Consider the following 72089-nt stretch of genomic DNA (forward strand, 5'->3'; position numbering starts at 1 on the left):
TTCGTCCCTTTAAGCATTTCAAACATTAGACTTTGGACTATTCAAGGTTATATTGATAAATGCCGGCTACTGTTTTTAGTTACGCTCCATATATCAGATCAAACTTCCCAGCACAACCAGGTTAATAGATTTATATCTGATGTTCAAGTTAATGAAAGTTTTTTTGCTTTTAAGACTCTGTTACAAACTGCTAAGAAATATGAGTCTTTGATTTGTTTGTTAACAACTGTAGTATTGTTTTTAGCAAAAAGGAATATACAAAATTCTTTACTAAAACAATATGAACAGAAGAAGAAAAACAATGGCGAGCTTCTCTTTCTGTAAATACTGATATCGATTTTTACAGTAAGATTCATACAAAGTTAAGTCCTAATATGTTATGGATTTTTGCTAGAGAGGATCCTTCTAAAAGATTATTTATAATTTTTAGTACAAGTTTCATGTATAAAACTAGTTCAAAAAACACGTCTGTTTTGTAACTAAACTGTAAAAGACTATAATATATCCCTGTAAATTGTTCAACATTTCTTGAAGCTACAGACACTATGCTTGAACATTTGAGAAACATTAGATGTATATGAATATGTTTTATTTGGTCATCATGGTCCTGATGAGCTGCAGTTTTTATCACTAATGGGGTGTGTGCAGACGTTATGTACTCTGTAAGAACTACACACGTTCGATATGCATGCAGAGTCATACAGCACAGCACTGTTTGTGTATGATATTGTATATCATACATTGGATATTCAATGTAAGAATAAATTATCTTTCATTTTTTATTGATTTTGGTGTATCTATATTACTACATTGTGTAGTTCAATCATTTAAATTTAAAACGTCAGTGCAACATGAATGCCTCCATTGAATAGCAACCGACCGTAGCTTTCTCGGTCGGTATATATATATATACCCCAGTGACAGTTCAGGAGCGATCCATTATTGAAACTGATATAATTCTTCTCTGAATTCATATCAGCTTTAAATATCTGAAATATAAGTTGTATCTGTGCAATGCAACAAGGTAAGTTTCATTGAGTCATTAAGCACCACAAAAACTTACCACATGCCACTCCTGTTTAAAAAAATGGTTTTTTTTTAATGAAATGGCTTGTGGTAAACAAGATAAAAAGAAGATAAAAGGGGAAAATATCATCATTTATATAAAAACAACACATGCAAACAAAAAGACTGGAGTAGTTTCTGAACTTATAATTTATTAAAGCATGAGGCCACCTTTCTTTACACATGCATGTTCACGTATGCCGTAATTATTAAAATAGAAAAACTTCTCTTTATACCATTGTAAAGTGACTTCAAAATTGAAATGAATGAATGTAAACAAAAACATGACATAATTAAGCTTTGTTTACATATATAATAAGTATAATTCAACTCAAGTTTTGGTTGATTTTTAAGAAAAAAAAATTCTAGAGCATTATAAACATTAAAATCAGGAAAATAAGTTTTGACCAAAATCGTGACCATGCCTTTTTACAAACAAGGAAAAATACCATTTGAACAGTTTGAGCTCAAACTGTGTTTTGCCCGCTTTAATCAGTAAGGATTACCAACTAATAAATGTTTTTTATATAACCATTTTGAATGGATTTGGTGAACCTATTTGGAACAGGTAGTTTACCTGTTCCACACAGATTCACCAGATTATTTTCTCGATATTTCCGATCGAGGCAATCAGGTTTCACGGACTGTTAAATGCATGAACTACCCATTATTGTAAAATATTTGTAATAAAGGAAACAACAATCAATAAAACACAAAATATTTATTCTTCGAAAGAATTTCCAAGGTATCCGAATTATTTTGCACAGATAGTACTGCCTTACTTCCACATCAAACACGTGTGTCGTTCATACTGAAAGCATAAAGTCTGCATCTTTTTGAAAACCGGCGGCACTACATCCAATACAGTAGAAAAATGATAGTAAATCCAAGAAAGTAACAAACGTAACATCATTTTCATCGGTTTCTGAAAAACATGTTTCGTTTCTAAAATCCATGCGAATTTGCGATGTTATAACATACACAGGGAAATGGTCTTCAGTTAACGAGGATTTTTTAAATACGTGTGCCTGGTCTGTCTTGTTTCGTTGTTCATTTGATATCCCTTGCCAGTAGAGTGGTTGTTATTTAATTTTTGTACAAAACGCGTTTCTACAACTGATTTCCATATCTTATAATTATGCAAACCGCGCTTTCTTCATTTGAATTTATTAGACTGTTAATATGAAATTGATTTGTACAGTTACCCTAGACAATGACACTGAAGAATGTAAATATCTATATTTACATTGTTAGTGTCTTTGTCTGTGATATCACTACGTATAGATTTTGTACTATATAAACATTACTTCAAATGTCGTATAATTGGGGCGCCAACGGTGTTTGCTTATTTATATTTAAATGTTTAACCGTACAGTGGCATAAAATTATATAAATATGAGTAATCAGTAATCATTCTTTGAATATTTTGAGATGATAATTTCGGCCGGGGCGTGATCAAATCTATCAAAAAGCCCGAATTTCTTAATAACAGACTGCTGTGTCTAGGCTTATTCAAGACGGGGGCGAAACTGTTTGCTAGTGTAGGAGGGCGAAAATAATCCTACATATAAAGTATGTTGCACAGACATACAACTGTGATTGGTCATTTTACGATGACATTTGTTTATGATGCGGTCAGTGAAGTACTTGCTTTTATACAGCGTTTTAAACTAGGATCATAATTGGCAGAAAACACTTCAAGGATGAAACTTACAACATTAGATATTAAAATAAACAAAGATTTTTTAAAGGATATGACTGCAAAAATGAAGAGGGAAGATATTTGATCAAAGAGACTCGACGAGTGGATTTAAAGCAGGATAGTTGTTTTCTTGTTTTATTTGTTTAAAAACATGAAGTTTTTTTTTCTTTACAAACAAAACAGAAGTAAAATGTTTGAAATAAAATCAAATAATTCAAAGGGAAACTATTCATAGCAGAAAACCCATAACTTTGTTGACGTAGGTGTATCTGTTTAAGTGAATGCATATTTCCTTCGCAGAAATTGGAATTAATCTGAAACTCTTCTTAATACATTAGGAAGAATGTCTGCTCTTCAGACAGTTATACACAATTTTGTATAACTGTCTGAAGAGCCGACTTGGCTGAAAGTGCTAACAGTAAACAATTAATTGATTTGGATTTTATTTATCTAAAAATGTTTTGCTGTATCAAGACTTATAGATATAACAATGAAATTCGACTGCTACGAGCAGACAGCTATCGTCTTCAAACAGAAATTTCAACATGCATGGAGGAGAAAAACATCCGTTGTGAGGTGTTTCGTTTGTTTCGAGATGGAGGAGTGATTTTTTAAAGTGGCCTTGTCAGCAAGGCGTAATGGATGGTCGTCAGCGTCAGGATGAGAAGGGCGGTCAGTCGTTTGTGGTGTCGCTCTTTCATCAGAGATAGTTATTCGGCCAACACCTACTTCTATTGGAAAGAAGGTTAGAACATCTGCTTGTGGTGAACTGTTGGGATTCCTCTGGTCTCTTGTAACTTGTTTTATGTTTTTCGGCTTGTGTTGAAATGGTATTTTTTTAGCATTTTGTTGTGTTTTTGGATCTTCTTTAGTTCACCAAAAATTTAACTATTTGAGGTACTTGTGTCCTCGCATAATCCTACAGAAAGAAAACCAAAATAACAAGAATACTTTTGCAAGCATCCTAACATCCTCCACTAAAAGCCCTACTGACAAAGAAAGTGAAAGAAATACAAACCATGCACAATATGTGGATCTCAAAGGAACATTATAGCAAAAAAAAAAGATTTCGCAGGTTAAATATTTGTACGCACTAGACACCGAACAAAACGAATTGTTCTAGCCAACATCAAGGCAGAAGGAACAACATTTGAGGAGGTCAAAACAGATATCATGAAGTGTTAAGAAGATAGAATTGTCAGTATATCAGACATTCTTAAGTTTTCTTGCAACTTATTCATATCTAAACATTGTTTTCCAAATGACTGCTTACCTCTTCCAAGTACACTTTCAGATAATTCAAGTGTTTCTTACATAGTTAGACCTGGAACAACCAAAAATAATATAACCGTACGAATATTTCTGTAAAAGAAATTAAACTTGAAAGTGAGCGAATCTTGAGAGTTGAAATTAATCATAGCACAAACAAAATGTTCATTATAGGATGCCTCCTGCCCTTAAAAAAATATTCCTTTTGTTGAGATAAACATACTGTGCTGGATGTGTGTGATGCATTCGACGAACTTAGTGAAGTGGGTCCAGTGATTGTTTGTGGACAACAATTACACATTTCAATCAAAAGATAAACAATCTAGAATGATAAAAGATTATATCTTCGTACCTGAATTGATAGCACCAGGTGTAAAATATAAGGAAATATTCCAAGAGTTTTCATGTGATTTTTCTGACCACTTCCCACTACTATGTAGAATTTACTTTGCAAGTGTTTTTCCTCAGTTACCACCAGATTGTTCTAGAAACATAACCAGATGGAAATTAGATGATGTTACCAAATTAGCAGAATTAAAAGTACATGAAATGAATTTCAAATGCATATGAAAAAGATATACCGTATCATCTACAGATGACATAGATGAGATTATTTCCTTGTACACATAACCGCCTCTCTTTTATCAGCATCTGATATCCATGTACCATATGGAAATTTAACCCTAAGCTGAAACCATATTGGAAATCATCAAATCTACAAATCGCTCACTATGAAATGCGACAATCCAGAAGGACATGGGAATAAGTAGGATTACCAAGGAATAAAGATAATGAAAATAAATAAACTACAAAAACGAAAATCGTAAATTTAGAAAACTTCACCCACTCACCCACTAGCACAAAAAATTGGAAACAGAAAGTATTTGACGAAATTGACAAAACCGCTGAAATCGGTGTTGGGACATTCTATAAAACGGCTTGATAAAAAAAAGATGAAACACAGCTTTACCTTTATAATTGAAGTACAAGGAATTAACCTCTGAAAATGTGTCCGATATGTGTAATTTATGGCAAAATTGAAATTCGGATATTGCATGTGAAGAGTACAAACATAATAATTTTGACTACAAATTCAACAGATTATTGACAAAACAGTAGAAAACATAGACAAAAACTTAAAGTTAATGATATTCCATTTACAGAACAAAACGCTATAACGTGTGAAGAGATTAAACAGCACATTAAAAAAAATACTTAAAGGCAAGGTTCCTGGATTAGATTTCCTTACAATTGAACACCTTATACACAGTGATTATACCCTTATTGAATAGTTATGTTTTCTATATAATGCAATCATACGAAACAAATATGTACCTGGAATGTTTAAAATAGGGAAAAATCATTTTTATATACAAAGGTAAAAATAAAGAGAATGTGAATCTACAAATTACAGGGGTATTACCCTGACATCAGTAATGAGTAAGCTATTTAAAAAACAATTCTGTCAAGAATCGAAAATGATCTTGTAGATAATAATGTATCGTTTTCTCACAACCTGCAGTTTTAGTTAAGAAGTAACTTTTATGCCTTACCAGCTTGCTTTGTTTTAAAAGAAGCAATAAGTTTTTGTGTAGATAAGGCTTGTATACTGTACAATTTTGGATAGTAAAACACCGTTTGACAGAATTTGGCACAATGGTCTTTTTAATAAATTGTATAATCTTAATGTATATACGACTTCGGCACATTATAAAAAAAAAAACCGGTATGATGACAGCAAATGCTTTGTATCATTTTGTGGTGAAATATCCAATTTGATTAAAATTTTTCAAGGTGTTGCCCAATGAAGAGTTCTTAGTGCTTTTATGTTTCTTGTTTATATATAAACGATTTGCATATACATGTATCTAGCGTAATACTAGCAGATGATACTGTTCTAATGAGCAACTCACAAAAGTCTTTGAAATTTTAACTCAATAATGTAGAAAAACAAGCATGAACTTGGAGACTTTATTACAATCCGAGTAAAAGTGTTTTCATTGTATTTAACAAAACCAAGAAATGTTCTGTTTTTCATTGTAAAAATTATTTGGAAGTGATACTACTCAATCTTAAAGCACCACATATGCTGGCTGCCTTCTACAATCAAATTATATCTGATGTTCAAGTTACTGAAAAGTTTTTTGCTACTAAGACTCTGTTACAAACTGCTAAGAAATATGAGTCTTTGATTTGTTTGTTAACAACTGTAGTGTTGTTTTTAGCAAAAAGGAATATTCAAAATTAGTTACTAAAACAATATGGGCAGAAGAAGAAAAACAATGGCGAGCTTCTCTTACTGTAAATTCTGATATCGATTTTTACAGTAAGATTCATACATACAAAGTTACATTGGATATTCAATGTAAGAATAAATAATCTTTCATTTTTTATTGATTTTGGTGTATTTATATTACCACATTGTGTAGTTCAATTATTTAAATTTAAAACGTCGGTGCAACATGAATGCCTCCATTGAATAGCAACCGACCGTAGCTTTCTCGGTCAGTATATATATATACCCCAGTGACAGTTCAGGAGCGATCCATTATTGAAACTGATATAATACTTTTATGAATTCATGTCAGCTTTAAATATCTGAAATATAACTTGTATCTGTGCAATTCAACAAGGTAAGTGTCATTGAATCATTAAGCACCACAAAAACTTACCACATGCCACTCGTACGTTCTCTATCTTGGATCGTATTACTTTTTTTTAATTGCCCATAATGGGTTCGTTATTTTAAAAATATTTTTTGCATTTATATTTATAGTAATTCCCAAAGCTAAAATAAGACCATTATTTTTAACGCAATAATGGCAGAATTTTATTCAACATTTATTTTTCCATTTTGTAATGTGTACAATTCTTTAGAAAAGGCATGTTTAAATAAACAAAAACAAAATAGTTTTAAGCGAGGTACAGATCTTACAATATAAGATCAGACGCGACCTATCTTCCATTTTTCCTATCTCCATAATGTGAAGATTTCCACTTATAATCTGTCCCAAGTTATTGCTTCCATCACGTTTTGGTGATTTTTAATTAAAAAAAAAATACACATACCTGTGAAAGAAATACAATTGAAATCGATAAAAGGGAATATGTCCAAGTTATCATCATTGAACAATTATTATTTTTCACTCATCACAGTTCTCACAGGAACGAAAACAAATATCGTACGATTTATAATGGAAAATGTTTATAAACATTATAAACATTACATCTTTTATCCATTCGGAAGTACTCGGGATATCTCGCGCAATTTTTCAACGTTATCATCCGGGCTTATTAATCTGGACAGATAATCTGGACATTTTTCATTTTAGAGGATGAACATAGTTTAAGCACAAAGGTATTTTTATGATTATGGAAACATCAAGCAAAAAGTGGTGAAAGCAAAACCTCGGGACAGAATAAAGTAATTTTATAATTATATTTTATGTATTATGATTCTTCTCTTTACTAGATAGAAAGTGCTCAATTAAAAATATATTATATGACTATATTTATAAGCATTCAAAAGCATTTTGCATGCTATTTTAATAAAAATTCGAAATATTTTAGCTCCGAAAAAGAGCCTGGTTATGTACTCTGAATTTTTGGAAAAAAACAGGTTTAAATGTTAATAAATAGAGAAAAAATATCAAGGAAAATTATATAAAATTGAGGAACGTTTCGTGTGTCCTTAAAACTTTCAAATAAAAGTTCAGGTCATGTTTACATTTAAATGTTGAAAATAAAAATTCAAAGTTAAGATATGAAAATAAACATAACAAACGATAGGATTCATTGCGATTATTAAATCAGAAAAAATAAAAGCTTGAAATAAAGCTTAAACTGATAAATTGAACTCATTAATGTCAACGTATACATGGCACGGGTATTATTTATATAACAAAGAATTATGATCTTACTAATAACTAAACTAAAAACTCACTAAAGCGTTGTAAACAATAATGATAAACAGAAAATTTAAACTTGACCCAAACTATGATCATGCCTTAAAGAATTAAAATCAAAACAACCTCTATGCCATTCAAAAAGGTAAACTGTTGGTAAAAATGCGACTAAGTGTGCCACAAAATCATGAAGTAAAATGGTCTAGATGTTAAATCGACATTTTATTGTAAATGTTGATACAAGGTAATTTGAATATTTACGTCACAGTATAAACCAGCTGGTTATCGGTAGTGCTGACCTTGACATTCGTCAATGCTAACACGAAATTAAAACGAAAGTTGAAAAAAAATTATTTGTATAGAAACGTGGCACAAAGTACAGGCAAGTCGACGTAGTCAACAAAAACTTTTCACACGATGTTTCATAAAAGGTAAAAAGATGTATAATGTGATTAAGTATAATCAGAACAATATATCATTACTTGTGTAAAGATATAATTGTTCTTTAATACATCTGAACTAGATTACGTAACAACTCTATATTTACATTTTGCCTGTGTCTTTTTATGTGTTGAAACAACAATTTTTTTATCATCGGACCATGAACTGAATTGGGCTTTGAACAGCATCAGTACGGGTTGTGTTTTGTCGTTTGGCAATAGTAACAGTCTGCATCATATCTACAATATGTTTCAGTGTGTCTCATTCCTCTTCAAAAAGAAAGGTTGTGGATCCGTACATTAATATAAGCTGGCAACGCATTTAGAAATAAACTTGACAAAATCGAGTTCATTTTGTAGCACTTGCTATCTTTTGACTGAAAACTGATAAGATTTGATCTAGGCAAAATAATACTTCAAATGCCTCCTCTTCTTCCTAATTTTCCAGCTTGCAGTGGGACCGAGAGAAGAGATCATATATCCCATTTTGTTCGGAGGATTTATACTGAATATACCTATTAAGCTGCAAGGATCAAGGTTTATCCTTAACGTACATTCTTGCAGCTGCTAAGAGAAGGATCACTGTCTAATAGGTTCAAGAATAAACAACAAAGGATTGTGATGAGTCACCAATGTACATGCATCCAAAGAAGTACTTTTTTGTGTGTGTCCTGAAAACTTCCGATATGACCCCCTTTTTTATCATCAGATTCTCTCTGATTAATAGTTCATGATATAAAAGCTACTGATCTTTCTGAGACACTCTTCTTCACTTGTGATATTACTTTATATAAGAAAGAGACATGATAATCAAACAGGTTTTGCTTACCATAAAGCACTTCAAGTTTTGAATGAAAATGTGGTTGTTCCATTTGCTGTAACTAAATAGCAAACAGATCTAACTGATTATAATGTTGATTATCTTAATTTATATTACATTTTAAAACTACCAAAGATATTTCCGTACAATGGCTTCAATATAGAATTTTACATAAAATTCTTCAAGTTTGATACTACCTTAAAAAATCAGTGTCAAAACTTCTGACAGATGTGGGTCTGTAAAAATAATGTGAATACAATAATACATGTTTTGATTTCTTGTGAGTAAATACATACCCTTTGGGGTGAACTTAGTTTATATCTTTACAGAGAGACCTCTGAAAGACTTGGATTGAATTTGTCTAATATTATACTTGGCCAACTTCCATTGTCGTTTCATCACAAAGTCATTAATTTCATAATTCTTTATCTGAAACAATATGTATTTTGTTGTCTTATGTCAAACAAAATTCCATGCTTGATAGGTTTCCTTTGTCATTTAAAACTAAAATACAATAAGAAAGATATGCTGCAATACAAACTACAAAAGGTATCTTTGATGCTGACATCTGATTTATTTTCAATATGATTATTTTTTCTATTCTCTTTTGTTACTTAAACTTTCTTTTTTTCATGTAGGCAAGTAACCACTAAATAATACATTTAGGTGGGGGGTCATAAGTATGGGTGTGTATGTGTGTATGTGACTGAATGTCTGTTCTTTGAAAAAAGAAATAAATTATAAAAAAAAAACAACTTAAAGTTTACTTTCAGTGTTCATTTTTTCTTGTATTAAAACTTTTTTTACATTCAGCAATCCAATATTCTATGGTCCTTTACGTTTTAACAACTATAACTAAGCGGTTGTAACTCCGTATTCAGGTTTGGAAGAAAAGTATCATAGTTGTTCAACAATCTAAGAAAAGCTTTCATTTTTTTCACTCTCGTTTGTCTTGGTGCGTTGTTTGTTAATTAAACATTCTCTTTAGGTGGGTGTACTCTATCATCATCTTACAGGAACCCCTTATAGGCTGCAATGTAGGCGAACACTTTTTTCATTTCAATTTCATGTTATATCTTTGCAGACGATGACTCCTTTCAATGGTCTCAACTGTTGAAATAGCCCACGGAGGGTATTAATTGTTAAGCACTCTGCAGAATTCTCTTTCAATTTAAGCTGAGAATAATCCTGACTTAAGTCTTAGATGGAATTTTTCCCCTTACTATAAGCTAGCAAACATGTCCTCGGTGTTTGGCAGAGGGTATTTTTCTTTACTAACCACACTACTTAGTTAGGTAAAATCACTTTAGGTGTTTGTTCCAAGTGCTTCCCTTTTTATCCCCTCGCGCAACTTGTTGCGAAGGGGATATAGCATCGCTACCGTGCGTGTGTGTGTTCGTATCAGGCTTGGGGTAATGCTAAATGTAATGGTAATGCATTGCAATGCATTACATGTTTTCAAAGTAATGTGTAATGCCACAAAATTAGCATTACAAGTAAGGGTAATGTAATTCATTACTTTCCAAAATTTAGTGTAATGCTGGCATTACATGGCATTACTTTGCATTACTATGCTTATTTATGCATGTTCACTTTAAAAAGTGTGTGGAATAAACGAATAGCTGATTAACTTTATTATAAAGAAGAAAGAAATAATTCTTGAAATAAAAATGTTTTAGTTGTATTAAAAAAGATTTATTGTTCATATTACTAGATACAATGTATCACAAAACAGTTTCATAACATTTCTTTAAGTGTTGTTTTTAAGAGTTTTAAATCATTCATACAATTTACTCCAATTAGTTTGCACTTCAATAAAGATGTGTCAACAACACATTATGCCCCCAGGATAACCTAAGTATCAAAACAATCTATTGTTATAAGAAGGGCTAAACGCCCCAATCCCCTTCCCTATGTCATGTCCCATTAGAATAGGGGACAGACATGCGCATGCACCTTTAAGGGCAAAATGAATGCACTGTCCATCCATGATGAAAATCGAAATCACTTCCAATATTATAACCCATTTGAAAATAATTTTACTCTCTCTCTCTCTCTCTCTCTCTCTCTCTCTCTCTCTCTCTCTCTCTCTCTCTCTCTCTCTCTCTCTGGGAGATTTTCAAACTAATAGGATGCAGTTAAAAGATGAAACCTTTGAAACTTTGATCATAAAGTGCTACAGCAATATTTTGTCTTAAAGTGTCTTCGGCATAAAGAAATCCGATTAAAATATATTAAGAAATATAACTGGGAAAAACCCTCTGTCTATAAATTAATACAATTAAGTGTCCAAAATTATAAAGATTTGTGTTATCTTGGGAAATATCTCTATTTAGCTTTTTATTAATCGCAACATTATTCCATAAATTGTTTTCTATTATGCACGAATTATGTGTCTCTATATCATATCTGACATTGTATCATGCCAAATGTCTATAAATATCTTTTTACTTATGTAACATGTTGTTCATAATGCCACAAGATTATTATATATTGAGCAAATAAAGAATGATTCTTGTATATATAGTCATTGAATTTGAACCTGATACTGAACATGAACCTGAAGATATAAAGAGTGTTTTATATTTGAAACATTTGCAAAAACTCTTTATTAGCTTTACTTTTTTGAAAAAAAGTAATGGTAATGGTAATGCATTACTTTACTCATGTAATGGTAATGTAATGCAATACTTCAAGAAAATTAAGTAATGGTAATGGTAATTTAATGCCCAAATTCATGAAGTAATGGTAATGTAATGCATTACTTTACAATGTAATTCGCCCCAAGCCTGGTTCGTATGTATGTATGTGTGTATGTATGTGTGTGTGTGTGCACTCCATTTCAATTTTCTAGTAAATTAATAAAAAAAAACCTTCCAATAGAATTTCCTCAACCTTTGCACAAATACGCCTCATTGTAAAAGATTAAAACAAATGCAATGTCATATTAATTGGTCAAATTTTTATGCAAAAACTTAGATAAAATTACACCTTGTAAAGAAGGGGGGGGGCATACATTATGACAAAATTCGTTTAAAACTAAAAGATACTTATCATAGATTGCACACTTCTGTAAAATAACAAATAAAAAATGCATGTGCCTTTCCAAACCATTAATACTATTACAAATTATTATTTCATTAAATCATTGTCATAACCTGTAAATGATTTGGACGCCGTCAGGTCGAAATTCAGTGATCTTTTCCAATCAAACAGTGAACCGAAACAATAAAACATTTAAGGTGGAATAACACATTATCACAAAATGGCTGACCGCTGATCGAAACGAAAGATCACTGAATTTCGACCTGACGGCGTCCAAATCATTTACAGGAACCCCTAAAAATTTTAACATTCAACTTAATTTTCGACAGTCAATCGCTTTCTAGTAGGCTCGGACGCTATAATGCAGCAATTTACAGGGATAGCTTGTTGTCCGCGGTATATGAGCGATGTAAAGTGTTTGATTATGTAAACGGAAACTGTTCATACTGTTTCTTGAAGACAGATTAATCGACAATGGAAGAAACACTTCATATCAACTAAAAATTTAGCAGTCTTGTTTAATTGATACATGTTGGTAGTTTACCATATATGGTGGCGGTTTTATAAAACGCTGTTTGAGAAAAATTTAAAATTGATGTATACTTTATATACACCTTTATTTGATAATATTTTTGTGTAAATATATGACAGTGTTGTTGCAGATTGTTAAAAATTCAGAGAATAAAACCTGTGTGAGTGGCATTTAACACGTTCTTGGTTTGGTCGGAGTAAGTAGTGGAGATAGCAACCATGAGTTTTGACAGACATCCATTTTGGAATGGACCACCAGATCGTAAGTTAATTCGAAAAACTTTCAAATCTAAATTATAGAAATAGTGTAGCACGCCTGAAGTCCCTTTCTTAAAAATATATGGTTGAACGCCCATGCTTATCGCTAGTGTGGATCAAAATATTTTCGCGTTACGACGTGTAGCGTAATAAACTATAACCCAATTTTTATTTTTAACGCTTCTTTCGTATAAATGGTTAAACGCCCCATACTTCCTGCTAGTGTGGATCGAAATATTTTCGCGTTACGAAGTATAGCTTAAAATGCTGTAAATCAACTTTTATTCGCCTGCGAGGATTTTTCGCAAGATCCCTGTCGTCTTGAACATTTATTACCGCGATTCAGTATCTAAACGGGTCTGGTATAATTTTTTCAACATAGTCTACTTCTTGTTTGCGAAAAATAGTAGCAGCAAACAGGTTTGTCGTTGGTATATCGCGAAATGAAGTCATTGCGAATAAAGATTGGTGTACAGTAATTGTTTTGATGATATGTAAACAATCATAGTTTTGATTATGATTGATTATAAGAAACAGTTATCACTGAAATAGCAAATAAAATACATCTTTAATTAAAAAAATCTATTTCAAGAAAAACCAAACAAGATAAAACCTACTAAAAAAAATTTTGAATTTATTTTCATCAAACTGCTTTATCGGAGTAAAGGCTTTTGTTGCTCATGTGAGCGATGTGGCCCCTGTGTCTCATTATAGCCAATACTTGATTAAATATTAAAGTCAAATGGTGACAATTGCATGATGAAATAACCCTACATTTCACATCTCTATACAAGGTTAAGCAACACCTTAAAAAATCAAATATGTTAGTTGATTTTAACCTCTGCACAGGTTCTATCTCTATCCAACAGTCATGTTCGTGCACATGCAGGACCAGTTCTTCCATCACAAGAAACAGACGGCCCTGCAGGCCTTGAACGGTAACCAGTTACAGCAGGCTCTGGAGCTCTACACTGAGGCTCTGCAAATAGCGCAAACACTGCCGCATTTATTTTCCGAAATTCCGAAAATCCTCAGCAATAGATCTCTGGTTTACTACAGACAAGGGAAGTTTCAACTTGCCCTTCATGAGGCCAATCAAAGCATAAATGTAAACCGACTTTGGATTAAGGTAACGCATATTATATTGAAGGCTAAAAGCTTAACCTGAGCGAGCTGAAAGTGAACTTTCTTAATCCCCTTGTTTTCTGTTCTTCGTCTATCCATCTGTCTGTCTGTAAATTTTTTTTACATTTTCCACTTCTGTGAATGGAAGTAATGTTTGCTAAATTGGAGAGTCATGTCCAATTAAGATTAGAGAGAATGAAAATTAACAACTATTCGCATCATGTTATCCGTAATTAAAGTGGGGTAACACTACCGGGGGTCACATTTTTGAAAAAATGAATATAAAACACTCTCTAGAAATCAAACTGTATGGAATGTGCTAATCAAAAAATGTGGTTGATTTGGATCAATGGCTATATATTAATTTGAGTAGTGGTTGGGCCTACACTGTGCCGGATAATTATGCCAGTGCCAAGTTGGCATTTTTGCACCTGTTTAAGCTGCAAATATCGAAAAATTCAAATATGATATATGATAGATCATTGCTTAAAGAGTTAACAACCACCATAATTTTTCCCCTAGGAAAAACAATATTCCTATAGGTAATTTGAAATATCCTATCGGATTTAATTTTTTGTAGGATTGCTTTGTTCTGGTTTTCAGATTTTACGGTATAAAATTCTGTTTGAAAGCATATCCATTTTTTTTATGATAATATACTGTGTCCAAAATTACCACGACTCCGCCTTTATCCGCCTCTTTAATTACAATATTTTCATCACTCGCTAATGATTTTAAGGCACTGGTTTCCTCGTTAGACAAGTTTTGTAAAGTAGATATACATTCTGTACTATCTAGTGGTAAGTTCTGGGGCGTTTCACAAACAGTGTCTAAAATGTTGTTTTGTCTTTTCTTAGGGTTGAAATTTGATTTATTTTTCACAAAATCTAGTTGAGTATTTTCATTTTCTTCGTCGCTGTCTGTATTATTGAAATATTCGGCCAGACGTAATTTGCGAGTGTATTCTTTTATGGCTTTTCTTAATTCCTGTTTGTTACTGCTTGGGGTTGGTGTGTATTGTAATCCTTTGGATAGAAGATGATTTATTTCGAATTCGTTTAATTGTTTGGTGTACAAATTGATTATCTTTGGATCCACGCATTTCTTTGTTGCAGTTGCTTTCGTTGTCGCTGAAATCTTTGTCCGTGTCTTAGTTTGCTTCCATCTAAAAATACTTATTTATTCCTCTGCCGATGTAGGTTGTACCGTTTCTTCGATATGTGTTCCCTAGAAAATAGTTTTGCCTGTTATTGTTGTTGCTGTAGTTATTCTTGTTGCTGTTGTTATTGTTATTGTATGAGTAACTGGAAGTTTTTCTTTGTTTCTTTTGTTGTGTTTCATTGTTTACACTTTTTTCATAGCCCGTATATTGTGGCACGGTGTGCTGTTTTCTTCCATACCTGTTACGTGTATTCCCTTTTGGTCGCCACTTTGACCGTTGTTGCTCATTGCTCGTTGATTTGTTTTTGTTTTCTTGGGTGGAATTTTGATTGACAACTTCAGCAAAACTCGGTTTATTTCGTGCTGGTTTATTTGGTAGGTTTTCTTTTAGTTTCTCCTGATTTTGTTCTTTTACTATGCTGTTCCCGTATTATATATAATGATTATTTTCAATGTTAAGTTACCTTCCCTTCCCCACTTTTAAAAAAAAATAACATAACGAAATACAATACAACCACATTAATTAAAGTTGATTTTGCAAAGTTCATATTGCTTTTTTGTCTTAATCTGCAGACAGTAGAATTCGAGAAATTCGATAAAAGTATTGTCGATTATCCAAATCAAGCACATTTTCGATAAGCACTTTCCATAATGTGGTCATTAGGCAAAAACGTTGACGCCTGTATAGAAGCATCATCGGGCAATGTTGATTCAATTTAAATAAATCGTGAACCCCGTGTATAGGGCAAAACTCAGTTTAAATTTATGTATGAGCATTTTCAGGTGATGTTGATTCAATTTTGTTCATATCAGAATATCCTATGCTTGTGTGGGGCCCCTCAAAGCTTTACCTCTTACATATGAATGAATATAGATAATTATTACATAGGCATACATAGTGAACATTTTTGTCAACAGTTTTTTTAATAACTTTTATATACACGTTAAAACGAGCAGCCACATAACTACACCTACAAACAAGAGGCCCAATGGGCCACATCGCTTACCTGAGCAACACTGACTTTATATGGGCGTTCAAAGGATATTGTGCCATGTGTCCCCTCGGTAGATTAACCAAAAATGAATATCCGAAATTTCACTTATTTTTGCATATACTTATACTTTGACATATTTACCTTCATGGAATACCATTTTTACCGAAAATAAGATCATATGCAATATTAATTAACTAAATTTTCAGTTGGTGTTCACGGTTAACTTCCAGTTCCCTTTATTTTAGCCCCCCCCCCCTCCCATCACTTTATAAAACGATTAAAATACATGAGAGCATAAAGGTACATTTTCTCCCTCCACTACTTGCTACTTATTGTATTCTTAAAAATTCTATATGTGAAAGAAGAAAAGTGTACCTCAATGCACCAGAATGAATGCGCTCAATTCCTCAAATAAAAAATATTGAAAAATTTAATTGGCCTTCTCCATTATAGACGATTGTCATTTACCAGGCATGAATTCATTTCGTATGACCTTTCATATCCTTACTCACTTGATTGATGAAAATAAACTTAACTGAAAATGTTGTCACATATGTTAAAGAGCTATAATTCAAATTAATGTATTGGCAGGCATGTCGCTCCATTGTACCAAGGCCCATCCATTATTTTCATCTTTATTAAAAAAACAACAAATGTGTACAAACAAAGATGATTTTCGATTGCAATAATTTTTTAGGAACACCGATAATGCTTTTATCCTCATAATAATAATGTGTCAGGCCTATGGAAACTGTTTAAAAGGCATTGTTTTCATTTACTTGTGTTCGAAAAACTATCAAAAGTTTGTGTAGATTTTATGCAATTCATCGTTGAAGAAGAGGCACCAGAAAGTAATTACAGCATATCATCCTTTTAGCAAGACATTTCTATTGATCAACCAAAATTTCAGTGTCAATCGTAAAATCATAAGCAAGATACATAGCTTGGTTTGAGTCATGTTTTTGTTCACATGAGTTTATTACATTCAACTTAAGAATTTTAAACTTGGTATTTCCTAATCAGCATAGCTCGGTTAAAATATAAACAAACTAAAAGATGACCTCAGCTTTGTGTACAAACATATTGTAGCATTGTGCGAAAAGCTCTTTATCTTGCTTATAACTAGAAGCTTGACTCTCAGGTTAGTAAAATTATAGGAATTTGTAAACAATTAAAACAAGAGAAAACTGCACTAAAACAAAGAGAAAACTCAATTTAATTTTCATCATATATATATATATATATATATATATATATATATATATATATATATATATTTATATATATATATATATATATATATATATATATATATATATATACTTTAGTTATATATTTCTAGCAGAGAGAATAATCTCCGTTTAGATTGAAATTGCTGAACATCTTGATAGGACATATTGCATTAATCAACTATTACGTATAGAGATAATACCGAATTACACGCACCACCATAATTTACCCCCCCCCTGGTGGCCCCACCCTATCCCCTGAAATCATGGTTTGAAAAAACTAGAATGAATCAACACTACCTTAAGATGATTCCACACAGCTTTTCTGGCCAATTGGTTTTTGAGAAGAAAATTCTTAAAGGATTTTTCGCTATGTATTTCTATGTAAAATTCGACCCACCCATTGTGGCCGCACCCTACCACGGGGTCATGGTTTGAACAAATTTGAATCTACACTACCTGAGGATGCTTCCAAACAAGTTACAGCTTTTCTGGCCTACTAGTTTTTGTTGAGAAGATTTTTCTCCATGTATTCCTATGTAAAAATTTCGACCCCCGATTGTGGCCTGACCTTACCCCCGGGGATCGTGATTTGAAAAAAATTGAATTTACACTACCTGAAGATGCTTCCACAGTTCCAGCTTTTCTGGCTAACTGGTTTTCGAAAAGAAGATTTTAATGATTTATCGCTATACATTTGTATCTAAAAATTTGATCTCCCATTGGGGCCCCACTGTACCCCCGGGGATCATTGTTTGAATCTACACTATTTGAGGATGCTTCCACACAAGTCACAGCTTTTTTGGCCCATTGATTTTTGAGAAGAATATTTTTAATGATATTTCTCTGTATATTTCACCTCAGTTAAGCTTACTATTATTTATGTCTCTGCTACATGTACACGCACTCATTATTTCCATCAGCAAAATTAATTTCCGTTTAGACTGAATAGACGAGAAAAAACTTGCAACTAGCCTAAAACACATTGCAGTAATCAACAATTACGCAAAAACCATACCGTATATCCATTAGAATTTGTATTTTAGTTGTTAAAGTACCGAACCTATTAATGTATCTTATTTTCCGCAAGTAACAGTCAGCTGTCTTACTTTCCGATGTCTATATTTGATTGGTACGTAAAAATTACAAAATACAGGCGATAGTTCCCCTAAGTTCCCCTAAGTTACAAACAATAATTCATGAAAACGAAACGAAAATCACAAACAAGCTAAAACCACCGTCAAAGGTGAAAATGTCAACGCATTGTGGAATATTTAATCTCAATTTACTTCACAAAATCGGCATTAATGTATCTTGCACGTTTCAAATATTCCTTTCGCACGCAAACTGTTTCACAGCAACCAAACTCATCTTTGTCAGATTGACCCATTTCTTATCCGTTCAAAATGCCGCTCCTTTGTTTCTAAGAGGGTTTTGAGATATGGAATACCGAACCCGAAGTTAAACTGATTGACCCTCATTCTCTCTGTCTTATTATCATTTTCGTAAATTTCTCAAATTTGAGACAGAGTTAGCCCTTAATTTTTGCAATTTATATTTTCCTTCCCATAAGGATAATTTATGCTAAACTACGTTGAATTTGACTCAGTAGTTGTTAAGAAGAAGATTTTTAAAAATGCACCCCCTTTTTCTACAGTTTCGATGTTTTCTCAGCTTTGAATAAAGATATGTCTTTCATTTCTGCAATTTATATTTGCCTTACCATAAGAATGCTTTGTGCCAAATTTAGTTGAAATTGGATAAGCGGTTTTAGAGAAGAAGTTTAAAATGTGAAAAGTTTACAGCTCAGGTGAGCTAAAAAGTAACAAAAAGGGAGAAAAGGCGAAGTTAATTAAAATTTACTAAATTTTTATGACCAGATCATTTTTTGTTTTCAAAATCGTGCAATTGCAGCATATTTTTCAATATTTAAATAAACCTTTTAGTGACCAAGAAATTAATATCAATTCAATTGTTATGACCATTCATGAACGTTCATAAAATATTTGATATTGAAAACATTAAATTCTACCTTTTACGTAATCTTTAAGTATTTATCAAGGCTCAATACATACCTGAAAGTTTGATTTTTATTCCAAAAAATAAACATATGACTTACGTTTCTACAATTATTTTGCCAAAACCCACAGCTGGCAAGATAGTTTATATTCATCTTGTAAGATAACACAACATTAGTAATTGAACAGAATAAAATCAGTAAATGTTTCAACTTAAAGTTAGTTTTGTCTATTTTGTTTATAGCAGACTAAGATGGAACGAAGTCTTATTAAAGAAATTGTAATTTTCAGTTCGTTTTTTCTAAAAGAACCATCATCATTGCATGCACTGCGTTTACCAGGTATAGTCACTGTATTGTTATATTTGCATACAATTGGAATAACCCAGGGGTACTGGCGAGCAGCAAAGGCCCACAAGGAACTGGGACAGGTGGACTTTGCATTGGATGCCGCCATTGGAGGATACAATGTATCCGTGAATCAGAACCAGGAGGAGGAGATCATTAGTTTTCTTGTTGAAATCGTCTCTATTATCATCACACTCAGGCGTTAGTGTTAGTTTTTTTACTTTACGCGAAACATCTTTGTTTAAGTTGATTAAACTTTCAGTGATGTCTTTTAAGTTTCATTTTCTTCGAACGAAAGAATATGAACATAGACTTGGTATTGAAAAAAGCTTTATTCATCTTATACACAGAAGATAGAATAGTTAGCTTTCTTTCAGATGACCCAAAAAACCTGCTGGAGAATTCCGAGATTCTCACAGGAAGTATTCAGACACAGAGAAAGCTGCTGCAGCGATTAGCCAGCAACAACTGTTGGGAGGGGGTCAGTCTGCTGGTGATGGGGGTCCACGCCGGTCCTCCGAGTACCTTGGATGCGTCCGCAGCTAGCTGTCCGGTAGATGACCTCTCGGTCGGAAATCTTCTGAATAATATCACCATAACAGAGCTGAAGAGGTTTGGTGTTGATTTGGCAATTTGTCTTTTAAGGAGTGGGGCATCGTATGAGGACATTGAACAGAAAATGGAGAAACCTGTAATTCATGTGGGTCTTAAGGTTTCACTTGACACAGGTGTGTCTAAATTCACCCGTTATTTTACAAATGTATTAAGATATACGTTTACTCAGAATGAAAAAAAATTCCAATGATGATAATAAAAACCCATCAATTGTGTGTTAAAGGCCTATCATGGTAGTGCTATTTTTCACTTTCAAAAAATAGTTCAATGACCTACTTTTTGAGATAATGGCCATTGAATATTTTTTGAAAATTTAAGAAAAGTCCCAAAAAAATTCAGTATAATTGAAGTTTTGTTAATTGTGAAAATAATACGAAATGATAAACTCTTTTAAAAATGAAATACAGTTCATGAATGACAGTGACACTAAACAGACACAAAGCATTAAGTTTTCATTCACAATATTTATGAATATTCCAGTCCGAATTTCCTCTATCAGTTTTCAAATTCCTACCCCTTTTTTGATTCAATTTTACGAAAAACTGAATGATGCTAATACTAAAACATTTATAGCATTAAACTAGTTATATTGACCTTACTTTGCAGGCATAAAATTTATATGAGGTCAATGATCAAAATTTTGAGATATGGTGTCTTTTATCGTTTTTAAGCATTTTTCAATATTTTTGTAGTGTGTGCCATTCAAATATATAAACGAAAAAGTGAGATAAAACCAACAGAAAATATGCAAAATTATTTTGACTAACAGATAAAACTTTAACTTGGAATATTACAGTACTACCAAAAATATTTATGTGCAAAACAAACCGCTTTTTTGCTTAAAGTCCAACTTAGTTTGAGCCTAATTCCATAATATAGTAAAAAAAATATCGAATGGTTTGTCAATAATAATTCATTTCATGAATGATTTTAGTGTTTAGAATAAATTTTACTCATGACATTGAACTTTATAACAATCCGAATTTGAGAACTCAAATCCTGCGTAAACAAGGTCCTTAAGCTACACCTTTTGAATGTAAACTCAAAGAAATAAAGTAGCAACAATACAACAAGTATTCAATGGATAGAGATAAGTGAAGAAACACCTAGAAAGAAACAAAACATGATGATGTTCTTTTATTTGCAATTCATTGAATTTTAAATTTAAATGTTGATTTTACACAGGAAATATCAGTTTGATAAAACTGATGTTCAGTCAGTATTTGAAAACACCAGAGACAAAGGATGCATTAGATCGAGAGGGGAGAACTGGGTTACACGTAATTGTGCATTCTGGAAAAAACAAAGACTCGATTGGCGAGACACTGCTTCGTCTTCTGATTAACAATGGCTGTCAATCATCCATCCCAGACAGGAACGGCAAACTTGCCATTGATTATCTCACACCAAATGATCTTGGCTTCAATATCTTGTCCACCACCACAAAAGTTGCAGGTACTTTTAAAGTTCTATCAGACGTAGAAGAAGACGGGTTTGCTTGAATGAATTTGATATGAATGTTGTTTACAAAGTGTTGTTTCAAATTTTCTGAAATGAAAAAAATGGTTCATACCATTTTACAATGAACAAGTTAGACTTTAAAAGCATGGCAATTTCTATTTCAGATAGCCATGTGAAGGTCAAAATCAATGAGATAAAGGAGAAAGGAAACATGGCATTTAAAAACAAAAAATTCAATGAAGCCTTAATTTTCTATAACAAAGCTATAACTATGGTAAAAGGTTATAAGAATTTGACACACGAGGCAGCAGTAGTGTTGACGAATCGATCCATTGTTCACACTTCACTACACAGTGTAACAGAGGCTTTGAGAGATGCTGAAGAAGCAGTCAGATTTGACCAAACATGGCTGAAGGTTTTCAACTAAATTGCATTTCTTTAAATACATTCTACAAAGCATATTTAGTTAAAATATATAGTTTGGGGTTTTGATGTACGTTTGATGTACGAACTGTTACAGGGACACTGGAAAAGGGGCCAACTTTTAAGACAAAAGAAGCTGTTCCAAGAATCTTTCAGTGCCTTTTTGGAGGGTTATTGGAAAGGAGATGGCACTGTTTCAGAGAAATACAACATTCTTGTGGAAGTTGTTGCGTCCTTCTCTAATATCACAGGTTTCATTTTTTTCTGTTTAGGTTTTGAAGATAGAATAAATTGTTTCATATTCCATATATGAATATCCATATGTGTACACCAGGCATTTGGAAAGTTATTATTGCTATATAAAATTCATAGTTCTTTTTTTAAATTTATGGTTATCAAGTGCAGACATATTTTTTTAATCATAAAAACAATTTGTTATCAACTGTTATGAAAACTGATACAACTGATACTAAGTAGTGTAGTACGGGTTAAACAGATTTTTGTAAAGAGTCTCTTTATAATGAGGAAAAGATGTAATCATATACCTGCATTACAATACAGAGAAGCAGGAGCTGGAGGCAAATTACAAAAGTCTGAGCAAAGTTAGCAATGAGGCCTGGCCGGAGGTAATGACTAAACTGAGTGTCCGGGGGGAATGGGCGGCCATCAGATATGTGGTGCTAGGCGTAGACTTCAAGTATATCAATGGTACTGTTATTCATTGTCTATCCAACATCTAACATATTTTAATATTTCTCGTATCTTGCATTTTATTAGCTTAACATGTAAAGATATCTTATCATTTTTGTTGTTTTTAATGTTAAGACTGAATACTACCAATTCAGTGTCAAATTTAAAACTGTGTATGTTTAGACAGATTAATCTTGCAATTACTGTTCTAAGGACAAGTGACCCCCAGTGGTGTGGCGAGAGATGCGGACTTGCAGGGGATAACCTACAGCACACTGTTCCAATACCTAGAGAGCCATGAGGACCCTGCTTCCCTCAATGACTGGATCACTCCTCTGATGTCGTTCCTCATCACACAGAGGGGAGACCCAGGGACCTTACTGAGGTTCCGGGCATCGGAGGAGGACATGCCTCTTTCCGCTGTTGTTAGATTTTGTGTACTCACAGGTAAGGTTATGTTATATTACTCTTAGTCTATAGAGTATTGGTTCCGACTTTTTTTTTATTTGATGTTACATCGGAAATCGGAGGTTTTCCACAATTATGGGACTTTAATGTTTTTGTTTGTTGTGGTATCTTTGTAATTCGTGGTGGCAAGTTTTAAAAGATTGTCATATTTTAAATTTATGTATGGTTGTTACATTTTAATATTGATTTTCTTCGAAATTCAATTACTAAGTGAAGATTACTTTTGATATCAACGAAGATTTCGCCACCATGGCACCAAGTCAGTAGCAAAAAAAGAACTAGGACATATGTTTCACAAACAATGCTAGAAATATATCAAAGTTAAATAGCCGTTTAAGTTGTTCTGTTTGGTTTCCTTTTGTTAATTCAAGTCTCGGTTTTCATTAATTTAAATCTTTATGACAATTTGCGTTAAAATTGAAAATATTGGCGGTATCATAAAGACAAATAAGATATTACAAAGGCGGTATGTTAGCATTCTGTGTGTCCATGATATAAGAAAACTTTTCAAAATGAACTGGATTATAGAGAAACCAAGCAACTCTGGCAAGAGAGTAGCTACAATATCTACACTAATGTCATATCATACTCATAGTCATTGACTACCTATATAAAGTCAACTCAACAAGCAACAGATAAAGGTTTTGAAAATCAATAACATTTCATTTAAGCCGTGAATACTTCAGACATTGTTTTGTTGTTTGTTTGTTGTTTTTATTGATAATTGTTTGCCTCTGTCAGGTTTTTTGTCTGACTAGGCCAAAATATAGGACATTCCTTTCACTAAAAATATCTCTTATAAAACAATTTTCTTTTATCTTTACCATTTCTTTCATACGAGTATGGTTTGTTGAATGAATATGAATCAAGCAAAAAATAGAATAAAATATTTGAATGTTCAAAATAAATGCAAATTGAATACTTTTTCTTGCAATGTTAATTTATCGTTTTATTTAGGAGACATTGCATTATTACAAAACATGCCCTACAGGCCTGAGATGGTGGAATTTGTGGATGGTAGAGGGGATTCCCCTTTCCATGCCCTATTTAAGATGTCCCATTTTCCTCAGGGAAAGCTCCTGGCCTCCATAGTGAGGCTACTGCTCCAGAAGGGTGTGTCTCCAACAGTGCGTGACCGGAGTCAGCTCCTACCTATTGACTACGTGAATCCCAGCAATAACAAAGAGGTGCATGACATACTGAAGAAATACACACAACGTAAGTTTATATAGTATATGTGTTTTGTACAAATGATTTTCATTTGTTATTTTTGTTATCCCTCATGTTTATCTGAGAAAGTTTGCGTTACACACCCTGTCAAACTAAAGACAACAAAATAAAATGTGAATATCTGAAAAACATTTACAAACAAGTGAAAGAGCGATAGAATTGAACAAAAAAAACTAACATAAAACGTTAATTTGAGACAAATAAAGACAAAATACAAAAAATGTGCATATTTACATGGTATTTTGTGCAATTATTTTCCTATATTAGGATTTATTCACTTTTTTAATTAAATATTTCCATGTCTTTTTTAAGACTTAGACTTGTTTGGTGATTTCACACAGTTCTTTAAGGCCTAGATTTGTATTTCACATCTATGATTTGATATACAGTTATCCCTTCATTAATAAGATTTTATAGATCAGTACCTAACATGTTACCTATATTCTGTCATTCCTTATTTTGTAATGCTCTATATCTGTATAACCCAAAAGTCCTCAAATTGATCTTAAATATCATCAGAAGAGCAGAGACTGAAACAAGGACAGGAGCAGGAGAAGCAGAGACAAGAGAAACTGAGGCAGCAGGAGGAACGGCAGAGACAGAAGGAGGAGAAACGGGAGGAGGGGGAGAGGAAGGGGAAAAAGAGCGAGGAGGCGGTGAGGGGGCAACATAGAAGAAACAAGAGGCAGACCGACAAAACCAGGTAGAAACCCAGGCTAGAGAATGTGGAACTGAAGCTTTTCTGAATTTAGATTCAAGCTATATACTGCTCACCAGCTAAACCTTAAGATTGTTACTGGATTCTTATAATTTTTTACAATGTCTTTTTTACGCATGTAGTCAGATTTACCTTATACATAATACAGATTGATTTTTTTAGGTAGTAATGAACAATTTTATATTCTCGCTACCGTCATTTTTTATATAATTTTACCTTTAAATAAAAACGAAACATTGAAACATTATATATCTAATCCGATTAAATGTATATAGTTTTATTATATATTGGGAAAAGAATCCAGTTGTCTTTTGTACACTTATATTATTATTGAATTAATGAACATTCTGATATTTAACAAAAAAATTGATGGGTCCAAAATACCTGCAAATTTTAAAGAGTTACTTAAGCGTGAATAGATATGCTATATCCTAGAATCGGTATTGTCTTTGGGACAAAAACAGAGAAAAACTGAACTATAATAGGTTGTTTAAAATCAAAATTTTTGTACAAGCTAATTTTGTTTTTTCATTCCATAGAAAGAAAGAACAAACTTACACATTGGCCTATTGTAACTCAAAAATAAAGGATGCAACACAGTTTTTGCTCGACAAAAACATGACACAAGCTTATTTGAGCTTAGCGGAAGTATTAAAAAAAGTCCACATGTCAGAGGAGCACAAGGAATTGCAACAACAGGCATTAGATATTGTGATAACCTCCCTTGGAAAATCACCTTACCAAAGTAAACTTATGTTCCATTCAAAAGGCAGATTCGGGAAATTGTATCAATATCTTCTCAACCTACTTAAATTCAAATTGTTATTGTTTTTATTGGGGTTTTTTTTTCAGAGATAGAGATTCCAAATGAACTTGTCAAAATACCTCACGAACTTTATAAACAGCTCATCCATGGTTTGGCAGCCAAGGAGAGATGGATACATATGTATTTTGCAATCAAAGAACACAGGCTTCACCACGGAGACTTGTCTCTTCCCAACTTTGCAAAATCAATGCCTCTAACCAAGGTCATCAAACACTCGTCATTCAAGGACTCAGAACAACTGTTGATTGACGTAGTAAAATGCATGCTGAATGGTGGAGCTGTGTTAGATGAAGGTATGCTTTGTTGTTGTCTTCTGAATTAGGGTCTTGAATGATAATGATTAATGCGGAATTCCGTATTTGCAAAAATTGAAATAAGTCAGTTTTCCAAAAATGAATAATTCTTGAATTTGACAGGCTTCTAGTTGCATCTGATTCATTTTAATAAGAAAGACAGTCTTCTGTCATTGTTAAACACTGGTTACAAGATATGACTTATGAAAAAGTAAACTTTTTAAGATGAATTTGAAAAATAGTTCGATGTATCTTAATTGTGAATTTCCAAATCCAATGAATTCTTTTATTTTACGATTTTAATTTTTAAAAGAGTAAAGAATAATATTGAAACTGATATTGTATTTGAATAAAGGAGTACACACCCTGATCTTTTTAAAAACTTTTAACATATTCTACCAATCAATCAGCATAAATATTTCATGAAAAACTCTGACAACCTTAGGGTTATCTAATGATAAGACCTATATATCCTAAACTTATAAAGCAGGTATGGCAGACTCTAAATGTAGGAAAGCCTCTTGAAACTGAGTTAACACTATGACGTACGTATGGTCCTAAGATGTAGAAAGGATGCATCAAAGTTCCTGAATAGTTTCGTGAACTTGCCTGCAAATTGAAATGCTCCAATTGGTGTAATTACCACAAAAATTGATGCTGAAATAATATTATTATCCAAAACAATTTTAGCTGAAAGCTCAAGTGGGATTTTTGTTGGGTTTTTTTTCGCCTTTCTGTCTGTAAGGGAAGGAAAGCAATATTTATTAAAGCGAATATTCTTCAACCATCCTTTTCCAAAGGTATGTGATTCAAACACATTCAAAATTATTCAAATATTTTTTTTAAATCTTTTGTTTGGCCAACAACTTTAAAACATTTGAGTGAAATCATATGTATTTAGTGTAGATTTAAGTTTATTTAAATCTGGGTCAGATCCCCGGGGATTGGGTGGAATGAAATGAACATTAGGTTTCTTAAAATACAAATAGACGTATAGAAATGAATGCAATAACTGTATAGATAATACTTACTATAAAAAGTAGATAAAAAGTACATGTACAGAGTAAAATAACATTCTCATAATATCAATTCTTCGAAATCAGTACATGAAACGTAGACATGGTATACCACTCTTTCGTCTTTAAGTCTACAACGACCCCTTGCTAATACACAACTTATGAAATTCATAAAAACTGATATGTTTTCAGCTAGCTTCAAAATCAACAATACTTATTTTTATCATGAAAAATATAGACCACTACAAGCGTAAGATATTTTACCTATTTAATTTGTCCGCTGATATATATTTATTATATGAAAAGTTCAAGAATGTCTGTTGGAAAAATTCCTAAATTTAACTGTGAATTATTATTCAATTTTTAATAACAACTTTGATATACGTAAACAAAAATTCAAAAGTACAAACCATGACCATCACACTAATACTAGGATCTTGTAAAACATGTTGCATCCTATTTTTTTAAAATTCAATAATACATTTTTAAATAAGTACATGTATATATTGTTATTGTATATTCGATTTAGTTTTTATTCTGAATTGTTGAAACAATAATCTCTGAAACATCACAAAATAAGACAATTGGTTATATGTCGTGAAAACTTGAAAGCGAATTAAAAGTGGGGGAGAGCTAGACTTATCAGAAATATTGACAAGCCTAAAAAAAGGATAATGGTTATGGTTATATCTAACTTTGTAAGATAGAACGCTGTTAGAATCAAATATAAGATACTTAACTAAATAGTCTAGAAATATTTTTATGTTTGAATTCATAAAGCTGTTTTGATTAGAATGTTTGGCATTATTGCTAAGTTGGGCGATATAGTTTTTAACCTCTTGTTTCATTTGAAAATTCAATTGCCACATGCTTAAATCAAATGATATTTATATATAAACCCCCATATAATATGTAAAAAAAAATATTTGCCAGACACATATGATTCTCTCTTCCAAAACCCATGCATGTTGAAATATAGTATATCTCTCTAAGTACATGTTGATGACGACGGGTGCTAAAATATATATGCATGAAGTATCACTGAGAATATATTGAGTCCGGAAGGTGTTTTCTATTTATTTTTCACAATTTCATAAAGTTTCTCACTTATGTGTAATTTTAAAATGTTGATCGATATTTGGGTCAAAATATGCTGCCTTATTTTTATACGACAGAAAGTGTCAAGTTAAATATTTTTAATTAGTATATGACTGTGATTTAGGAATCTGCATTTTAGAATTGTTAAAATAATGGGTTGTCTCTTTAATTGTACTGCAGATGGAAAGCAGGCCATTTTTGCTGCTGTAAAAGAGAGTAAATTCAAAGTATTGGAGGTTTTGTTTAACCAAGGAGCAAACCCAGACCATCTCACCATTAATCAAGGGGACACACCTATTCATGCTGCTCTGACTATAGGCCTCGAAAGAAACAAAGGTCAGAATAAAATTCAGTTATGCATTTAAATGTGCTCTTATTTTTTACTTTCAGTCCATAATAAATCCTATAAGAGAGGGTTTTCGATATTACAATGTATGCAAAAAGGGACATGTAACCCTTCTCTTTAATTTCCATCGGTCATCAATGAAACTTTTAAAAATTTTCTTTTAATGAAATATACGTGTAACTATGATAAAGCATTACTAACGATAAAGTACTACAGCAGGCCGTTCAAACATTATGTTTTTTGACATGATGACGATATAATAATCTCCTCATTTGATATCGACTCGGACGGCATGGGTTTTTTTCAAAAGTATATCCGATAGGAAGGAAGGCATACTGTTGAATTGTTTGTGAAAGACCACTGTTCGCGGCTTTCCTGGGTAATAGCTTCCCACAAATTGACATCATCACGAAGGTATATAAAAAATTGTTTTATATTTCCTATAATTGACCCGAATACAGTACTAACGAAATTACATCCCCAAAAACAGAGATAATTTTGCCAAAACGAACATTGACCAAATAAAAATGATTCAACGGTATGTTGTAACAGGTTACTATCGCAGATTACCTGTTAAATCTTTTCAATTCGTGGGGCCAATTTTACTGACTTTTTCAAAATAAGATTTCGGCTAGGATGTAAATTCGTAGGGGAGAGCTAACTACCATGCAAATTGATTTACCACGAATTATAATGATTATACAGTAATGTTATTCTTGCTATATCTTTCACATCGCTAAAAATGCACGAAAAAATTATTTCATGTATTTTCATTTCAGGAAATTTTTCGATCTTGAAGTATTTTTTCGATTTGTTTGAAAACGATCCTGATAAGTACCCCATGTTAGACCCGGCACAGACTAACTCAGATGGAGACACCCTATTCCACTTGGTAGCTAAAGCCAAGTACAGTAGCACTACTAAGAAGTTAGCAAAATTTCTGTGTGACAAGAAGCTGAATGCCTTGGTGTTTAACAAAGAGCGTAAACTTCCTAGACATTATCTCAACTCCAAGGATGACAAACGTTTACAGGTATGTATACTGAAGTAAAACATCACTTGAATATACTGTAGGTATCGCATTTTTGCTGAATATTTGTTTGAGAATATTAAAGAGACAAGCATATTTTTTTAAAACTAAAATCACTAAATGACACATAGAATGTGAATTTAAATAAATAAAAGCTGCAATGATTTGGTATATTAAAATATACTTTAACTTTTTAAATAGCCATTCAGCCAAATAGTGCATGTTGTTTACTGTGAATTTGAATTGTATCGTTACCTAATTTCTATTCGTCAATGGTTAAAACTTGAAACTGCTTTTTATTAATTTCCATTGTCTTTATTCCAGTTTTTAGTGCGCAAAGACGTTGTGAAAAAACACATTAAAGATATGATTATCAGTTTGCCGAATATTTCTCATTCCTTCTTTAATACAAAAGTGGCTGAGATGGATGAGATTTCAAACTTCCAACAAAAGAAAAAGGCAACAGAAGAAAAGGATATATCAAAGGTTAGTACGGAATTTTAGGTGACTCAATTGTGAAAGGTTACAGTGATGTGACAAATGATGTAAATGATAATAATCTTTGCAGAATAATTTCCTTACAGCTGCGAGCTTACCTCTCGTCATCTGGTGTCAATCTCTAGTGTGTTCCTTTAATGTTTTTGCCTTATCAGTGCTTAATTATACGACTAAAATAAAACATGCTTTCCAAAAAGCATCTCTACGAAGAGTTGAAAAATCAAAGGGGAAGGAAACTAAAAAGATATGTACAAAAATATGTACAAACATATGTCCAACTAGAGCAACGTTCTTTGCAAAGCAACGAATGGGTCTTCCGTTAATGTCGGAAGTAAAGCTAGAAGTCCCTGTAAGAAGCAGAGTTCTTAAACCAATAACTACAGTAACTAAATCAAAAAGATTTTTTAAAATCGAATACTTCTCTGTACGACTTTAAAAAATCCAAATGATTCTGAGTACGAACTAGCAAAAACCTTAACGATTTCAAGAACGTCTTAATTAAAAAAAATCCGAATGTGTTTAAATACGACTTAGCAACTATGGAATCATTTTCGATACAGTTAACTTATCTTTGAACTGAACACTGTTTCTTTAACCAAGAACGCGGATTCAAAATGCCCGGAAAAATCAATTAATAAATCCAAATATATATTTAAGGCATCGTCCGATATTGAAACAGATTTCAGTGTTAGGTTTTAGCTAAAAGTAAGCTCTTGTTTTTGCTTCTATGATTATTAACAAATTATTGTTCTGTAAAGAGTAATTATAAAAAGACTTTGAAGCCTTCCTGGTCCCTAATTTGAGGGCTCAGCCCCTTTTTTTCTTCATATCAAATAGAAGAACTCATAAATATAAAATTATTTTGTTTAAAAAGTGTCCAAGAATTTGTTGACCTTTTCGGAGATATCTGGACAACTGTGTTTGACGGGCCGACCCTTAACTCCTTACCAGGGCCACCCACTAAAAATCTTAGATGACATATCGTTAAGAGCATTATTCTGAGCAACTTCTACACTGGATTTCAAAATATTTCTCCTTTTCTAAATAGTACTGATTTTCGGATTTTTGTTCCCTTAAAACCCCTTATAACGTAACATATGATTTAAATATGGTACTGTATAGAAAAACAGCTGTGCAGTAAACATTTCTGCTTCTATAATTAATAACAAATCATTGTCCAGTAAAGAGTTATTAAAGGTAACATATTTTTAATATTATAATTCTAAGCAACTTTTCTTCTACACTGCTTTTCAAAATATTTCTCCTTTTTCAGATATAAATGATCAAAGGTTTGAACTTCTGGTCCCTTAAAACCCCTAATTACGTAACATATGATTTCAGTTTGATACTGTGTAGATAAACAGCTGCACAATGAACATTTTTGCTTCTATAATTAAAAACAAATTATTGCTCAGTAAAGAGTTATTATAGAAAGACTTAAGAGCCCTCTTGGTGCCTAATTTGAGGTGCCAGTCCTTTTTTCTTAATAGCAAATAAAAGGTCTTGTAAATATAAACGCATTTTGTTCAATAAGTGTTCACGCATTGTTGAGCGTTCTAAAAATATCTGAACAACTGTGTTTTAGGGGCTTACCCTTGAAACCCTTACTGGGGCCACCAACAAAATTTTTATAGTGAGCATATTGTTCAGAACATTATTTTGAGCAACTATTCTTCTACAATGCTTTTCAAAATATTTCTCCTTTGAGATATTATTGATCAAAGTTTTAGAATTTTGTTCAGGTGTTGATATATGAACAACTGTGTTTAAGGGGCCGGCCCTTAAACTCATTACCGGGGCCACCAACGAAAAATATTTAGGTAGCATATTGTGAAGAACATTATTCTAAGCATTTTTTGTTCTACAATACTTTTCGAAATATTTCTTCTTTTCTAGATTAATGATCAAAGTTTTGAACTTCTGGCCCCTTGAAACTTTTCATTACGTAACATATGACTTAGATATAGTATTGTTTAAATAAACAGCTGTACATTAAACATTGAATCAACAGTCATTCATCTTCAACGCCTGAAAGTTTCGCTTTTTCTATTACGATAAGTTTCAGAGGAGTTGCGTGGACAATATCACCAGTAAAAAATCACAAAATCCCCAAAATTTCAAACCGGAAGTGACGTCAGCTCAAAAGTTATTAATTTCGAGCAATGACTTTGGCTACTCAGTCCTGAAAATTTGGTGCAAATCGGTTGGAAAGTTTTTTAGATATAACGCTTTAAACAAGTCAGAAAAAGAATAATAATAGAGAAGAGGAATCCTAAGAGTAGGGTCTTCTGTTGGAAACGGAAGACCTTAAAAATAATAATAAAGAAAAGAAACAGTAGAAGAACAAGAGGGTCTTTCGTCGGAAACGAAAGACCCTAATAAAATCAATTAATTATCATCCAATATAAATATATTTTCATTAAAAACCCCGGAACAATGATTACATCAAGAAAATTGATCGCTCAATTTAAATTTCCCGCTGCTACAGGGGCTCCCATTGAACTTTAATTTATGACGTCACACGATCTTTTTCGATTTGTTTTATCAACATAGCAGCAGTATTAGCATTTTATGTTATTTAATATAAATCAAAAGTTCAGAATAATTTAAAAATAATCGATTTGAGACCATTCTTTTACCTTTGACTTTCCACTAAAGTACAAACCAACGTCAAACGGAGCATGTCCGTTGAAATATAAAAACGGGGGTTTGTGTCGAAGGAATCTATGTGTAGGTATGGAAATTTTCAACGGATGTCAAATATTGTAGAAAATGTCTGCCTTCGTTATTTCGACAGGATAATTCCAAATTTAGAAAATGTATTTTAACCATCCTGATTACAATTATAACAAACTTAATTAGTTAGCAAAGAACATGACATGAAATATTAATAAAAAAATAACTCGAGGTCATTTTCTAATTTGAATGATAGCAGAGAAACATCTGTCATTTATATAATAAAAATGCATATATTTATGCAAACATGTACATGTATTCATTCTTTAGCTTTACGTGTGAACCGAAACATTATCAATTTTGTTAAGTCAATTACTTGAGTAACAGAAAGGCATAAACAAGTGTGTCATTCAGAACACTGTGTAAATGGTACATGTTAATGGAAACAAAACCGGAAAAGATGGTGTGACGTCAAAGAAATAGTATTTTTTAGTCTTAATACAAAATCAGCCTCCAGTTAATACGGTTTCTCTACGACAAACGTGCAACAAGAAAGCACATATTGACGCAAGCGTCAAATGGGCCGCAGAAAATAATTATTGTATGAATCATCATTAATTGTTTACATAAAAACACACCAAAGAGACGAAAATAATGAGTTAGTTTACTCATTTTTATGGTAAATTTTAATATATTTTCAGCAACACGTTTAGAAGTTTAACATTTTACCATTATTATTAAGAATCGAGTTTGTAAGCATTTCTAACGGTAATTGTATGACCTTTGCCATAGTATGAAGTATAGGAGAACACATTGATAGGTATGTATTCTAATAAAAAGTTCAACTCATCATTATTCTCTTGGAGATTATGTATTTCAATTCATTTCTACTTTTTGTTGCATTGTATCGAATTATAACTATATGCATTAGTTTATATGATTTCATAATAAAAAAGAAATGGATTATTTTAAAAGTACATTTAAGATTATATGCTCATCCGGTAGAAACTGCACAATTTTAAGGCTAAAAATTAAGCCGGATAATTTTTTTTCCTAAATGGAATTATAAATCGTATCTACACTTCAGTTTATGAAGATAATCATGCGTAATTAATTGCATGAGGTTCTCAAAAGTTTTAAAAATTAAGGTCAGCTAAAATTTTCAGGTCTTTCATATTTTTGCGTAAATAATTGATATTTCATGAATCAAATATATCATTAATATAAAATTTCATGTCATTCAAGTCTGTAGTATTTCAGGTCTTTAGTATGTCCCGTTTACCGATCCCGATACATTGTTTTGGAAAGAATGAAAAACTTCGAAATTTTCCGAACAGAGTCCAGTCTCGATAAAAACGCACCGAACACTACAGTCTATGACCTATTATACATTTACAAGTTAATAAAAAAAATGTGTAACATTTTTTAAAGGAATAAAACATATTTCTACATGCTTTACTTTAAATTCATTTTAAAAAATAAGCCTTATATTAATTCTATAAAAAAAAAAACAACTATCCTGCAGAAACGCAGTTACAATCAAATAACGGACCGCCTTCTGGCGGCGCGTAATAAAGCTTTAAAATGTACGGGGTTTTTTTCAAAACAGCATGACCACATGTTATAATTTAAACCACTTTATTAATATAAATAAAATATGTTCTTGACTTTCCTTTTTTTTAATACTTAAATATTCAATTATATTTATATGTAAATTACAGAAATTCATTTCTAGTGATCAACCAAAATTTTAGTGTCGGTCGTAGAGTTGTAAGCAAGATATTAAGCTTACAATTCTTTATCATGTAAACAGGGCTCTTGACATGTTTTTGTTTACATTAGTTAAATAAACTTGTAAAAAGTTCTTTTTCAACCTGATTGTTTCTATGTTCTATTTTTTTGTATTTTGATATACAGATAATTTTTTTTTAAAGCAAAGATTTGCAGGTACACTTACAGAGATATGCAAATCAATTAAAAATAACGAGGTTTGCGTCTAATTAAGAAATATAACGAGTAGGATTTATACCAGCGAACAAATCAAGGATTTACTGAACAGATAAAATAATAAAATAAAACCATAAAATACAACAAGGTTTAGGTTCATCAAATCATAAAAAAAATTGAAGATTAAGCAAAGCGATCCTATTTTGAAATGGGACAGCAGGTGAACTCAATAGTTTCTGTTGGAAACAATCACTGTTAGCAACGAAACAATTTTGTAAGCAAATAATTGAAACAAATTTCCCTCCCCTAGAAGGACCCCTGAACAATATGAAAAACACCCTAGCTTTTAATATATGTAAAATGGGGAAGAAAGTTTTCACCTAGAGAAATTATGCAGGGCATATCAAGAAATCAAAATAACCTAGTAAATTTTATGCCCCGCTTTGATGCCCAAGGGCGGCATATGGAGGAATAACAAATGAACCACGGGAAATGAGGTTTAAAATTGTTAAGAACAGATTCAAGAACAAGGTAATGATTCCTGTTAATTAGAAATTATTTAAAAGACTCCTAACACAAATTCTTTAAAAATAGGATGCATTAAAAACTACATCTTAAGACAAGTGTTTATATTGAACATACAAAAGAAACACATTGATAAAGTAACTGTAGAATAAAAATTGTTTAAATTCTATTTCCCTCGTTAATTAAAGCTCAATAACGAAGTGGTCGACGAACTGCAATTTACAAGTGAATACAGACTGGGAGAGATTAATATATACAGAAAGAAAAAAAACCTACAAATACTTAATCAGAAAGAAAAAAAACATCCAAAACAATGTTTAAAAACGTGTGACTTGGATTTTAAATTTCATAACATCCACCCTTCCCATAGTTAAAAATGTTATTTAACACAATAGCAGACTACAAAAGTTTTATATCATTTTTTACAATATAATGATATACAGTATATATCTCTACGTATTAAAATGGACCACTAGTTTTTGATAATTTTAAATGGGAAGTAGAGTGCACAGATATACAATATATGAATAAACAGTAAATATCTATACGTATTTAGATGGACCAACAAGTCTTTGACAATTTAAAATGGGAAGTAGAGTGCACAGCTGATGTTTGGAAAACACTACGGGACAAAAAAGTTCCCCCTGAGCTGAAACAGAAAATTATTAAAAAAATACAGCTTCTGGCCAAAGGGGAGTGGACCCCTCATCTGTGTAAAGAGCTGAGGAACACCCCATCTACCATTAAACTGTACGAAGTCAAGCTCAGTAAAGCCAGTAGAATTATCTGGGAATTGGCGATAGCATTTTCACCAAGACTGAGTGAGGATGCAGAACAGAGGCTGCAGTATGCAGAAGACGAAGCAGACCAGCCGATCCGTGGGGGTAGGATTTACTCGGAGGTTATTAGAGTCTGGGACATTGTGTTCGACCATGACAAGATATATAAGTCTGTACAGCGCATCATCAAATCCCACTCCAGAGGAGAAAAATGTATAATTCAGAGAAAGTTAAAGGGAGTCAAACAGAAGCAGTTCAAGGGAGGGAGAAGTGAGAGAATACCGATGTTGTTTGCTGAGAGTGATTTGGACGCAGATGTCAATTCTCTGGAATTCTTGCAGAGCTACTACCCACCAGCAAGCTCCAATGAGACAGAATATCACATTTTAAAATTCTACAATTTCGACTCTAATTTGGTCAACGATATTTTGCAAAATCTTGAGGTTAGAGTAGATTTTCCATTCAGAGTGACTCATTTGGAACATTCAATTATTAACCTTACGACTAATGCTCCAATATTGTTGCTGGGTCGCAGTGGCACAGGGAAGACCACCTGTTGTATGTATAGACTTTGGAGCAAATTTGTGTCTTACTGGACTGGGGCAGTAGCTGCAGATTCCAAACTTATTCCTAGATGTCAGATTTTTCATCAGAAAAGTGATGTTGTTGGTATGTGTTGAGTAAAAGTGGTAGATAATCTATTGAATTGAGAATATGTTTCGTCTGAGTTTATCACTGTATGGTTCTTCTTCTTTTTTAATTTTTTCCAATGAATTTTAGATAATATTGAAGAATCTGAAAAAGGCACACCAGAAGAACAAGAAGCAGAATACAAAGAAGAAGGAGAAGAGGATCAGACGTATGATCATCTTCACCATATCTTCATCACTAAGAACGTCGTTCTATGTAGCGAGGTGCAGAAGAATTTCAAGGAGATGAGCAATGCATGTGACGTGGTAAGGCACTTTGTGTCCCAGAAGGAACAGCCTCTCCCTCACAGGATCCAAGACATTGGGGATAACCAGTTTCCTGTTTTTATCACCTCCAAGAAACTGCTTCTAATGCTAGATGCGTCACTGAAAGGGCCGTGTTTCTTTGAGAGGAATGACGATGGAAGCTTAAAGGCAAGTATTGTTTCTCCTACGTATTCATTGTGTGTGTGTATATATATATATATATATATATATATATATATATATATATATATATATATATATATATATATATATATGATAAATCTTCTGTAAATGACACCATTAATGCTACATAAACTACATGTATATTACACTTAAAAACCTCAGGGATTAATAATCAAATAGATTATGTTGGTATTGTTAGATGAAGATTGTTTTATTCTTATTTAGAATGTGATCAGTACTGCTCCTTTCTTTAGATAATTTCAATATTTTACCCTTTTTTAAAAGCTAAAATTAAGATTATTAATATTAAATCTATTATTGAATGGGTTTAAATCACCTAAATAAAATGAGAAAGCCAAGAGTAGTTATGTTTTTTGTAGATGCACAGTTTTTTCTCTTACGTACGCTTATAAATCAGGTAGAGATCCAGGGATGGGCCGAGCCAGACGGAGCATTCAACTTTCTTTCAATGTTAGATGCAGAATCAGATGATGAAGATGAGGAAGATGAAGACAACCAGTACCAGTACACTGATGACAGCGAAGATGACCATAACGACCAGGATACGCAGAATCGGCCACCTAAAAAAGTTGATCCCAGGAGAGAGGTGACCTATAAAGTTTTCGCGGAGGAAGTATGGCCCTTAATTAGCAAAAAGTGTTCGGGACAGTACCATCCCTCGCTGATCTGGACGGAGATTATGTCTTTCATCAAAGGGTCTTTTGAGGCTCTTTCAAAGCCATCGGGTTATCTGTCAAAGGAAGAGTACTTTGACATGGGAAGAAAACGGGCACCTAATTTCTCTGGGGAAAGAGAAAACATATATGAGATGTTCAAGAAATATAACCATTTCAAGAGACAGAAACTCTTATTTGATGAGATAGATTTAGTTAAAAATGTGTTTAACAGGTGCGTTTTCTAACTACGTTCTTCGCTATAATATCATGATAAATATTATGATTTAAAAAAAAAATTAGAATTATTGTTTAGCACCATTATTGACTTGTTTGGATAAACCAAGGGTCAAAACCGTTTAGATAAACTGAATTTTTCTTTACCTTGTATAAAACAAAATTTATCAATGAATATTCAAACACTTGACACCAATTACATGTTTGGTATTTGATGATTTCTGTAGACTGAAGAGAGAGAAAAAGATGAAATGGATTATCCATCAGATTTATGTGGACGAGACACAGGACTTTACCCAAGCTGAGTTGTGTCTACTAATAAGGATGTGTCACTCCCCCAACGAAATGTTCTTGACAGGAGATACCGCCCAGAGCATCATGAGGGGCATATCTTTCAGATTTGAAGACTTAAGCTCCCTCTTTTTCTATGCCAAAAGGTCTACGCACGCCATTGGAAAGTCTTCTGGTGTTATAGTACCAAATAAGGTATGGATTTAAGTAAATGTATATCTACGCTGATATTAGTTTATATCTCTCATACAAAATGAATGCGAAACGTTGTGCTTTACTTATAGATTCCATAAAGTGAAAATGACTTTATAAACATTATCATTGCTTTGCTGGCATTTTTAGGTATTTACAATCAAGTGTGGGGTGGGTTTTTTGTGCATTTTTCAAACTTTTCTACTTAACATGTTCAGTTACATCCTGATTTAGTGTTTTGTGTAAATAGGTCTATCAGTTGACCCACAATTACCGGTCCCACACTGGAATTCTGTCTCTAGCCTCCAGTATCCTGGATCTGATGGTGGAGTTCTTCCCAGAATCATTCGACAGACTGAAGAAGGACCAAGGGCTATTCGAAGGACCTCGCCCTGTTATTCTAGAATCCTGCAGCTTCAGGCAAACCACTGCCATGACAATTTTTAAAATTTTACGTTTTTTGTATTGAATTTTAATTTTTTTAAACTACCTTGTGAATTTACAGTGATTTAGCTGTGCTTTTACGCGGAGACAACAGAAAGGCTTCCCACATCGATTTTGGTACCCATCAAGCCATTCTGGTTGTCAATGAAGCTGCTCGGGACAACATTCCAAAGGAACTCAACCATGGAGTAATACTGACCATATACGAGGCCAAGGGACTCGAGTTTGATGATATTCTACTCTACAACTTCTTCAAAGATTCTCAGGTATTATTGGAGTAATGCTTCCATGATTTATCTTATATCTGTAGAAACAAGAAAGAGTTTTGGGAGTTTGGATTGTTTTAGAAGCATTTTGTCTCCAATAACAGTTTAGTATGTATTCATATATACGCAAGCGTAAAAGTTTTAATTTGGGCATCGCAATTTTAGGCTACAAAAGAATGGAGAATAGTGACAGAGTTCCTTGAAAAGTTGGCAGCAACAAACGAGCAGAGCAGTATACACAGCTCGGAGAGTTTGGTGTCAATAAATGCAGGTACATGTACTCCGTGAGAGAGAGAATTGCTCTTATATTGCTTTGTAAGCTCTATGCTCTTACAAAGGTAAAACGTTTTCAAAGTAATTTACAAGTTTGTCCCTTGTTCCAGATGTTCTTAAACTTGGTGATCGCCCTCGACCTTTAGCCTTTGACCCCAACCAACACAAGGTTTTGAACTCAGAGTTGAAGCAACTGTACACTGCAATAACAAGGGCCCGTGTTAATGTGTGGATTTTTGATGAGGATCCTGACAAAAGAGCACCTATGTTTGAGTATTTCAAGGCTCGCGAATTAACAAGGAATATCACTGTTGCTGAACTAAAAAATGGTGATTAGTTTATCTTAATATTGGTCTGATGATCACTAAACTCGGATGTATTCTGCATCTTATATTACTTATGAAGTTGACAGACTTAGATGCTTAATCTTAACTATAGGTTTTATTTGCTAGTAAATGGTTTGGTTAGAACTAGGTTAACTTTTATGGAGGATATGTCCTTTGATTGCCTTATTCAAATTTTTATTGGTTTTTTACTTCATTTATCATATTGTATACATATGCACTTGAAAGAGTTGGATGCTTAATCTGAACAATAAGTTTAGGATATTGGAGGAGGTTAAGGTAACTGGAGCAGATCACATATCTAGGTATAAGCTCGTTTAAAGTTATTCAAATATACATAGTTGACGTAACTATGTATATGTAATCCTTCGTTTAAACGATTTATTCATTTTGTGTCTGAACAAATCATTCTTTTTTTCAACTAGATTTTAGAGCTGAGCTATTTTCTATAAAATCAAACATTTTAAACTACCATATCTATATTCTTATATTCTTGTATTTATTTTACTTTGTAAATCTTACTTCCCTATGAAAATTTGTGAATTTCCTTTGTTTTTGTAAAGAAGGAGTCTCGGTTAGGTAAAGTGAGTACCAAATTATTTAATTTTGGCAGAATTATTTTATCTATTACTGAACTTTTACCAATTGGGGTAAGTTTTCTAAATTCCTTTGGATGAAAATACTTTAATTTCTGACAGTTTAGGCTCATAGTGTAGGCTAGACGTAATTAATTCCTAATAAATCAAAGGTTGGGTTATTCCATTTTAATTTCCATTTAGTGTGGTGAAAATTTCTTACTTAATCCAAACCATTTCAGTTTTTGTATAGTAACTTTTCAGTCCTGGTTAGTCTGCAGTATACTCTAAAACTATTATAATACCAAACATTGACTCAGGTTAACCATCGAAAATAAGAGAGGTGTCATCTGCATATTGAGAAAATTATATTTTATTCCATCTTTAACAATTCTCTGATGTCCATATTTTTTCTTTCAAACTCCCCTAAACCTCCGCACATTATAAAAAACCTTTTTTAGTTTGATATTCATTAAGATGATTGTGGTTTCATTTAGCTATTCCGTTTCAATGAGCTCTGTATTCTTAAATTATACCCGCACTTTCTAAAGAAAGTTCGGGTATATTGTTGTTACCCTGTTCCGTCCGTCCGTCCGTCTGTCACGTTTTACTTTCTCAAACTGCTCTTGCATCTTATAAAGCAGCAAACTGAACTCTTGGAGTTTGATTTGGGGTATCATGTTGTTTTGTAAAAAGGTTTCAAAAATTCTCTGTTTAGCCTGGGGTCAAATAATTGGTAAAAAATGACGTTTTTTCACAAAAAAAACCTTCTTCCTCGAACTCCTCCTACATTTTCATTAGTAGACAAATCATCTTTTGGAATATGTTTTAGGGTATCCTATAGATGCGCAATAAGGTTTCAGAATTTTTAATTTTGTCCTGGGGTTCATTTAATGGCTGAAAAATGGCGGGGTTTTTTTTTTTACAAAAAAACTGGTTTCAAAAACGTCATTTTTTGGCAGTAGCCAAATGATCTTCTAGAGTATGATTGGGGGTGTCATATTGAGGTGTGACCAGGTTCCAGAATTTTTTTTTTATTAAGAGGATCAGTGGGCAACAAAAAATTACGTTTTTTTGCAAAAAAGAATGGTTCCCAGAACTCCTCTTACAACTTTTGGAGTAGCTACGTCATCTCTTGGGATATAATTGGGGCTGTCCTATAGATGTGCAATAAGGTTATAAAAATTTAAATTTCATCCAGGGAGGCAAATAGTAGCAGAAAATTGACGTTTATCACTAAAAAAAAACAACATAGATCCAAGAGCTCCTGTTATGATTTAATGAATAGACACATCATATCTTGGGATATGATAGGGACTGTTCTATAGATGTGCAATAAGGTTTTAAAAATTTAAAATTCCATCCAGGGAGTCAAAAAGTAGCAGAAAATTGACGTTTATCACTTCAAAAAAACATAGATCCTAGAACTCCTTTTATGATTTAATGGATAGACACATCATATTTTGGGATATGATAGGAACTGTTCCATAGATGTGCATTACAGTTTTGAAAAATTAAATTTAACCCTGAGGCCCATTACCTACATACCTTTTGATGCCCTTTAAGGATCAAGAATATATATGGTTAAGGGGGGGATCTCAACCGTTTTGGAGATATTCGTGCACTTCCATTTCAAGGGGGGTCATTACCACCCCCGGGGCCCATGACCTACATACTGTTTGATGCCCCTTGACACAAGGAACAAGAATATATATGGTTTAAGGGTGGGGATCTCAACTGTTTTGAAGATATTAAGGGACTTGCTGTTTGAGGGGGTCAGGACCACCCACAGAGCCCATGACCTACATAACATTTGATGCCCCTTGACAATAGAAACATGAATATATATGGTTTAGGGGTCATGATTATAACAGTTTCTGAAATTTATGGTAATTTCAAATTCCTGGGGGGTGGGGATAACCCCAGATCTAATAAACCCTATATATTGCCAGTAACAGTCAATATATGATTATGAAAACCCTATTTTATTATCTTTGTCCATTTTCAAGTTACCATTTACAACAGAGTCTACGATTCTTCCTACAAGGTTCAATGTTAGATCCCACACCCTTTTGACACCCCTCCCCTCCCCCCCGAAAAGTGGTTGTCTAAGCCAAAATGAGAAAAATCAAACCAGGGTGCACAACTAGATATGCAGGCCTATCATAACCTAGAGTTTTGTACAATTCTGTTCAGCCATCTTTGAGAAACAAGTTCAGAGCGGGAAAGAAGAAAAAGAAGAATAGGAAGAATAATAATTCATGTAATAAGAACCGTACAAAAACAAAAAGTATCCAAATTTCATTCAGGAGACTTAATAATAAAGATTAAATAGAGATAGGATCATCAAACATCAATAATTTAAAGATAATTGATAATTTCTGATTCTAAGGGGGTCAGGATGACACCTTAGGGTCATGACTTACATGCCAGAATGATCTGATGCACCATGACCTAAGGAGGAATAATATCTTTGGATTTAGGTGGGGATCTCAATGGTTTTTATGATATTTGATAATTTCAGGAAGAGCACTTGGGATCATACCTACATTCCATCTGAAATGCCTTGAACAAAGAAACAATAATATAATATGTACATGATATATGATTCATTTTAAGAACCAAGATATAGATCAATCATCTGTTTTGTAATACTTCCTATGTATATATACATGTATTAGTTTGTGTTTTATTCTATACTATTCATGTTCATGGCTGTAGTATGGCTTAGTCTTATTTTAAATTACATTAAAAAATTGTCAATTATATGACTTGGAACCCCCATCCCCAAACAAACTCAAGTATAAACTGTTCTCCCCCCCCCCCCTTAATTGTCGAATGATCTATTAAAATCAAAATATAATTTGAGTGTCTTTAATAAACTGGTAAAAAATGTTATTCTTAAAAAAAATTACATTACACCTTGCATAATTGACAAATGATCTATTGAGATATGATCAGAGGTCATATTTCTACCTTATATTCATCGACAAGTTAAAATTAATAACAATAAATGATTCAAATTGTAAATGTTATACTCCACATCCCCCCCCCCAATCTAACCTGGTTCTAAAGATTCAGTCTTCTTAATACATTCTTACATGTGTACAGTAGCGAATTTTAAATCATTTCTTGATTGCTTTTTCTCTCCTGATGCACATTAACATTTTGGAAATTGCTTAATTCAATTTTTAAGATTCAATTATAAACATAATGTTATATGCATGTGTATTCGCCTATTTGGGGCAATTGTAAAGTCTCCTAAACAAAGCAGTGATATCATTAGGCTAGGAATTACCCACATGGATCAAACACTACTGTAACATATGAATAAGATAAAATACTTTATTATTTCTAGTTCTAGAATGTCTGGGTGTCTCCAAGGGGGCATAATCTATATACAATTTTACGCGCAATGACACATAGAGCAAGAATAAATGATATGGTTTAGGGATGAGGATCTCAGATCTCAGAAGTTAACAAAATATACAGTGTATCATCATTTCCTATTTCATAAAGGCGGGGCGGGGGGGGGGGGGGGGTTCAAGACAACACCTGGGGTCATTAATGACTTTACACCATTTGATGTATCATAATGACATTAGAAGATATTTTCCTGTTTCGTGGGGTCAAAACCATCCCATAAGGTCATGACCTACATTGTATTTGATGCATTATAATACATTAAAAAAGAAATACTCCTTCCTTCCTATTATAATTTACTCATATAAAAATGATGTGTCTACACTTACTTACATGTAATACACAAATTTAATAAGAAATTGTTTATATACAGGGTCAATATGGGGTCAACTCAATAGTGCAAGTCTGACAAATGAAAAAAATAACCTTTGCAACTAAAATGACAGAAACTTTACAAATGCGATAGGATAGATAACGATGATAAGCTTATTTAAATATTAAAAGATGATGATACAGTATGCTGTCAAAGGGAGATCACATTTAGAAAGTGAAAGTAGAACTTATGTATGCTGGCATCTCATTATATTGTGCTACTGCTACTTTTATGCATGTATTATGCTTACCTTTATTGGTCACCATCATAATGATAATCCAATTAAAACACAATAATGAATTCCTTCATTAGCTGATCTTAACTAATCCTTTTCTGGATATGGAAAACGCAGACATGTATGTATACACGTGAACCCATCTAATCGAAGAGCTGGGTAAAACTAGCACCCGCTAATGAGACCTGCAGACCTGTGTTGTGTACGTTACTTCAGACAAAGATCAGTTATTTGTAACATGCATGTATTTTTATGACCTATTCTTCAAATCCACTTGCACTATTTTATTAGGTAAATAACAGCTTTAAGGTGGTGCAGGACACCTGCATATTGTGATGTATACTTCCTATTGAGATAAACAATAAAGTATATTAAATATTTACCCCCCCCCCCCCCAATAATGTTACCTAACATTGAAGCGCAATGGGTTAGAGCGTTTACATGTCTGTAAGAGCATTGGGGTCCAAGGTGTATTTTTGGTAATTTTACAGTTGATATAAATGAATTTTCATTGGGGGGGGGGGGGGGGTCTGGACCCCTCACTCCCACCCCTTCTCTAAATCTGTGCACATGATGATGTACATGTAGGCACACAGAAGCAAATCTAAAACCGGCAACCGCCACGGGGAGGGGGCATAATTTAATTTATAATTTTGTTTGTAATAATAATATAGACCATTATACTTTCTATGACATGAAATGTTAAGATTATTGATTAACTGAAAATTCACTGCAAACTATTCAACCCCAAATTGCACATAAAGTGCTGCTCATGTGTATTATCATATAGGAAGGGATCTCATATCCTTCAGTTATGAAAATTATAATTTTTAAATGTATTACCGGAGCTTGCATGTGGCCTCCATTTTTAATTAAACTGGTACAAAACAGTGTTATTTAGGGGCAAACACTTGGTGTGGGTATTACTCTCTAATGACAGCATCTATTTTTATATTATATTACATATATTAAAGTGCAGATTTTGACACCTCAGGTGGAAAGATATTGATGGAGGTTTTTTTTATTTTAGGCTCCGCTAAAGGGGTATTTGCGGAGCAGTCCTCCACAGAACAATGGCTACAGAAAGGGGAAGAGTTTATGAAACAGTCCTTGTATGAGGTAGCAGCCAAATGTTTTAATCGCGGTGAGAACTACCGTATGGAAAAAATCGCCAAGGCACATCATTTAGCTTCTTTAGCCGCAAGGTTTGTTTTATCCCTTTTGTTAACTTTTAAAATTCTTTGGAAAAAAAGAATTATAAAGTGAAGAGAGAGAATGTCAAAACCCATTATAAAGGAGTAACATTAATACTGTATACAGGGAAATATTCGCCCCTGTTTTATATTCGCCCCTTTCGCCCTCGTTGTCAGCGGGCGAATTTAAGACTGGGCGAACTCCGATGTCTCAATTATTATCTCTTAAACACAACTTTGTTTGGGCGAATTCAAGACGGGGCGAAATAGTTTGCAAGTGAAAAATAACACGGGGCGAAAATAACCCAGAATACAGGACCGTTGATTCCTGATTCAAATTTATAACTTTTGACCCAAGGTCCTTTCATTTTTATAATTTGATGATATCTTTCTTTTTTCTTGTATTCAATATGCCAGCCGTACATGTATTGGTCTTTTGTCTGTCTCTCCATTTGTCCACCAATTTAATAGCGTTTTAGCTCACCGAGACGACGAAGGGGGAGCTAATGATATAGTGTCGCCTCCGGACCTTGTTTAAGTTTTTCGATGGTGCAGCTTGCCATACTTATGAACAGACTTGAATCTGAACGCTGAAGGATGTTTAGGGTTCTGGAGCAGGTGCCATTTGATGGCCATATCTTAATATTGCTGGATCTTTCTAAAATACACTTGCATAGATTGTGCATGGTATGATACTTTTGCACTTGTCGTGTTTGGTTGCTGAATCTGAGCTATAGATTATCGATGTTTGAGGATGTTATGGTTATTGTAGCAGATTTAAGTTTTTGAAGCATATCTACGTTATCATTGGTCTTTACTTTACCAAACATTCATGAATGATGCATTTTCTGATACATATACACATATAGACAGGATTCAATCTGAGCTAAAGGGTTGAATTCTGAAGGAGGTTAAGGTTTTTGAAGCAGGTTTTATTTTTTGGTTTTTGGAGCAGGTGCACTTTGATACTATATCTCAGTTATTATTGGTTCTTCATTTAACTTTGACAAATGTTGCATATTACGATACTGATCCTTTTACACTTACTTGTTCAAACTTTAAATTTAACTAATTATAAGTAAATGAATTATATTATTAAAATACTGAAATAATGATCATACCGTATACCTGTATCTGGTATAATCGCGGTGCTCCAATTTTCGCTTTTTTCGTGATCACTTTTACATCGCAAAATATTTAATACCTAGAAATTATATCGGGTATTCTTTGCTATAGGTAACTTTTAAAATCGCAAAAAAATGACTGACACAAATAAAAAAAATTACACATTTTCCATATTTTAGCCAAATTTGTAACATGCGTAAAAAAAAACCGGATATACGGTATATTGTTTACTGTAGATTCCTTATTTTTGCAAGTACTTTAATTCCGCGATTCAATCGTTTTGCATCTAATCGCGAGAATATAAAATCGCGAACACCAAGTCTTATCATAGTTTCATTTAGTTAACATCTGTCAGAAAAATAAAAGCGAGGTTTTCAAAGCCGCCTCTCGCGATTTCACGCGAATATTTATTCCTCGCGTTTAATTAGGAATTTACAGTAACTAGAGGAGGGCAGTGGTGTTCTTTCAAACAAAGTTTTTGATAAATCCTTGGCTTTTAATGAAGTTAAATACGATCAGTAACTTGTAAAGCATTTGTGCACTTTATAATCGTAGGTGATTAGATGCAAAGTCTCGAACATTTTGGTTTGATGGATTATCAAATAATTATTGCTTGCAACTCCTACATCTCGAAATCATTTCTTTAGAATGAGGGACACTCCTGAAGATATGAATGATGCATTTTTACTGGCAGCAGAACAATTCTTGGAATGTAAGCAGCCAAACAAAGCAGCCATCTGTCTAGAGAACTCCAGAGAGAGAGAGCTAGTAGCTCATTTATACAAGAAACTGAATCAGGTAATGGACAGACTTTATGTACTTTATGCAAAATGGTCTTAATAAAAGCTTTGGAACATAGAGATTTCAGTTTGAAATTATTTTTACAGCTAGAAAAGGCTGGAAAAACATACCATAAACTAAAGCGTCCTAAAGATGAAAGCAGGTGCTACGAACAGATTGGGAAATTTAATTTGGCTGTGGAAACTCTGGTTGAGAATGGTCTGTTTGAAAAGGCTATCAATACACTGTGGCGTTACAAAACTTATAGAGAGGTAACTGATGTATGTAGTCATTTATAAGTCTGACGTCATTACACTTTAATGTTAAAGTTACTGTGTCGTTTTTCCCAATTTTATGTTAACTACATGCCAAATTGACTGCAGACATATGCGTTTTTAGCCTGCTTTATTTATGGAAAGATTCGTTAAATATGGGTCTGATCTAAAAGGAATGAATTTAATATTTATTAGTTTTATACGATATAAAAGGGTATTGGGTAGTTTACGCTTTAATAAGCGTTTTTGGCTATTTATTGTAGATGAAAACGGCCAATTGATCTTAAAAATTATATCAAATTGAACACAACTCAAACGTTACGTCAGGCAGATTTATACGTATTTTGACTTTAGTTTTACTATATTGAAGGCAACACTCTATATACGATATAAAATATTTTTGTAGCCAATCAAAGAGCGCAATACAACCAGAATTAAACTTTTGCATGTAGATATAGTGGATAATATCATTGTAAAATAAAGTGTAAGATACCAGATGTGTAGATAAGGAACGTGATCATTTATTTTCCGTTGCTAAATATATTTGCTCGAGCTCGCAAATTACAAAATTGCTATCTTTCGGCAAAATTTTAATAAAATCTTCGAATAGAACAAAATTTCTATAATTGTAGGATTTAATTACAGGATAAAATTAGTTTTACTGAGTTTGAAAATACATTTGATTGATAATGATCGATTAATTTTTGAACGCACACAAACCAGTAAACCATCGTTTTATTACGCTTAGAATAGGAAGTGCTGGGCATATTGCTTTATTTTTAAGTGGAATAAATATATTTTTATGGAAAATACCTAAATTGAGGAATGTCTCGTGTGTCCTTAAAATGTAAAAAAGATATACAGTTCGTTAGATAAAACCTTGAAGCAAGTGTCAAAGAAGAATACAAAGTAACAGCTCCATTACGTTCAAGAATTCAGAAAATGCTTTGAAAATGCAAATATCTTAAATGTATGTATAATGACGAAGAAAGTTACTTTTGTTTGGGTTTCATGAAGGAACTGGATCAACAGTTGACGATCCCATCACGGATTCTGATAGAAAACGCCCCTAGTCACGAATACACTGTGGAGAGTTTGAGTTATATGGCGGCTGAGGCCTATCACTGCTCTAAAAACAAGGAGAAAATGATGGCAGCTCTAGAGAGACTGCCAGACCTACGGGCGAGAACGGACTTCCTGATCCGTAAAAACTACATCGAAGAAGCTGCACTGTTATTCAAAGAAGCTGGTATATTTTGAAAATTCATATACATTAATATACTATTACTATTGTAAACTGTTTCATTTAGCTAAAATAGGGTATAAAGTAAACAGCTATTTAAAGACTGTGGGGTAAATTATTTCTACAACAGGGATTTTCATGCAAGTTCATATTAGTTAGAGTTACTAAAAATATATCTCAAATTCAATTAAAAAGAAATAGCAAGTAATAGAGAAATCAAATAAGATTTTTAGTATGGAATATTTCACAACTATATTACTTTTCTTTTTCAACTGAACATAATGGGTAAGAGTGTTCTTTTGAGGTAGAAAATTCTGTCCAATTTGATATACATGTATGTTACTTATATGATAATTCTGAATTAATATCATTAAAAGTTGAGCACAGGAACTGTTTTTTTTTTACTTTTAATTCGAGTAATGAAGCGGGTCAGAATAAAAATGATTTTCTAACTCGCTAAAAACTGGTAACTAATCTATATAAAGTGTTAAATATTTTGAATACAAAACTAGCCTCAAAACATGTTGAAAAGCATGTTGAATTATAGCAAGGTCAGCCATTTTTTCCACTATATCACGTGTGTATTGATGTCGAAGTACAGCTATATATTGCGTCGTAAGCAATTTTTACATTGAGTCTTCTATTAGGTGCGCAATATATTTACGCAAAGCATATAAGGTCCGTCTTCGAATTCCTTACTTCTTTTTTTATAGTGAAAGTTTTTGCTCTTTAATTTGTGTAAATTAGCCTTTAATTTGACATTAAATTGTACAGAAAAATCAAATACAACGTTAAGCGGATCGTTTCTTATTTTACGTTTATCTCATTTTGAATAAAGATTCTTTTTTATAATTTTCATTTTACAATCAAGTACTGCATTACTGACAGAATTACATTATATCTGAATAACTTTGGGGGGGGGGTTAAAATAAGTCGCACTACCGATGAATCGGGCGATATTTTTGTGGTTATGCTATTAAGAAATGTTAATTTGTGTTCAGAAAAGAATGCTTCATTTTGTTAAAATTCTATATGATGAAAAATTAAACCATAAAAGTGAACACAACATCAAGATGTTTTATGATGATTATGATTGTCATTCATTTATTAAATCTAGAAATAAAGCCTAAACTGGAGGATATCATGTCATCATTTGAAGATTCAGTGAATGAAGAAAGCATGAGAGAGCCAGAGTCGGCAAGGGAGAAACTTGGTCTAATGTTAGATGATTCAGTTGATGGGGAAACTTTTTTCCGCTCTATCGCTAAAAAGTTCTGTAATGGGTGTGACCAGCTGGTAAAAGGTAATCCCTGTGAAGCATTGATACAGTTCACCAAGTTTTGTACACTGTTGAGCAATACTGGCAGTGCTGAAGTCATTCCCCATTACAACCAGCTCCTGTTGTGGATGGAATACTTCACTACAGTTGCCTTTTGTCTGACAGCCAAAGTACAGAATACACCCAACTTCTTCCTTGTAATTCCAGAGTCTTACATTGCAGTAGTTTATTCCTTAGATGCAACATTTATACAGGAAAAAGGAGATCCAACCTTTGAAGCTGTTCAGAAACATATGATAAGCAATGATGATAAAGACACTAGTCTGTTTCAGGAACGTTTGGAAAAACTGGTCGACATTGTGTGTGTGTCTACTAGTAACTCTAAAGTAAACCTTCTTAGCCACATTTTTCAATTCCTCAAAACTGAACAATCCATTGCACATGAGGTTTGTGGTGTTGCAGAGAGACTTTTAGTTCTAGCTCTAGTGTCCGTTTGCAATATTGGTAAGAGCGTTTCTATGGATGTAGAAACCAAGCTGGTGAGTGAGTTATGTAAAATCAAAATATGGAAGAAATACCCCAGCAGACTGTCAGAAGCTCTAAAGTCAGTGCAGAAAGCGGAATCTCCCGTAGACGTTGCAAATGCACTCCGGATTCTGCTATTGAAGAGGGAGAATGACTCTCTTGCATGTTATAGTTGGGATAATTCCAACAATGGATGTGGACTGCAAAAAAAAGAACTGAGGACCACAGAGCTTTTTAAAGAGTCCTTTTTTAAAGACAAGACATTTAAGGCTTTGCAAAACCCTTCTGAGGAACTTTCAAGTGAAGTTAATAGAGATATGAAAGAGGATAATGAGGTGGGTTCCACATTTTCTAAGGAGGAGGAACACATGGAGATAGATATAACACAAAAAGAGGCGGAGAAAAGTGAGATGGAAAATGAAGTGCATAATTTGTCGTATTGTGTTACACGAAAAATCAGCAAAGAAAAACAAGATGAGAAAATAAACGTGTTTGAATCCATTCAAATAACCAACACAGGATGTGGCGTTTGTGGTGTGCGGTTTAAAGAAAGTACCACTGATTTTGTGTGTCCTATGAACAGACAAACATTTAATGAATTTGAACCCTCTGGATTATTACAAAACCCCAGTTCATTGCAGCTGTCACAGCCAAATTATGAAAGGGTGCAACTTATTCAAACAAATCCCGGTCCCGGTGTAGTAGCTGATAATCTCCCAACGTTTAAGTCAGAGATACTTTTAAAAGATGCAAAGGGAGAAACACGAGGAGAACATGAACAAAGTGAAAAGCATAAAGAAATGGTCAAATTTTACCAACATTTTCGACTCAAATATATGCAGGAGATATCTGATCCTTTTCGTGAAGTACGAGACTTTATACAGCGTTATAAGCTTGGATCAGCAGAATTGGTAGAAAAACACTTTAAGAAAGAGACTTACAACATCGGAATTCTATGTAGACAACAGGAGTCCGTGGAAATTAAAATAGAAAGTATTATCAAAGAATGTGACTGGCAAAATGGGAGAATTTGGAGGGAGGTGCAGGAGATGATTGGTTCCTACAACTGGATAAAAGACTATGTGGAGACTGAAGCACGTAAGAGAAAAGAGGTATGTTGATTTGCTGCTCTTATTTTACTAAAACCTGCTGAAAATTTTAACGTATTTCTTGATGACAATTTGGTGTTAACCTGATGTAGGATATGTTTTCAGAAAATATAATTTTATTCATTGTCATCAAAGGTGGTTCAGATAAAATAATGTGAATATTAGTTCTTTTAGTATTTCAATGGAAGACTAATGTTGGTTGCCAAACACGTTCATATTTATTCCTTTTTCTACAAAGAGATCAGAATCACGGGAAGGGGCCGACTCAGACAAAGACAGTCAACAAATTCTGGATGACGATATGGAAGCTATTGAGCCAGTTGTTTACGAACCCAAAGAAAGACGACGAAAAGGAACAAAGAAGAAAAAAGGTCGAAGGCGATGAAAAGTTTCCCTTAGAAATCTGAGAGTGAGAAATAATTGAAGCTCTAGATAGAAGTCGGTCCAAATATACTTTCCTTTTTAAGGAATAATTAAGATTTTCAGAATTTTTTTTAAAAAATTGTGAAATAATACAGCGCTTTTGTTGATAATTTTATTTTTGGATTTCCGTACATATTAGTTTATTTATAACTTATAAATACAGGCTAGGAACTGAAAGATTTATTTTCAAATATTGTAATATGTTAATTGTGTAGTATGGTATGTACAATAATTAGGAAGCGATTGACATTGCTCATAGATCACTTTGATTTTGTGTTTTGAGCTCATAACTGATGTAATTATTTGGACTCAACAGAAATTGAATTTTTGATTCCTTAATGCTCTGTACGTTCTGTGCGTATTTTTTTTTTCTTCAAGATTTGTTCCTATGCTTTGAACACTTTCTATAAACGTTATTTTAAAATTAAAAATCAAATAAATAAATACTGCGAAAAAATTCTGTAAATGGGTAAGGGAGGAAACGCACCAACATTTGTATGCACATATATTTTACTTCAAACCAATTGACATTATTTCATTGTTTGTTGAATTTTCAGATAGAGTGCGCGAAATTAATTCAAAGTGCTCGGAATCTAAGTCTTGATATTCGAAGTTGTAACTAATACAAGAAATGTTGCCATATTAATGTGCCAGAAATTAGAGAATTCCCGATATCCGGTAAATTTCTTCAGCAGAATATACATATGTATTCTTTGTTAGTAAAAAAAATCCGTTACCCTTGAAAACTCGAGGAAGTCAGATCACTCGAATGCAAGTTTTGTTTTAAATTCAAAATTGATAAATTATCCAAAGCTTACAGGGTCTCGCATCATGTATTTCACACACTTTTCTTCTTAAAAGAACTTTTTTTTCAAAACACCCCATGTACAATCGCATTGAAGAGTTGTCTAACTTTGCCATAATCATGAAAACTGTCTCACTTACCTAATGTTAGCGATGTATATGAGAACATATATTGATACAATGATATAGTGGTGAATTTCTAATATAAGTAAACATGTATTGCTTAGAATTTCATGTCACGGCCGTATTTAAATGTTAGATCGTTGTCGAATTATTGTAAAACTCAGCTGTTGGGTTCTTGGAATAAATATTTTATCAATGCATAGAATTACGGTGATAGGTAACAATAATTATTACAGAAATAAACGTAATAAAATACACACTCACACAACTTAGATTCACGCATTAAATATATTTTAAGATTTTGAATATGATTAATTTATGTTTTAAACAATTAATTATTTCAACGGATTACTTTAGCAACTGCAGTAAACGAACTTACCGAAATGACAGTTGTTCAATATCACTATATTGAAATAGATGATATATTTGGGGGTGAAGTGTATTAGTTTGAGGATTTGGCGCCAAGCATGCGCACTTTAGTGTAAAACTTGTAAAACCACTCATTCCTACTAGAACCATTTTAACAAGACATTGGACTTAGTCTTAGCCCAAAAGACAGACAAATCTTGTTGATTTCAAAAAGCCATGGCTGAGTGGCCAGCTATGAAATAGACAGGCCTACGTACGTCACATTGCTGTTTGACACAACTACCCAAAGTCCAAGCTCTTGTTAAAATGGTTCTATTTCTAAAATAGCAACAAATCTCACATGACCCAAACTCCTTTGATCTTTCACAATCCAAACTCAACCACATCGTCGGATACTCACGGGTGATCGCGTCTTTTACTTATCATGGGATAAGTAAAAGACACGATCACCCGTGGGTATCCAACGATGACTCAACCAATGAACATCAAACACCATGAATATGAACGAAATGTATGTGAAAACTTAGTAAATTCCAGTGATATGTAATTCACTATGATTTATAAACGATGATGAAAATGATATATGAATATGAGTACATTATATATCAATATATTAAAAAATATTGGATCCATGAATAAATCCCCAAATCATGAACCCCGGGATAGAGTAGGATCATAACTGAGGGTTGAATTTTTACAATGGATTCATTAGAGAAACATCCATAAAAATGTTTTTCTCAAAATTAAACCATTTGGCAAAACAAGCTGTAACTTGTGTGGAAGCATCATCAAGTAGTGAAGGTTTAAGTTTCATCAAACCATAAATCTTGGGGGTAGGATGGCCGAGGCTACAATTTTTGAATTGAATCTTGCATAAAAAATAAATAGATATAAATATTTGCTTTAAAATAAAAATATATATATTAGGCCTGAAAAGCCGAAACTTGAATGAAAGCACCATCCGATGTAGGTGAAGTAGAAAGCATTCTCAGGTGTTTACTCAAGTTAGTTCAAATCATGATCCCCGGGGTAGGGTGGGGACGTAATGACAAATTTTGGTAAATGGTAAAATGGTAAATTTTGACATAGGGATATTTACAGAAAATGTCTTTTTTAAATTTCGAAAAACTGAAACAATAAAAAGGGACTGGTAGTTATACATAATAATATATAAGATACATAAGAAAAAAATGAAGATCTTTTTAATCAAGATATACTCTTTGTATTTAACACCATGAATCATATTTTATCAGAGTTGTACATATTGTTGATGATGTGAGCTTTTCTTGATTTGTTATTTAGGTTTTGGGGTTTTGTTCTTTTTTAGAAAATATTTCAACATTAAAATATTACTGTTCTACAAAAGCGGCTGCTTGTTATTTGTTGAGACGGAATGTAGGAGTTGTCTTTCTTCAGCTGAATAGTCATCTCTCTCTCTCTCTCTCTCTCTCTCTCTCATTGGGAATACTTGCGGAAATATTTATTTTCTCAATTTCTAGGGAAGTGTCTTTAATTATGCAGCGAGTCGTACCTATAGTGGACCGGGTTGATGGACAAAGACGATGGGAGTTTAATGCCAGAATTAACACACACTTGTCTCTCGCTTCTCGGGGGTTTTATTTTCCAGTAATGCGGAGATGACTGTTGTTAGCAATGTTATCACAAGCACATGAATGCACTGAAATACGATTAAAAATTTCACGACGAAAAACAAAACACAGAGAAAGAAAGGAAGCGCTGGACTGCGGTATAAAGAAACTGTAAAAGACGCCCGCGGGATTATTTACCGGAATAAGGCTCGGAAATCGTAAACAAGGGAGGGCGGATGTGTGGTCCAACCGGGCCATTGTAAAAATCCAATCAAAAAGTTATGATCTCCAGGCACCATGCACCGGCTACATTTTCGAATTAAGATGCGGGATTAACTCCTCAAGTTCCAATTTTTTTATCACATTGAAAAATTGCTCAGTCTTTTTTTTCAACACGTTTTTTTTTTAATTTCAGTGGTTTACCATTTTTCACTACTCTTTACACTAAAGTGTAATTTAACATTATTAAATAAACGTATTTGTTACATGTATTAGTACATTTTGTTAACTCGAATGAATGCATGTATTACCCATAGCGATTTCGTTTTCAATTGATAAAACCTCAATCATATTGATGTCAAAATTAAAGTGTTCTCTAAAAGCGAATGGAGACGTCTAAGGCAGAAGACACACGGTTCATTACATAATCCAGGGATATAACTCATTATTTTGAAATTACATTTAGTTTCTAAAATTATTGATTTCTTATATTTTGGTTTCCTTATAAATTCTTTATCGTAATATTTATTTCTTGCTACCTTAAACTACAATCTTTTTTTGTCGATATTCCAGCGATTGATTCTGTGAAATATTGCTTTATTTATTCACGTGCTGGTGTTTGTATAGATGGGGATCTATATATACATGCATCCTCTGTCATGTACAAAAATTTAGATCATTGGGAATCAGAATGAAAATTAATTTGTTCTGTGACAATTTTGATTCCTGATCATCTGAAATTATGTAAAGGACACTTTATATCTTTCCACTTAATAATTATTCTGAATCGTAAAAGTAAACGATGATATCTAAATGAGTTCATATAAAATAAAATATGATTCGTTTATGTCGAGAAAGATGAAAAATAATCTGCAGGAAATTTTAAAACAAAACGATGGATGTGTCGCTTATCTTTATGGATACCAGGTATCTTCTCTCAATCATGGTGCCCTTTACTAATTACATGCCTAGGTCATCTATTGACTTTGTTTTTATCTGGAACATGTTTCTTTGATTCCTCCCCAATTAATCTTGTTTTCAGACACAATAATAATAGCGCACTTGTGTTTGTTTGATTTTTTTTTTTCGTTTTGTTTGTTTGTTTTGTTTTTCTTTTCTTTTGTTGCTGTTTTTTTTTTCATTTTAGTTAAGGGGAGGGGGTGTCTTGAGTTATCAAACGGTCATAATTCAAAACAGCGATTAAACGTAGAATATGATGTTTTCTCATCTGTATTAAATCTGGAAGTATCCCTAGCCACTTTTAATCAATTAAAGGACAGAAGCTGTAAAAGTAATATTGGAGTATTCAAGTGTAATAAGTTAATATTTCGTATGGTCAAAAATAACAGTAAACAATCGCTTTTAGCGCTAGGTATTGTTTCATTTAGAAAAAAAAATTATTGGTTTGCACCCTTATATAGTTATTCTAAAACAGAAAGATAAATTCGTGTGTAATTGTTGATATCAAATTCAATTTAAATTGTTAATAGTATCAATTTTCATTAAAGATATATTAAAGCTAATAGATAGCCTTTTCACGAATTAAAATTATGTCCAAATAGATAGCTCATTCACCTTCAGGCTTTGAACAACAAAGGAGAGTAAAAGACGTTTTGACAAGAAGATCTTTGAGAAAATGTCAAACGATCAGCTAGTTATTCATTCCCCAATCACGGGACAAGCCATATAAAATACTTTGCATGGTCGTACTAATCAGCTGGATTTTCAATACATTGTGTAATTATTTGTATTTGAGATAAGTAAATCATTAATTAAAGTGACATGTGCATTACATTTAGAGTGGATAAAGTGGTTATTAAAATAGAGTTGTGCAAGTTGTTGTATGGTGGACAATTTATAAAATATAGTTCGGTTCAAATTTCGTCAAAGTTACAAAAAGTACAGATACCGTCAGTAAGCAGTTCGTCGCCAAAACGCTCAGTCTCCCGAAGAGGGGCGAGTCTGCTGAATATACTGAGAGACCATGGTTTTGGTGAGGAGTTCTGACATTTGCGACAAAACCCAAACTTGAGCAGATAAAATACCATCGAAAAAAGTTCATAAAGTTGATATTAACAATGAGGAATAAACAAAAAACTTTTCTCCTATAGAATACTAGAATGTAATCGTAAAGTCAGCTTTTAGTCACGAGTTTTTTATTTTATTTTTCAACGTTTCCTAGTTTTTAATTCCTTTCAATCGCCATTTATAAATGTTTAAAAAATAATAATAAAAGTAAATCAACATATTTATTTTTCTTTGTGTAAATTACTTATTAATCTACAATCTGCCCTTCACTGTCAAGTATGAATTTCAACTATGAATTTTGATAAATTTGTGAAATGAGCGATGGATGCTCATTTGTCATTAGTTCCTTTATTCATTTAATTGACTGTCCACTTTAGCGTTTGGACTAAAAAGCTTTTTAATTCTGAATGTGTCATAATTCATATTTTAATATGATAATTATGATGAAAGGAGCAGATGTATAGATTAAGGGGAAAAGGTATTAAAAACAAAGATTGGTTTGCTGGCCATTTGAACCACCACTCCATCATATGTTGTATGGGGGGAATGTCATTTATTTCAAATTGACAAAACGGCGCCTTGATTTATAGTTGCATGGACATGTCGCAATTTATTCTACAAAGAACATCCAGAGTACAAACGCTTTGTATTGTGACCGCCTACGTGAAGTTTCTGCCTTTTTGGAATTTTTTTCTCATTAAGTTTTTTAAAGAATATCTGAAATTTTACACCCCACAAAAACTCTGGATCTTCTTCCCAAACCGCTGCATATCCTATCTATCTATCTCTCGCTTTTATTCCCGTAAATGGTACTTTCCTCTCTGCAAATCTCGATCCATTAATTAACAAAGGAATAAAAAATTATGACAAGTATAAAATCTCAGCAATCAAGCCAATTACACAATCCAGAATTACGGGAGTCTCGGGTGTGAAATTTCCAAAACAGAAAAAGCCAATCAATGCTTTATCAACCTGACAAAACCAAGTGCATCGAGTTACTAAAAGGGCCAACTTGCTAATAATCCGTAAATATGGACGCATTCAAATTTAACAGTGGTTGAAAATGCGGTCGAAGAAATATAAAATTTCCATTGCAATTGTTTGAATTATCTGATAATGTGTTTGGTTATGTGATATCGGTTTTTAATTAACGTTTGTTTATTTTCGGGTGTTTTGTGTTTTAAGGCAAGTCAAAATCATTACTCATGTGAAGTGTTTTTGGGAAATGGTGGGAAAGCAAAATTGATGTGCTTCACAACGTAGCTGCGTTTGAAAACGAGAAATCCGACAATGGTAGTGAAGCTGGAGCTTTTCCCGTCATAACTCACCGCAGTCAAAGAAGTAATATCTGTATTGTTCTTACCAGGCATTGCTGGGCCAATTCTTCTCAATAAATCCCAGAACATCATGATAATGCATTATTATCAAGATTTTTATATTCATTTTGCATTACCAATTAACATGACAAAACCCCTGAATGGGGCCGGTATCCAGAGCCTTATGTAGTCATTGACAGGGTTAATAGTAATGTCCTTCAATAAAAAGGCCGGAAATAAAATTCATATGGACTATGTTTTTCTTTTCTTTATTTTTCATTGATAATTTCTACATTTTTTATTTGACTTTCCTTATTTTCATCCTGATTTCGTACTTTGATACAAAAACAGAATATTCTTTGATTTTCAGATATTTTTAATTGAAATTAAACATGAAGGTAATGATGTAGAAATGCAAAAATCTTTCATAAAGACAACTATACAACTATGAGGAAGTCTCTCTCTCTCTCTCTCTCTCTCTCTCTCTCTCTCTCTCTCATATCAAAAAGTCCCTCTTAAAATAGATGAATCAATTATCCACTTATCAACATTTCTCAAATCGTGATTAGATAATTTTAAATAACCCAATGCTACTTGATGCTACATATACACAATTTGAAGTTCAGCACAACCTCCAACCTAGAAGTTTGAGAATTTTCCTGTTTTTGTGTAAGTGTTGTCCCTTTTTCTGGGCTGGTCTTTTCAGATACATTTTTCAGTGGCAATTTATTTCTGAAATCCTTTTTCAAAATTTTTTTTTTTGATGGCAGCCTACTTTGGCCACAGTTCTTCTGACACTTTACTACTTGGCCTTTTTACACCTTTTTGGGGGGAAGCCGGTGTGTGTGTACATGTGTGTGTGTGGTTGACCCCATATTTTCCTGATGCTGTCCCGCATTGACCGCTTCCTGATGTTATCCTTCAGGTGTCTTATTATTTGTACATTCTAGGATTGTTATTGCATTTATTATTTCACTCTCTAAAAAAACCCAGGGTTGATTTTCCTGACGTTGTCTACAGGCCTATGGTTTGACAATTTGTTACGTGGTTTTGACTTTCTTGGCCTGTGGTTCCGCTGGCTGGGTCTGCTTGATGCGGTCCTGTTTCTTCTGGAGGTATATGGAGTAGTTGTCCGGAGTTTCCTTCTTCTTGTATTCTAATGATAAATCCGGAGCACTCTCGGAAACTGGTGAGAGATGATAAAATAATCAATTCACAATTTGTTTTACTCTATCCTTTAATTTCAGTCATGTTCTTACATTTATCTATCAATAACAAATCTGTTCTCCAGAAAGTCAAGTACTTTTACTTTCATTATTTTTATTAAGGAAAACATGGCATTGAATGTATACCAGTAGAGGTGATTTGCTAAATATTTTCTGAAACGAATTAATTAACTTTATTATAATAAAATCATCAAATGTATTTCCCATTTCTTAATCAATTCTACATTTCAGGCTATGTATTTGTTTCTTGATACATCTTGAGAGAAAAAATTATGTGATACATGTAAAAATGCTGTGGACAAACAAACCTGAGAAAAATGTCCAGTCTTTATTGAACACCTCTAGAACCTTGTTCTCGGAGCAGGGAAGTTCGGGGTCTATCCGTCCCACCTTGAACAAACAACAGAGCGGTGATTAATGGTCCCTGCTGCTCTCCCCGGCCCAGCCCGGAGTTTATTAAACTGCCGTCTGGTGTTGACAGAGATCAGCTCCTTAACACCTTAAGCCACTCTCAAACTAGTCGTTCTAAATGTCTTCTGTACGACAAACGGCTGGATCAGGGCAACAGCTTTTTGAATTTACACAACAATTAAGAAATTAAGACTTTAAAATGAGGCTTATTTGGTATATGTACACAATGATCTGGGGAATAGGAACTGTGTTTTGGAATTGAGACATGAACTATTAGAAGTGTAAAAGCTTATCACCTGTTCAGGGAATTTTCTCTCCAATGGTCAAGAAATAAAGCGACACACTCCTAATTAAAAACAAACCCTCACCCTCCCCTACCCAATAATAAACCTCTTCCCAAAAGCACCATCTTGTATCATGGAAAATAATGCAGGGGCAGAGAGGTCTAAAACAATTTTCCAGGGGGTCCAAGGGAGGATTTTTTTTTTAGTGGGGAGGGTGGTTTCTAAGGCATAATCCCTATCATCCCCACCCCCCTTTCTAGATCCAGGCATGCAGTGTATAATAGAACAAGGCTGCAGAAGAAACTGCCGCTGTGACCTTTGGTGTCCCCGGAAAAGGACAAGAAGAATCAACATTCTGTTTTTATCAATACCCACCCCCACTGCAGGCTTTCTCTCACTCTTTCATTAATTGTCAGCTGTAAACAGCAGCTTGTGTGATTTATATGAAATATAGATCTTAGAACCTCATTAAATTGATGCTTCAACATTTTCTTAAATTATATAATATTCACTGAAGAAAAAAATAATTTAGATATGCTATTTAGATATGCTATTTTCATTGTGCAGATGTTTGTTTAAAAATTATCATATCTCTCTCTCCAGTTCCTCTGTAATACACCTTTTTGTTTACCTTTATCACACCTGAGTCTGTTTTCTGACAGGTGTACACCTGTAGGGTGTCCCCCTCCTGTTTCTGTAGTAACCACAGCTGCCCGTTCCTGTCGAAGCACGCGTCCCATACAGGACTGGTCAGCTCAATGTCACGCAGTCGACAGAGACTCATGGAATCAGCGGCCAGCGTGTATAACTGTACCACAGGAGAGCTGAAATCATAACACCTTCGATTTTAAAAACTAAATTCAACTCTAAATCACAAATTAATTTTTTTAGCATTACTGGTAGTGAAAATCTAAGTCCTATTATGCAGACCGTGCACTATGAATTGTGGTACAGGTGTTTCTCTGAGTTCTCCCTTACAACAATGTTTCTGACAGCTCAAGATTACAAAGGTTATGTTGAAGCTGATGGGTTTTGTTTTTTTTGAAGGACATTGAGACATGGCATTCAGTGTTTATTAATTTACATAATTTGGAATTAACCTCTTATGGACCATCTTTTGTGATATAATGTCAATTCTTTTGTCCTACACTATTTTTTAAGCAAAAAGTTGGGACAATTCTGAACAATCTTCTTGCATGTATCAGACACTCACTTAAAGAAAATCACAGAGAGCAGTTTCAGATCCTTCTCCCATTCCAACTTCTTGATGGGTAGAGTTTCCTCTCCTTCAGAGCATGTTGTCTGTGAAACCACTTTACCATTGAGATCCCAAATCACAATAGTTCCATCCTGAAAGATCAGAAATATATCAGATTATATGCACAATTAAGATAAACTATTGATACCAATAAATTCATAGATATTTTTTTATGTTTTACAGACCATTTAAAAAGAAAGATAACTCACAGCCTGACATCATTTCCCCCTCTATAAAATTGTCAAATTTAGGAAAAAATTCGACCTCCAAATGATTGCTTAAACTCTGTGCATTTCAGTTATAAAGAAAACCATCTCTAATGTCAGAATAAGTGTGAGTCTGCATAGGGTTGAGGAACCTTCAGTCAGCTTGGTAAAAAAAGAGAGGCAGGGGGTGCCAGTGCCTAATTTTCAGTTAACTGTATAGGGAATGAAATGAATTACATTTTCCATCTACTTTCTGAAAAAAGAGACTTTTTTAGGATTTGTGAAAGAAGAGAATGTACGTACGGTTTTACATCATCTGAGACACACAGGCTACAGCCAAATGTAGAATTACACATTCATTTATTGTTAACTTCTTTGATTTATGGTTGATAAATTTTTTTAAAAACTGACAGAACTGTTTGCACAAAATATGATTTATTTAGCACCTTTATAGCCAGGTAACTTAAAGCTCCAATGCATGATACTTGATAGGTTAACCCAGCCCTGAATGAGAAAAAATTGTTCATGGCTTATCATCATTCTAGATCTGAAACACACTTCTCTCCAATTATCCGATTCAATTACAGAACAGCTAAAACCATCCGAAAAAAACCTATTGTTGTGTAATTAATAGACCCAATTAATATGAAAGCCGACCTAGTTGCATTATGTGACAAAACCTCCTAATACCGCTAATTTGTACGAGTCGTAGGAGTTATTCACTGGACTGACCACATTGCGGGCTCTATCACTAGGGCAATACATTAGCAGAATAATACCGCGGGATGTTGCCAGCATTTATCTGAGGGAAACTCTAGACAGCTGATGTAAGGCTGGGACTTTGAGACAATTAGTCCTGCCATACAATACTGTGTTTAAACAACTCAAGGAAAACACACTTATCTAAATCCATACTGCAGCAGATGCTTTACCGTGGACCATTATTTTATTCTTAACATTTATCCACCTTTCATAACGACAATTCATGTTAGTCAGTATGCCTTTCAAAAACAACCAAACATCTGATCCCCCCAAAAAGCTAGCTATTAAAATAATTAACATATCTGTGTATGCTATCAATATAATATTATGTTTAGATAAAAATTCGGAATTGAAATTCATATTATTTGTTATCTACACATAAAATCTTCTAACATGGAAAATTCTTGCAGTATTATAAAATTATACATTTAATTTCATATACAAATGTTTTACACCTTTTAGTCAGTAAAACTCATTAACAATGATATAGTTTGCATGTCATGTGTATCACAAATTGCTTTGATGACTTATCATTTATAACATAGCCAAACTGTGACTGGAAATTGCATTTCATAAGCTTCAAATAAATAATGGTGTAATATACAAGTGATCAATAATGAAATGTTTCTCAATCAAGAACTTGTTTTTCAATGAAAATAAAAGATTTTTTATAGTTTCATAATTGCCTGCGCCAAAACTTGCATGTGAAAAAAATTCAAACAATCTTAATTTGCCTTAAGAATATTTCCCTACACCTATTAATTTTTGCCAGTGGACATTTTGTCTAACACATGATAAAGTTTTCAAAGAAATAGACTAAATCAAGATGTCTGACTGCTGTATTATGACTATAAAACACTAGCTCAAATAATGGTTACTATGAACATATGCCAACCATATCTTTATTGCATGATGGAGAATAGACTTGCTTGAGAGGGAAGATTCTCAACCAGTATTAACTTTATGAACAAAAGTGTAATTATAAGACTTTCCAAAGCTGCTAATCACTGAAATACATAAATCTGTGATTTATTATATATAAGTAAACAAAAACGGCAACAATTTGGTCACTCTCTACCTTGGATCAGTCTGTGTCACTGATACATGTATTTGTAGTCGACACTAGTAAATATTGAGACATCATTACAATACATTGAAACAGGCTCTGTTAAGAAACATCTGGCTCAATCTTTCCGTAATGGGCCGATTCTCAACAATACTCCTATCATATAAGATTACAATCTTGCTCCATGCAACGCACACCAATATTTGTTTAAGATTACACATTATCTGATACAGTGGGTGGGTGACAAATTATACAAAATAATTAGCTTCCAATGGAGTATTATTAACTCCAGTGCACCGCATTGTGCAGCAAGCGCAACATGTTGCAAGACATTTGTAACATATTATGTATTGGGATGAGCAGTAAAAAATAAAACAATGTTACAAAAACACATAGATGATTGATTGATCCCCTCCATTAGTTGTATTTACTTTTGGTAATATATCCAAAGGTAGACATTTTCAACACTGAGGCCAGTTTCTCTGCCAAAAATAATGGAATCTGACCAGTTACTTTTTCATGGCAACTAAATGTGACTTTTATCATTTGTGTCCCAATCTTTATATGCTATTTATCAGGCTTCCCAGTCACTCTACAATTTATATAGTGACAGTTACTATTAAACAATATGTCAGTATTGTGATGAAGTGACTGAGGGTTAAAGAATAAAAAATTGTCAAATATAGTGCAAAAGTATTAGCATACCTGCATTTACCCAGAATCTCTCATGAAAAGAATCCCTACTTTTGCCATTTACTGATGCTTTATTCACAATAGATTGTGACCCTTTTTTGTCAAATTAAATTGTTATCTAATAAGTAAAACAACTTGATCTTCCTTTTCTTTATTATTTAAAAATTGATTAAAACTTGTAATGATAATTTAACAGTTTGCAAAAATAAGTACATACTCATGAGAATTCATAATATGCTTATTGCAAATAAGATCAACTTTAAAGCACTGACTGAACTTATAATTAAAATGTAAGAATTCACAGCCTTGAAAATTAAGTCTCTATTGTACTGCTAAGAAATGTACTGCTAAGAAAGCTGAAACAACAAGCCCAATTTAATGTTGTGAAATCAGAGCTGTTGAAAAGTGATAAATACTGCTTACCTAAAAACCTGAAAAACTTTTTAATACTTGTATATGAAAACAGTTTACACAAGTTATAAAATGCCAAAGTGAGTAGGAAGTCCAATACTTGTTTATGTACTTTAATTTCTAAAACTCAAAGGTGGTTTCTTGGTTCATTGAAGTCCAAAACAGCATGGTTTTACTGTACAGTAGAAAAAATTGACATTCTTATTTCCACTTTAACTCCTACTTTTCCCACTCCCATCCCTACCCACCTAAATCTCTGTAGGAGATTCAGTGTGCTACTTACCCCACTACCAGACAGGAGGATCTCTGGGTCTTCATTGTACACAACGCTTGACACATATCTGTAAGTGAAGGTAATTTAGGAGTGTTAAAAACTAAGAAACTTGTCATCAGTAAAACACAGGTTTTGATGAAATAAGTACTAACTCTGTGTGTTGTATTGCCAATGTGTATGGATGTAATAAGGACTCAAACTATGTGGAATAAACAGCATATGTGCTTATGGTGAAGGCAGCATGTGTGGATGTAATAAGTACTTACTCTGTGTGGTGTAGACAGTGTGTGTGGGTGTAATAAGTACTTACTCTGTGTGGTGTAGACAGTGTGTGTGGGTGTAATAAGTACTTACTCTGTGTGGTGTAGACAGTGTGTGTGGGTGTTATAAGTACTTACTCTGTGTGGTGTAGACAGAATGTATGGATGTAATAAGTACATACTCTGTGTGGTGTGGACAGAATGTATGGATGTAATAAGTACATACTCTGTGTGGTGTGGACAGTGGTTGTGGATGTATCAATTACTTACTCTGTGTGGAGTAGACAGAATGTGTGGATGTAATAAGTACTTACTCTGTGTGGTGTAGACAGAATGTATGGATGTAATAAGTACTTACTCTGTGTGGTGTGGACAGAATGTATGGATGTAATAAGTACATACTCTGTGTGGTGTGGACAGTGTGTGTGGATGTATTAATTACTTACTCTGTGTGGTGTAAACAGTATGTGTAGATGTAATAAGTACTTACTCTGTGTGGTGTAGACAGTGTGTGTGGATGTAATAAGTACTTTCTCTGTGTGGTGTAGACAGTATAAGTAGATGTAATAAGTACTTACTCTGTGTGGTTTAGACAGTACGTGTGTGGATGTAATAAGTACTTTCTCTGTGTGGTGTAGAGAGTGTGTGTAAATGTAGTAAGTACTTACTCTGTGTGGTGTAGACAGTGCATGTGGATGTAATAAGTACTTACTCTGTGTGGTGTGGACAGAATGTATGGATGTAATAAGTACATACTCTGTGTGGTGTGGACAGTGTGTGTGGATGTATTAATTACTTACTCTGTGTGGTGTAAACAGTATGTGTAGATGTAATAAGTACTTACTCTGTGTGGTGTAGACAGTGTGTGTGGATGTAATAAGTACTTTCTCTGTGTGGTGTAGACAGTATAAGTAGATGTAATAAGTACTTACTCTGTGTGGTTTAGACAGTACGTGTGTGGATGTAATAAGTACTTTCTCTGTGTGGTGTAGAGAGTGTGTGTAAATGTAGTAAGTACTTACTCTGTGTGGTGTAGACAGTGCATGTGGATGTAATAAGTACTTACTCTGTGTGGTGTAGACAGTGTGTGTAAATGTAGTAAGTACTTACTCTGTGTGGTGTAGACATTGTGTGTGAATGTAATAAGTACTTACTCTGTGTGGTGTAGACAGTGTGTGTAAATGTAGTAAGTACTTACTCTGTGTGGTGAAGACAGTGCATGTGGATGTAATAAGTACTTACTCTGTGTGGTGTAGACATTGTGTGTAAATGTAGTAAGTACTTACTCTGTGTGGTGTAGACAGTGTGTGTGGATGTAATAAGTACTTACTCTGTGTGGTGTAGACAGTGTGTGTAAATGTAGTAAGTACTTACTCTGTGTGGTGTAGACAGTGTGTGTAAATGTAGTAAGTACTTTCTCTGTGTGGTGTAGACAGTATGTGTGTGGGTGTAATAAGTACTTACTCTGTCTGGTGTAGACAGTGTGTGTGGATGTAATAAGTACTTACTCTGTGTGGTGTAGAAAGTGTGTGTGGGTGTAATAAGTACTTACTCTGTCTGGTGTAGACAGTGTGTGTAAATGTAGTAAGTACTTACTCTGTGTGGTGTAGACAGTGTGTGTGGATGTAATAAGTACTTACTCTGTGTGGTGTAGACAGTGTGTGTGGATGTAATAAGTACTTACTCTGTGTGGTGTAGACAGTGTGTGTGGATGTAATAAGTACTTACTCTGTGTGGTGTAGACAGTGTGTGTAAATGTAATAAGTACTTACTCTGTGTGGTGTAGACAGTGTGTGTGGATGTAATAAGTACTTACTCTGTGTGGTGTAGACAGTGTGTGTGGATGTAATAAGTACTTACTCTGTGTGGTGTAGACAGTGTGTGTAAATGTAGTAAGTACTTACTCTGTGTGGTGTAGACATTGTGTGTTGGTGTAATAAGTACTTACTCTATGTAATGTAGACAGTGCATGTTGATGTAATAAGTACTTACTCTGTGTGGTGTAGACAGTGTGTGTAAATGTAATAAGTACTTACTCTGTGTGGTGTAGACAGTGTGTGTGGATGTAATAAGTACTTACTCTGTGTGGTGTAGACAGTGTGTGTGGGTGTAATAAGTACTTACTCTGTGTGGTGTAGACATTGTGTGTGGGTGTAATAAGTACTTACTCTGTGTGGTGTAGATAGTGTGAGTGGATGTAATAAGTACTTACTCTGTGTGGTGTGACAGGTGTGTGGACGTATTAATAACTTACTCTGTGTGGTGTAGACAGAATGTGTGGATGTAATAAGTACTTACTCTGTGTGGTGTAGACAGTGTGTGTGGATGTAATAAGTACTTACTCTGTGTGGTGTAGACAGTGTGTGTAAATGTAGTAAGTACTTACTCTGTGTGGTGTAGACATTGTGTATAAATGTAGTAAGTACTTACTCTGTGTGGTGTAGACATTGTGTGTGGGTGTAATAAGTACTTACTCTGTGTGGTGTAGACAGTGTGTGTGGGTGTAATAAGTACTTACTCTGTGTGGTGTAGACAGTGTGTGTGGATGTAATAAGTACTTACTCTGTGTGGTGTAGACATTGTGTGTGGATGTAATAAGTACTTACTCTGTGTGGTGTAGACATTGTGTGTAAATGTAGTAAGTACTTACTCTGTGTGGTGTAGACAGTGTGTGTAAATGTAGTAAGTACTTACTCTGTGTGGTGTAGACAGTGTGTGTGGATGTAATAAGTACTTACTCTGTGTGGTGTAGACAGGGTGTGTGGATGTAATAAGTACTTACTCTGTGTGGTGTAGACAGTGTGTGTAAATGTAATAAGTACTTACTCTGTGTGGTGTAGACAGTGTGTGTGGATGTAATAAGTACTTACTCTGTGTGGTGTAGACAGTGTGTGTAAATGTAGTAAGTACTTACTCTGTGTGGTGTAGACATTGTGTGTTGGTGTAATAAGTACTTACTCTATGTAATGTAGACAGTGCATGTTGATGTAATAAGTACTTACTCTGTGTGGTGTAGACAGGTGTGTAAATGTAATAAGTACTTACTCTGTGTGGTGTAGACAGTGTGTGTGGATGTAATAAGTACTTACTCTGTGTGGTGTAGACAGTGTGTGTGGGTGTAATAAGTACTTACTCTGTGTGGTGTAGACATTGTGTGTGGGTGTAATAAGTACTTACTCTGTGTGGTGTAGATAGTGTGAGTGGATGTAATAAGTACTTACTCTGTGTGGTGTGACAGGTGTGTGGATGTAATAAGTACTTTCTCTGTGTGGTGTAGAGAGTGTGTGTAAATGTAGTAAGTACTTACTCTGTGTGGTGTAGACAGTGCATGTGGATGTAATAAGTACTTACTCTGTGTGGTGTAGACAGTGTGTGTAAATGTAGTAAGTACTTACTCTGTGTGGTGTAGACATTGTGTGTTGGTGTAATAAGTACTTACTCTGTGTAATGTAGACAGTGCATGTTGATGTAATAAGTACTTACTCTGTGTGGTGTAGACAGTGTGTGTGGATGTAATAAGTACTTACTCTGTGTGGTGTAGACAGTGTGTGTGGATGTAATAAGTACTTACTCTGTGTGGTGTAGACATTGTGTGTGGATGTAATAAGTACTTACTCTGTGTGGTGTAGACATTGTGTGTAAATGTAGTAAGTACTTACTCTGTGTGGTGTAGACAGTGTGTGTAAATGTAGTAAGTACTTACTCTGTGTGGTGTAGACAGTGTGTGTGGATGTAATAAGTACTTACTCTGTGTGGTGTAGAAAGTGTGTGTGGATGTAATAAGTACTTACTCTGTGTGGTGTAGACATTGTGTGTGGGTGTAATAAGTACTTACTCTGTGTGGTGTAGACAGTGTGTGTGGATGTAATAAGTACTTACTCTGTGTGGTGTAGACAGTGTGTGTGGATGTAATAAGTACTTACTCTGTGTGGTGTAGAGAGTGTGTGTGGGTGTAATAAGTACTTACTCTGTGTGGTGTAGACATTGTGTGTGGGTGTAATAAGTACTTACTCTATGTAATGTAGACAGTGCATGTTGATGTAATAAGTACTTACTCTGTGTGGTGTAGACAGTGTGTGCGGGTGTAATAAGTACTTACTCTGTGTGGTGTAGACATTGTGTGTGGGTGTAATAAGTACTTACTCTGTGTGGTGTAGACAGTGTGTGTGGGTGTAATAAGTACTTACTCTGTGTGGTGTAGACAGTATGTGTGTGGGTGTAATAAGTACTTACTCTGTGTGGTGTAGACAGTATGTGTGTGGGTGTAATAAGTACTTACTCTGTGTGGTGTAGACAGTGTGTGTGGATGTAATAAGTACTTACCCTGTGTGGTGTAGACAGTATGTGTGGGTGTAATAAGTACTTACTCTGTGTGGTGTAGACATTGTGTGTGGATGTAATAAGTACTTACTCTGTGTGGTGTAGACAGTATGTGTGGATGTTGTATGAATTTGGGTATTCACTGATCCTTATTTTGTTGTCCCTATCTGTTGTCACTACATATTTGTCTCCCTTTGTTGTCAGCTGAAAGCAAAAGATTATTGTGGAATTTTATTCATAGCACATATATAAGTAAGCATATAATTTCCTGTCAACAATTTTTGAAAAAAATTATATTTTTCATACAAGTACATTTTTATACTCACTCAAAAACAATAAACAGATAAAACAATTGCGTAAAATTAATTGAAATGTTCTGCCATGTTCTCCAGCTGGTGAAGCAAATGGTGAGAGGAAAGGACAAAAAAAGCTTGGCTAGTGAAGATGATGTTTTACAGACATATATGTATATTTATATTCAATGTATATATCTCCTTATGTATTGAATTGAAAATATGTGATAGTCAATTTCATATAAATACACTTACAGGTAGCTAATTCACGTGCCATGAGCACAAATATCAACGTCATCACGCATTTTGAGCATATTTATCATTGTAAGATTAAATGAAACGTTCAAACTTACAATTTGATATTTACTAATAGAAAATGAAAAAGATATGTTTTTATCAACACACTGTCCATGATCAAGGTGTCAAACCTAATACTACCTAAATAAAACGTCATTTATTTCTGCGTCATGAATTCCGATAACAACTCACTGCCACACATGTAAGAACTCGTGAAAGATTTATTAATATCAGTGACACCAGCTCATGTAAAATTTGACACCAGCTCATGCAAAATTACCACTAATACAAGTTCTATATTCATGAATAAAACACTTACAGAAATAGAAATTATCTACAAAACACACCTATTTTCATATTTAAAAAATTGGCAGTACAGACTATTTCAATATTATGGATTAAATATATAAATGTAATACATTTACTAAGAGTCCATTGGGCTACAACGCTTATCTGAACATCACACTGAATGTTTCGAAATAAGATGTTTTTTAATGTACAATTAATAACAAAGGATTATTGAGGAGATTTTTAATATACATGTAACAGTTCACTTGTTTATATTTTTGATGATCCATTTACTGCAGAATCATCAAAATTTGTAGTAGTTCATTTTTGTATATTTTGTAGGTACTCTAAACCAACAAATTATCGATGAATTTACATCCCCATGAATTCTAAATATAAAATTACAATCAACAAATATTTAGCCCCAATTTTGGTCAAAATTTATATTTCCATTTTTAATGCTTACAACGCTTCAGTAATCAAGGCTTTTCTTATAGTCAACCAAAATTTGAGTTTCATTCGTCGTGTTATAAGCGAGATACAAAGCTGACAATACTCTGTCATGTACACAAACAAAGCTTTTGTTTACATTTTGAATATTGGAAGTAAAAATGCCAGTTTTAGA

At 33.4% G+C, this 72089-nt stretch overlaps 2 protein-coding genes across 3 annotated transcripts in view; one reads left to right on the forward strand and one right to left on the reverse strand.

The window, feature by feature from the left end:
* The first annotated feature begins 8244 nt into the window (after positions 1–8244).
* LOC128175661 (TPR and ankyrin repeat-containing protein 1-like) lies at positions 8245–54739 on the forward strand. 2 transcript variants are annotated; one of them, XM_052841464.1, is made up of 31 exons: positions 8245–8372; positions 12909–13039; positions 13905–14164; positions 19952–20111; positions 20288–20638; positions 21711–21980; positions 22151–22401; positions 22507–22660; positions 22971–23117; positions 23313–23546; positions 24525–24785; positions 25317–25500; positions 26055–26260; positions 26368–26634; positions 28929–29084; positions 29874–30127; positions 30449–30610; positions 36327–37218; positions 37330–37677; positions 38111–38597; positions 38827–39085; positions 39333–39502; positions 39588–39792; positions 39958–40063; positions 40176–40394; positions 46046–46220; positions 47981–48131; positions 48221–48385; positions 49406–49637; positions 50749–52547; positions 52783–54739. In XM_052841464.1, the coding sequence occupies exons 2-31, from the start codon at positions 12997–12999 to the stop codon at positions 52927–52929; spliced, it is 8715 nt and encodes a 2904-aa protein (XP_052697424.1). In that variant the 5' UTR covers positions 8245–8372; positions 12909–12996; the 3' UTR covers positions 52930–54739. The 2 variants fall into 2 exon arrangements, with proteins under 2 accessions (XP_052697424.1, XP_052697435.1); XM_052841475.1 differs by having other exon boundaries at positions 25320–25500.
* Positions 54740–60434: 5695 nt separating this feature from the next.
* The window catches only part of LOC128182632 (tRNA (guanine-N(7)-)-methyltransferase non-catalytic subunit wdr4-like), a 39071-nt gene continuing 27416 nt past the window's right edge, over positions 60435–72089 (reverse strand). The window contains exons 5-10 of the mRNA XM_052851338.1: positions 70678–70790; positions 66016–66073; positions 62550–62686; positions 61968–62160; positions 60950–61031; positions 60435–60601 (exon numbers count right to left, since the gene is read on the reverse strand). Of these exons, the coding sequence (XP_052707298.1) occupies positions 60456–60601; positions 60950–61031; positions 61968–62160; positions 62550–62686; positions 66016–66073; positions 70678–70790 (729 nt within the window). The 3' untranslated portion in view covers positions 60435–60455. The remainder of the gene's footprint in view (positions 60602–60949; positions 61032–61967; positions 62161–62549; positions 62687–66015; positions 66074–70677; positions 70791–72089) is intronic.

This window comes from Crassostrea angulata, chromosome 1, assembly GCF_025612915.1.
Source record: "Crassostrea angulata isolate pt1a10 chromosome 1, ASM2561291v2, whole genome shotgun sequence".
Lineage (NCBI taxonomy): Eukaryota > Metazoa > Mollusca > Bivalvia > Ostreida > Ostreidae > Magallana > Magallana angulata.

Excerpts from the sequence above, each read along its gene's own strand:
- LOC128175661 (XM_052841464.1), top strand. The coding sequence starts at position 12,997 with ATGAGTTTTGACAGACATCCATTTTGGAATGGACCACCAGATC. Across the intron at positions 46,221-47,980 it reads TTAGCTTCTTTAGCCGCAAG|AATGAGGGACACTCCTGAAG; the intron begins GTTTGTTTTATC and ends TCATTTCTTTAG. Across the intron at positions 48,132-48,220 it reads TATACAAGAAACTGAATCAG|CTAGAAAAGGCTGGAAAAAC; the intron begins GTAATGGACAGA and ends TTATTTTTACAG.